The sequence below is a fragment of the Panicum virgatum genome, chromosome 5K (genome assembly GCF_016808335.1).
Source record: "Panicum virgatum strain AP13 chromosome 5K, P.virgatum_v5, whole genome shotgun sequence".
In the NCBI taxonomy this organism is placed as follows: domain Eukaryota; kingdom Viridiplantae; phylum Streptophyta; class Magnoliopsida; order Poales; family Poaceae; genus Panicum; species Panicum virgatum.
In genome coordinates, this window is record NC_053140.1 from 3842331 (window position 1) to 3913456 (window position 71126).

General features: G+C 47.6%; 3 protein-coding genes and 1 long non-coding RNA gene across 10 annotated transcripts; all 4 read left to right on the forward strand.

Moving 5' to 3' along the window:
* Positions 1 to 1219: 1219 nt before the first annotated feature.
* Positions 1220 to 6910, forward strand: LOC120705732 (NAC domain-containing protein 75-like). 7 transcript variants are annotated; one of them, XM_039990225.1, is made up of 7 exons: positions 1220 to 1369; positions 1470 to 1675; positions 1811 to 1991; positions 2460 to 3025; positions 3705 to 3959; positions 4717 to 4833; positions 6205 to 6910. In XM_039990225.1, the coding sequence occupies exons 2-7, from the start codon at positions 1559 to 1561 to the stop codon at positions 6283 to 6285; spliced, it is 1317 nt and encodes a 438-aa protein (XP_039846159.1). In that variant the 5' UTR covers positions 1220 to 1369; positions 1470 to 1558; the 3' UTR covers positions 6286 to 6910. The 7 variants fall into 7 exon arrangements, with proteins under 7 accessions (XP_039846159.1, XP_039846161.1, XP_039846163.1 ...); XM_039990227.1 differs by having other exon boundaries at positions 1221 to 1369; positions 1814 to 1991; XM_039990229.1 differs by having other exon boundaries at positions 1222 to 1369; positions 4732 to 4833.
* A 3500-nt stretch (positions 6911 to 10410) lies between these two features.
* On the forward strand, positions 10411 to 12940 carry LOC120705733. The gene is made up of 3 exons (XR_005688045.1): positions 10411 to 10765; positions 11620 to 11697; positions 12695 to 12940. It is a non-coding gene; the product is annotated as an uncharacterized LOC120705733 (long non-coding RNA).
* Positions 12941 to 13036: 96 nt separating this feature from the next.
* Positions 13037 to 15555, forward strand: LOC120709428 (skin secretory protein xP2-like). The gene is made up of 3 exons (XM_039995060.1): positions 13037 to 13381; positions 13485 to 13792; positions 15543 to 15555. The coding sequence occupies exons 1-3, from the start codon at positions 13037 to 13039 to the stop codon at positions 15553 to 15555; spliced, it is 666 nt and encodes a 221-aa protein (XP_039850994.1).
* Positions 15556 to 21359: 5804 nt separating this feature from the next.
* On the forward strand, positions 21360 to 24495 carry LOC120705734 (profilin). The gene is made up of 3 exons (XM_039990232.1): positions 21360 to 21595; positions 22486 to 22623; positions 24097 to 24495. Exons 1-3 carry the CDS (start codon positions 21473 to 21475, stop codon positions 24229 to 24231), a joined length of 396 nt encoding a protein of 131 aa, XP_039846166.1. The 5' UTR covers positions 21360 to 21472; the 3' UTR covers positions 24232 to 24495.
* Positions 24496 to 71126: the final 46631 nt, after the last annotated feature.

A 71126-nucleotide genomic window follows, 5' to 3' on the forward strand; every position in this document is an offset into this window, starting at 1 on the left:
TAGGGGTTTTCAGTTTCTAGCCCATTGCTGTGCTTTTAGTATTTAAGCTTGACGCATCTGAACGATTGTCATGAATTTTTCAGAACCATTCGATTCGATGACCAGTGGGTCCTGTGAAATCCCGGCAATCAAGCTGCGCCTATTCAGAATGGGTTTTGGATGTCCATGATCCGACCAACGGGAGCCTGCATTCAGAGGGTCGTGCTTGTAGGAGAAGGTTGCTCCTTGCTCGTTTGTCTGGGCACGCGATGCAGCACGAGCATATTTTTATGCGCTCTACCATGTACCCAGGTTTTAGTAGTATGTGATGTGATCTGTTGGGGTCTATCAAGTGTTGTACTGCTCCATTTGCCTTGGGTAGGAAGCAAGCTCTGGGATTCACCCCTGCCTCTCTTTCTGTCCAGCATCACGCACTCTCATGGCAAAAAGGATCATCATTCGAGCACAAGGCCTCCGCCATATGCCCATGTGAGACCTCTTATCTATGCTATTTCTTGCTCCCTGCAATTTGCAAACTTCATTATTGTGCAGTGGAAAGAAAAATTCCCTTTCCATCATCCCCCATACATGCATGCAGCTAGAGAAAAGAAAATCGAAACAGTTTTCCCTTGACCAATATTCAAATGTTTACTTTACGTGCATCGTGATTACTAGACCCTTTTCTGGTGTACTTATAGATAACCTAAGCCGTTTAGTTCTCGCTGATGTCAGATTTGCGTGTTTGATATATATGCATGCATTTGAGCATTTCTGATGATGCTGCTACCTTGAGTCTACTAAATCCCTAGATACAAATCTCTCTCTCTATCTTTTCAAAAAAAATCTCTCTCTCTCTCTCTCTCTCTCTCTCTCTCTCTCCGCGTGGGAGTGAGTGCAGCGCAGTGTGTGGAATCTGCAGTAACAGCTGTGGTGTGGTGAGGCAGCAGTCCTCTACATACCTTTTGCTTTTGGTTGTCCTAGCTTGCCAGCCAGACAGTCCCTGAACTTTGAAAGTCTGAAGCCCGATAAAATATACTTGCATCAACAGTAGAACGCCTAAGGCAAAGGTGCATGGCGCGGCACCATCTTACGGGCAGTTTAATTTAGCGTAGATGAAAGGTGTCCATGTCTTGTTTTATGCTTAAGCGATAGAGAGAGAAAGAGAGAGAGTGGCCGGGGCTAGCTTGGGACGGAGGAGGGGCCCTTTAACTTTTCCTCATGGGGTGTGTGGCTTCAGTTAAAGTAGGCAGGAATTCTGCTCTCTCTTGTATTAAACCGGTGAAAGCAGCTGCCTGCCTGCCTCGATTTTTTTTATATATGTATGCCTCTCCCTCACTCCTTACTCTCTCCTTTGCACCCCTAGTACTGATCCTCCTCCCCGCGCTCTTCGGTTTGCTTCTCTTTTCTTCTATCTCCTTTCACTCGTTTCGACCTTGTGTTCTTGCCGAATTGTGCCTGATGGCCATATGCTTGTTTGATTTACTTGGCAGCGCAGCAAGACATAGAAGAATCCCCTACTACTAGTACTACTACTACTCATGCATGAGCACCGCCTCCTCGCGCCGCATATGAATCAGACATGAATAGGGGCCACAGCAGCAGCTCCTCGAAGCTCATCAACGAGAAGCTTGAGGAACACCGGATCTCCACCGCCAAGCACTGCCCCCACTGCGGCGAGAAAATCGACAGCAAGCCGGTATGCATACGTGAAGTTGACAATTTCGTTTTGCCTTTCTATCTATCACACAGCTGCACACCCTCTCTAGCATGAGTACTATGATACTTGGTGCAACCTTTTCTGATTGGATTAATTAATTGCTGTAACTGCAAGAAGGATTGGGTGGGGCTGCCGGCCGGAGTCAAGTTCGATCCAACTGACCAGGAGCTGATCGAGCACCTCGAGGCGAAAGTGAAGGATGAAGGCTCGAGATCTCACCCTCTCATCGACGAGTTCATACCCACAATAGATGGGGAGGACGGCATATGTTACACCCACCCCGAGAAACTTCCAGGTGAGGGAGCTACCTAAGCTAGACATGAGCTGAAATATTACTGAACCATATATATACTTAAACAGACATATTCCTGGCTTTTCGAGCTTTGCTTTTCATGGAGTGATATATTGTATGTTGGGATTGTATCGCCATGAATTATGTGCTGTGGTTTGGATTTGGGACATGGCATATATTCCATTGTTCTCGATGTGCTCTCCCCTCTATTCTTAGTGTTCTCTACATGTGCTCTCGGGTATATGCAAAGAGAATTATTGTTTATGGAAAGTTGTGCCTACCCTGATCTACCTCTCTCCTCTTAAGTCATGATGGTAAGATGCTTCTGAAGTTTCCAAATAGGTTTCTTTCCTTTCTATCTCTTATCTTTTTCAGAGGTTTGTTGCATCTTTCAAGAAACATAGGCCACCCACCCAACTCAGGTTCTAACACAGTTCTTGCATCTATATGCCTTGTGCTGATGATCGTCAGGTGTGACCAGGGATGGCCTGAGCAAGCACTTCTTCCACCGGCCATCAAAGGCCTATACGACGGGCACGAGGAAGAGGAGGAAGATACAGACGGAGTGCGACGTCCACAAGGGCGAGACGAGGTGGCACAAGACCGGAAAGACGCGGCCGGTAATGGTGAACGGCCGGCAGAAGGGGTGCAAGAAGATTCTGGTGCTGTACACCAACTTCGGCAAGCACCGCAAGCCGGAGAAGACGAACTGGGTGATGCACCAGTACCACCTCGGCGACCTCGAAGAGGAGAAGGAGGGGGAGCTGGTGGTTTGCAAGATCTTCTACCAGACCCAACCCAGGCAGTGCAGCTGGTCTTCCGAACGGGGCGCCGCCGCCGCCGCCATGGCAGCAACGACAGTACAGGAGCAGCGTAGGAGGGATAGCGGCAGCGGAAGCTGCTCTTCAAGGGACCACGAGGTATCGTTCCCGGCCGGATACACGGTCACCGCGGCCGTCGAGATGCAGCAGCATATGAAGCAGCACTCCGCGGACCATTTCAGCTTCGCGCCTTTCAGGAAGACTTTCGATCAGGAGGTAATAATTAACCACCATTCTTCCTGATTAGCTCTGGACGAAGTACATGGGACTAGTAGTGCATGTTTTTGCTCTAGAGGGTCTGTGTGAAATCTTCTGCTGGTTTAGGTTGGGGAGAACATCATGCAGATCATCCACGATCCATCCCATGCACCCATGCACGCTCCTGCTTTTTTCTCCCTCTTTTATTTTGGTATGGATATACTTACTTTCTGTTTGATTAGATGAGCTAGCTTGTTGCATATATATGCATGGGCGTTTGGGTAGCTGACCAAATGTGCAGGATGTGTGCCAGTCTAAAGCAAAAGATGAGTCACCCATCACAGAGTATGGACCCGTTTAAGTGGTTCGAGTCTCACATCATTTTACTCATATTGCAAGCAACCCTAGGAGCCATCCACCGCACCCACCGTGAAAGCAAAAACTACCAATAAATTCCTTTTGAACAATTGATACGTCCTATTCTCTTCTACACACACAAAAAGAGAGAGAGAGAGAGAGAGAGAGAGAGAGAGAGAGAGAGAGAGAGAGAGAGAGAGAGAGAGAGAGAGAGCGCAGTATATATGTAACAGCATAACTGAAAGGGAATGCCAAACGAAATATGTAGATATAGAAAGTAAAGTCAAATAATATATATATCCAATTGAATTTGATTTATACGTGTATATGTACGGAGCAGGTTGGTATAGGTGGTGATCAGGTGCCATCTAATCAGCTTGGACGATCAGAACAGCATCATGCCGTCCAGGAGCAGCAGCCACACCGTCCGGTGATCGCGACCATGGCCGTCCCAGCCACGGCTTTCCTGATCAGTAGGCCATCGAACCCTGTTTCGACTATTGTGCCACCTGCAATGCAGCACACGTCAGTTGTTCTCGATCATGATCAGTTCCATGTGCCAGCAATCCTTCTACATCACCACGACAAATTTCAGGTGATTAATCCATCTTGGCTTGTTTTATTTCTTTCATGCATTTCCGAGAAAAAATAATTAATTAAGATATTGCACAAAGGGTTTGCAATTAGATTTTGCACACGAGTTCGGAACGACCAAATGCATATGCCTATTTTCTTAATTAGCGTATCTTTGTTGTTGTTTCTTATTTTTGATCCGATCTTTTTGCCACCCTAAATGTTTTTAAGATAAGTCCAAAGTCCAAACCATGCTACAAGGTACATTTTATCTATTTTAATTGAATGGCAACGGCCCATGCATTTAGTAATGTTCACTTGTATTCTTTAGTATATCACACACTGCTGCATCATGTTTATATATTCCTAAGAAGCGGGATAGGAACTTGTAAATTTGTATTAAAATGAAAAATTCTCAAGGACTCCATAAAAGATATACCATTTTGCAATAATAATTTTTCATAGCATGTTAAACCCGATATATTCATGAATGTCCATATTTTGACACCTGCTTACATTTGTAATTTCAGACCATGATCTTTTCTGTTTGAAGATTTTAATTTGATGCAATGGCAGCCGTTTTCAGTAACATGTCCTTGGATGTTCTATTCGAATTTAAGCCGATTGCATGCATACATATTGGCCTATATAGCTTGTAGAGAAAGAACCATCTCATGGCCGTATACTCTTTCCAATAGTTCCTTTTCCTTTTACCCTCATTCTTTACCGAAACACTACTTTATATTTACCGTTCCATATCAACATTATTGATAACAAAGAAAATGCACGAACAGCATCAGCACCAACAGCAACAACCACAGCAAAAGCTTGACCGCAGGTCTGCCGGCTTGGAAGAATTGATAATGGGTTGCACGTCATCCACAAGCACAAAAGGGGTAAGTTGATTATTTCTCCCAATTCTTTTGAACCACACGTACAAACATGCTGGTAGTAACTAGCTAGGATCAACATCAGCATGCATATAATTACATGGGATCCATGAGTCAAATTTGTAAGTCTAAATTTAGAATATGTGCAAACATCTAACGAAGTAATTCATTCGCATGCATATGAACATCGATCTCATACTGAGCTTATGGTTATAATAAGTTAGTGCACATTCATGTTATCTTGATTATTTAGTATGTATAGATCAGAAAGCTGCATGTTCTCATGCAAGTGAGGTGAGGTGAGGGATAGCCTAGCTAGGAAAAGAAAGACTGCACCAGGGGGGTCCTGAGGAAACTTCAGTGTGGGGTCGCGTAGTCTCTTTGTCGTTCTAGCATTCTAAAACAAGCCCTTACCATGACAGCTTTTTCCTCCAAATTAGGTTCCCTATTTTTAATTGATCATTTTAGGTGCTTTTACAGCATGCATGCCAACGAAATTGAGAGAGAGAGAGAGAGAGAGAGAGAGAGAGAGAGAGAGAGAGAGAGATCTGCAGAGTGCTTGTGTGTGTGTGTGTGTGTGTGAGAGAGAGAGAGAGACTGTAGTACTCATAGAGAGACAGAAGAAACATCATGAATATATGCAAACAAGGACCACATCTTTGCTTTGCTTTTGAGTGCCAAAGGAGAGAGGCCAAAGACCAGCGTAGAAACAAGACCATACTTTCCTTGCTTTCATGACCATATAGGTGAAAACGAGAGCTTTTTCTCCGTGTCGGTAGCATCCTTGCTTTTTCAGACTATATATTAGTTTTTTACTGCTATCTCTTGAGAAAAGAGCCAAGCAAAAGGGGGCAATATCATTTGTGTCTTCTCTTCCACTCTTTTCTATGAATGTGGATTCACACGAAAACCATGCATGCATGCACATGGTCTCATGTTACTGTTTCCCGGCCGGGGTAGTCTTGTCGAGACTGACAGTAGACAAACACAGTTATATAGGACAGGAGGTTGGGTTGAAACTGCCTTTGATGATTAGAAGGTCCCGGCTCCCGACTCATTTAATGTACTATGCAGTTTTTTTTTTAATTTCCTTTGGCTACGCATCTCAGTTATCGAAAATAGTAACAGCTCAAATAATATAGCAAACTGTTTGTCCCATCTTGAACATAAATACAGAACTAAACAGTGGGGACATTTGCTATAAATATGTACATAAGCACAATGTCATTGTTTTCTCTGCCCTGGCAAATATGTGTGCAGTGTGCTGCTCTCTTTCAAGCGATGCTGCCTTTCTCACTTATTCAACGACTGTTGCACTCCACCGAAGCAGTGAATTAGCAGCTCCTTTTTGACCCCCTTGTTCCTATTCTATTGCAGGAAACTTCAATCCCTCAGTCCCAAGAGACAGAATGGCCTTACCCTTACTGGCCGCCTGACAACCAAGATCATCATGGATAGTATCAACAAGGCTGTTAAATAGTGGCAATCAATACCAAAACTAACCACACCACTTTCAATGGGTTGGTATTTGTCCCCTTGAATATACTGGGCGTTGCTTTAATTTCTTGGAGAATGTACTGCCGAAGATAAAGAAAACAGATCTATGCAGATCTCTCCCTCAATGAAAAGAAGATGATAAAATTAATTGTTGTGAACTCTTCAAGGCAGAAGATCAGAAAGCGTGAACAAAAAGAAAAGAGGAAAGATCGATGGGAGGATAGGAATTGTTGTGCTGACATCAAAACGGAGCATAGCTGGCCTAGACAATGCAACCCGTATTAGTGCAATTTAATCAAGTATAACTACAATCAATCCTTCGTTTATCACTGTTTTTTCATTTGTATTAGCTATTTTCCAATTGTAAAAAGTAGTATTGTTTGCATGTACATTAACCCAGCCCCTTCTTTGGTTACTGAATCTATACTTATTTCCCCCTCGTTAATTTGTGCTCCAAATATGCATAGACATTATTAGTTTTTCTTTGTTATGCATATCTAGAAGCAGAAACATTGTTTATATTTTGGTAGTGTTAGTGTACTTATTCATTAGCAAATAGAATTAAAACTACATTGTTTGAAAGGAATGAATTGAGCTATATGATTACTGTATATGTCATGTACATTGTCTAAATAATAACTATTATGTTATAAGTATATTAAGATGCACTTTGTGGAGCTAACTACTCTTGTACTCCCTCTGTTTTTAATATATGACATTTGAGACAAAGTAATCGATCAGTTCATTTTTTTAACTCGTTAACTTGTCCTAAACATGCCATACATTTTAATACTGAATGAGTATTAATAAGAGGTACCTCATTTTATTTGTGATTATGATTATTCCATGCACATGGGTCTTCTTTTAATTTAATTTAACATACTTCAGTATTTCATTAATATGTCGTATTAAATTAGTTATACAGGAAATGCTTTGAGGAGTGCATCGACCATCAAGTATAGGGCAAGACTAATTTGCTTCTCCTAAATGTCATATCATATATTTAAAAATGGAGTAGTATTAGATTTGGTACTCATAGAAAGACAATGTCATCGTATGGTGCTTGATCATACCATCCAAAAGAAAATTCAACATTAGCTAAGATGAACTAAACTTAAACTTGAATTGTTTGATTTGTTAGGATGCAAACATTACATAGGCCCCATTTGGAACATTGGAATTGATTTTTATTCTAATAATCATAATTTAGACATAAATTTATTAAGCTAATATGAGTATGTACAGAATTTATTTGTATACTATTGTTGATCATACGAGGGAGGTACTTATATGTTATATTTATATTGTAAAGGAGTGAGCCAAAGAGCGTGCTATAAATTATGAAATAGAAACATAGCTTGATGGTGTATAGAATCAATTTCCATCTTCCACCCTATGAATTTAGGATAGGCTTGTATCTAAACTTTGAAAAGTGGTGGATGTCAAATTCTAAGCCAAATAGTCTAGTTTATTAAGTATATTTCAATTCCTCCAAAATGAGAGGATCCAAACGGCCCCTTGTGTAAATTCACATGTTTCAAATATCCTAGAGCTAAGTTTTTTGTCTTTTGTTTAATCCGTAAAGCATCCTTTGTATTCTATTAATTTAAACCATGGCACGGAAGAAACACTGTATGTCCATGCTTGTCGTAAGGCTGTAGCTAGAATAAGCATAATTTATATTTTGTACTACCTAGCCCAATTATTTTCATACATATTTGTGTGGTTGTCTCAAAGTAATTATTCTAAATGAATATAAATATGCAACTAATAAGGATGGAAATTCATGGGGTACTCAAGTTAAAATTGGAACCTTTTTTCTAATGGGGAGTCAACTTTTGAATAAATATGGTAGTTAAGCTATTTTAAACTTTTATGATGATACAAATTTTCAACTTGGTATTCGAGAAGCAACTTGCACAATTTTTCCAATGACAAGAACATTAGTTACATTACATAGGCGATTATAGGACTGATCGATCTTTTTTATCTAGTGGGGGTGGGGGGAGTGCATCAGTCACCTTACAAGTGACAAAATTCCACCAATTTTGTATGAATTAGAAAAGGTTAAAGAATATTCATGATGCATTGTTCCACATGGCAAGTACCGAGCCTTAGGGGTTCAAATTAGTGCTTCTAAGGGTCATCACCGACCCTATTTAGCATAATTAATTGAACTAGTTTCTTAAATTCAGCCACACTTTAAAGGGAAAAGTCTGATTTACATTCTCGAGCTATTGCAAAAAATCTGATTTTCAACCTTTAACTACAAAACCAAATAACTTAGGCGATCCGACCGTCGAAACCGAATAAATTTGGCCCCTAGAGTGGTTTTATTTTTTTAGAAAAATAAAAGCTCTAATTAGATATAAAATATAAAACTAATTCATTTTAAATTTAAAAAATATGAAACTAGTACAATTTTTTAAACTTGTAACATATCTATTATTGCTCTATTGAATCTTAGTTACTCAAAAATAATAGACATAACTGCAAGTAATCAAATATTATGAACATAAAAAATTGGATCTAAATAACTAACAAATATCGTGCCAATAGATAGGTTACATTTTTAGAAAAAAATTTATACTCATTTCGTATTTTTTATTTAAAATAAATTGCTGATAATTTTTTTAGTTTAAAGTTGAATATTTTTAATTCACACAAAATGAAAAACCACCTTCCAAACCACGTAATTTGCTCGATTTCAACAGTTGAAAGGCCTCTATTATCCGGTTTCATAGTTGAAGGTTGAAAATTAAACTTTTATAATAGTTTAAGGGTATAAACTGGACTTTTCTCTTTAAAAAATAGGTCAATAGATAGAACTAAAAGGAGTTGGTGCCGCTTGGTGGCATCCCTGCATGTGAAAAATTATTTGACATATCCCAAGTGGAAACAAGAGAGCACTAGTCGGTATACGACATTTAGAACATGGGTATTGTGGTTTTTGATATTGAGAAATTGAGAAGCCAGTTTCGGAGGGTCAGGACACAGGGTGCCTGAGAGAAAGACAGCGGCATGCAAAGTCCATGGCAGGTACGGTGGGCCCCATGATGCATGGTCTGTGCAAGCTAAGACTTGAATTGAAGCGACGACAGATAGATCAAAGTCGTACGTTACTCGTTAAGGCAATGCGAGGAGAACGGCAAGGATCATAGTTCTTATTATGAAGCTTTTTTCAAGCGTACGTACACAATATGTCGATGTGGGAAATATATGCACATACTACCTCCCTTTTTTCGTAATTTTGCCATTACTTAATCAATTGAAAGTGCTAGAATGACAATCTATTAACGTCTATTCGATGTTATTACAAATGTAAATTTTTCTGTGTACATTATTATAATGACCAAAAGTTTCTAATATTTGATCGTGCATATCGAACCCCAAGCATCAGATATTTGAGCATTGATCGGGTCGCGTTTTTCTTTAAAATTTGAGTAGGATGTATTTATCATTAATTAGGCCCAGTCTCTTTTAGATGCTCATGGGGAATTAGGATCTGACTATGTACGTTTATTACAGGGTGAGAATACATGCGTGTATGGGAGCGTTTATGTTTATATTGTGTGTTTCACTTAAAAGAAAAGCAATATATATAGCTGATCTTTCTTCCTAACAATTAGTTAATTAATTAGTATGATATTCTGATTCGTAGGTACGAACATACGAGACAAGCAGGAATATTATCATATACCCCCACCCCCCAAAAAAAATGCTATCTATCCTTAGACAATGGAGATTCTTGGCTTCACCAGAGATTGATGATCGTATGGGGGCTCATCCTAGGACCTAACTAGCGAGGCAGGGGCGGCACTAGGGGTATGCCCCTGTATGCCTAGGCATACCCAAGATTTGGAGAAAAATACTAGTATGTATTCATAGATGTATACTATCATCTATAGCTTATGGGCCTAATTCAACAAAAAGCCCAGCAACGGCCAAAACAGGAATCACGCTCCCCCTCCCTGTCTCTGCGCTCCCGAGGCCCCCCTTCCGCTCCGCCCCCATCCCTCCGCTAGTTCGCCCCTGGCCCTCCTGTAACAGCCCGCTCTCGCGGACTGTCCGCGAGTTATGGGCGGACGGTCCGCCCTTGCTCGTCCAACTCATCTTTATCCCGAACAGAGCCTCCTCTCTTCTCTCTCCTTATCCATTTCTTCCCCAACCCGACCCCTCTTCTCTCCTAGGCGCCATGGGGGAGCCCCCATAGCTCCTTTCCCATTTGGAGCCTCCACCCTCGCCGGAGCTTCGCCGAAGGTCGCCGTCGCCGAGCTCCACTACCTAGCCATCATCTTTTTCCCCGGGATCGAAGTTTCCCCCAAGTTTCCTCAAGTTCTTCTTCCTCTACTTCAAGAATAAGGTCAAGCCCGAGCTCAAGCTTCCCCAAGGCCGCTTTACTCCAACTTGTGGCACCTCACTGGAGCCCTAGCCATCGCCGGTGAGCTCTCTTCCTTTCCGAATCATCCTCTCTTCTCTAGGGTTTGAGTTCTTGGGTTTTATTTTGGATTTCTTCACCATTGTTGGTCTAGAGCTTCCAAATATCGATTCCCATCAAATCCATCCCTTGGAATGAGTCCTAGACACTCCTAGAAGCTTTTAGGAACAAACCCCCACCAAAGCCGTGGCCGGACTTGTCGCCGGCGGCCTCGCCGGTGCGTCTCTGAGTTCTTGCGGACGGTCCGCTCGAACCCGGCAGACGGTCCGCTCGAACCCGGCGGACGGTCCACCACTTGCACATCCAAACCACCAGAAACATCGCAGAAAGTTGTTTTCCAGTCCATTGAACGGCGGACGGTTCGCCCTTCACCCGCGGACGGTCCGTAGTTCATTTCCAAATCCCACTCAGAAACGGTGTGTTTCTGGAACCCAATCTGCCTTTGTACGGCGGACGGTCCGCGGTACAGTACCGGACGGTCCGCAGTACATTTTTTGACAATTACACAGAACCAAACCTTTTCTGGAACCCGTCTCGAATTTCACCGGCGGACGGTCCGGGCCTTAAGGGTGGACGCTCTGCGGCTACTGTAGCACTGCGCAGTAACAACCCAATCAGTTTTTCTGTTTTGATGCATTTGAATGTCTCATCTTGTATAATTCATATAAAATTACATATAGCTCAGAATAATGTGAAATAAATTTTGTTAGCTTCATTATGATATCAAGAATCAATTAAAATTATGTTTTACCCCAAGACAATTAAATTAATTATCTGAATAATTAATGTGTCATCTCATGTCTTTTGCAACTCATTCATGGCATATTTATTTATCAAGTATCATTGCACTCGTATAGAGACCGAAGCACCAACTCAAGTGGAGGTTGAGACCGAGCCGGAGTCCGTCGTCGACGACACTTCTTTGATGAACCAAGGTAGGCACCCAATCATCTTTTTACCCTGTTTTGGATCAATTAAAATATTTGAGTCTTATTTGTGCATAAGTCTATGGTATAAATGTTTGCTTAGCTCCTATCTTATGCATTACCTTTCTTGATTTAGAATAAATCCTTTTAGGTGAGTATGCTTGTGTAGGCGTCCCGATTTAATTGCTTATTCATGCTTAGTTCCAGTAGAAGTCGGGAGGTGGCAAGGTCACCACCACCCGCGAGCAATAGGTTGCTTGCTTAATTCTTAAAAGTTGAATCACTTGTAATATGATGCGGACTTGAGCATGAATGGTAGGGTCAAGTGAGATGGAGCTCACTTGGCTTAGTGTTTGCTTGGGTTGATTAAGGCCCGTGACCCCATCGCTTTGATACTTGAGCACTTATGCGTACAGACCACATACCAAATTATGGGAATGGTAAGCCAATTACCATAAGTCACACTTTGCCTTGACCGGATTCGGTGCGGGGTTGGTTGAGGTGTGATCGGCCGTCGTGTGGTGCATCTAACTATTCCGACCGTTCGTTCATAGTCGAGTGTGGTTATGCGAAAGGTTGAGGGCATGATTCAACCCTTATCCTAGGCCAAGGGTATGGGCATTGGGCTTGCACCTCGTGTGGGAAAAGTTGTACCCCCCTGCTGGGTTTTTCATCTATTGCGATAGCCGAGCTCCATGGTTAAGGAGCAAGCTCTTGTACTTTGACCTTGGGTGTAGAGTTACCGACTGAAGTTCATGAAAGATTGGACTTGCTCACTTGATGATCATATTTACTTTATGCAATTTGATTGGTGTATTGCTAATAGGATAGAAGTCTTTTGCTTATCATAACTTTATCAAATGCTTTTATGCAAAATTAATCACCTTGCCAATTTTCTTGCTACTAGCCAAATGCATCCTCCTTGAGAGTCGGGTTTTAGACACTTGTTGGATAAGCCCTGCGGAGTACCCTTTGTACTCACGGTGCTGCCGTTAAGTTGATGCAGGTGAGCCTCAGCAGGAGCCCGTCTTTGGGTACTTCTACCCCGTGGACGGTGGAGCGGATGAGAGCTGAAGGCCGGTGGTTGAAGTAGAGCACTATCTCCATATAGTGTTCTCTTCTGGGTTGTATCCGTAGAGACATAATTAAATATTTTCGCTGCAAAACTCTGAACTTGTAATGTAGTCACTTGAATCTATTTATGTAAGAGACTTCTATGTATGGATATGCTTGTATGTGATGATGTTCTCAAGTTGTGCTTAGTGAGGTGTACCATCCTGGGCATGTTCAGGACGCATCTCAAGGACTACCGGGGTTATTCTCCTTTAATTGGGTGGATAAATGGATGATGATCCGATTAAATGGGTTTAACTTGGGCGGTTCCTCACACCTCCGGCCTCCGGCCAGCGCCCCAGCTCCAGCGTCCGGCTCCGGCCTCCGCCCAGCAGGCAGCAGCGCAGCCGCGCAGGGGAAGCAGCAAGAGCGGGCCATCCAGGGCAGGGGCGGCGCGCGCGTATCACCCCTGGCCCCTGCACCAGGCACCAGCGCCGCAGGCCCCCAGCGTACAGCGGCCAGTGCCGCAACGGGCGGCAGGTCGGCAGCCGGCGGCGCGCCGAGTACTGCTCCATGCTCCAGTGACCAGTGCTCCACCTCGGCCCTTCAATTCATGCAAGCCAGCAGCCCAGCGAGCAAGGTAAGATGAACACCCTAGATCCAGATCGATTCACTCATCAGTGAACTATACAAGATTTCCTTTTCTAATTCTTTTTATTGTGTTCTTAATTTTTGTAATGTAGATGAAGAAGATGGATGTTAGCATATTTTCATTGTGGGAGAAAGCTGCAAAGGCCAAAAAAACAGCCTCCACATCCACACCAAATGCTGTTGAGATTGAGAGTAATGAGAGCAATATGCAGTTAGCACTTGTGCCACTGCCAGCGCAGAATGATGGTGAAGAAAATGATGAAGCTCCCCAGCCGGATAGAGGCTCCCCAACTCCAATTGTAGAAGAAACTACAAGTGATGAAGAGGCTGAGATGTCTGAAATTAAAGTAGATTTGGAAGCGCTTGAGCATGATCCTGGGAAGCAGATTCCTATATCAAGGTATGATGTCAATTACCGAGATAGTGTCAGAAGGAGATATATTGAGTTAGGGCCATGTCAACCAAAGAATCATGATTTCAAATACAGAGATATAGATATAAGTGGTCATCCACGTCACTTTTGCCTTGTTTGGTTTGAGGAGAATAAATGTGTGGCAGTACCGCCCTAATTAATCCGGCTCAAGTGCGCTAACCATCATCTTAAAGATAATCCCGGCTAATACGCACTTCAAACGGAGTAATTCGGCAGTGCTGTCGGGTAAAGTCCCGAAGAATCCACCTGAGCGTCGATCGAACCCAAAGCTTACATGCAACCCACACGAAGGTGAGTCCAGAGAGTACAACATTTCACAAATACATTACATTACAGAGTCTTAACTTAAATTATTACAAACCAAGTTCGAAATCTCCGAAAGGTACTTGAAGTTCGAATTGAAAGTAGTTCAGAGTTCACTGCAGCGGAAATAAAACGAGTTCTAAACAACGATACATGATGTCATGATGAAGCCCGTACATGACATCACTCGGCATTGTAATCGTTGGCCGGAGTCGTATCCCACTCCACCGACCAACCAGGCGGTAAAACACACGGCCAAGTCAAACTAGCTATCTGATCTTCAAAAGTATCACCTGAAAACAAAGTAGAGCCACAAGCAAGGCTGAGTATACTAATACTCAGCAAGGCTTACCCGACTAGGATATAATTAGCCTTCTAACTAGACATGCAAGGCTTTTGGCTTGAGGGGTTTGTCTTTGCCGAAAAGCAGTAAAGAGTAAGTCCTTATTTTCCGATTTTAGCTTTCAAGTTCTAGTTTGATTAACCATTCTATATTAGCATCTATCCTAAAGCATACATGGTGAAAAACAATTATTTTTCATCATTCAATCATATTTCTCATCATCATTGTTCCACTTCTTACTCTATGTGGCAAAAGGGTTAAGCAGTCTCAATGTCCGTGAGAGACGGACGATTCGAATCGAATTTGTTAACCTGGCCAGGCAGACCTAAACACACGCATGGGGAATGCAATCACCCACGCGACTTTTCCCCTTTTTCCCCGGGCATGGAACAGGCCCACCGCCCTAGGGTGCCCTGCACCCGTGCGTGACCATAGACCAGACAGTGGGGAGTATGTTCCATGGCCGGTTCCACCAGGCACTTAAGCTTACCGATTACCATATTCTCGGCATGTGGTTAGGACGTTCAAACGGTTAACCACCACTACCACACACCGCGGCCTTATCCATTTTCGCTAAACAGACGGGGTATCACGAGTACAACAACCCCGCCCATAAACCTTATATTGCAGTGTGTAGTAAGCATTCAACTCCTATGAGCTCGCGAGTGACAGGAAATCACTCGACTTCTACCGAACCATTAGCATAGCCAACTAACGACCTACACATACTAGTGTTCAAGCATAGGTACCTAGGATCATACAACTAAGGTTCCAAACAATTCCTGCAACTTAAATGCACAAATAAATAGGAATATGAATAGTTGCATAAATTTAAAATAGGTAGAACATGCTCCGGGGCTTGCCTTCCTGAGCGGAGCTAGCCTTGGGCTCTTCTGAACTCTGGTTCAGGTCTTCAGTGATTTCAGTTAGATTCACTTGAGCTTCACGCTGCTCACTCTCGGACTCCGGCACCAGCTCGTACGTACCGTCTGGGATAGTAGTCGAATCTATATGAAATGCATAAGCGTGAGTTACTTTAGTGATAACGATTTATTCAAAACTCCATTATAGAGTTGTAAACTAACGCAACTCAAGATGATTTACAAAATATTCTGTTACATCATTTTGGGCAATCATTTATAGAGTAAGAATCGTTATATCTGACTTCACAAAGTAACTAGGGTGGATTTTACCTTTTATCCCTATGCAGCAAAAGAAAGGATTTTTCTTAATTATTACTAGGATAAGCATGTCCTTATCATAATTAAAGTTACACAGAGATTCTGGGTTTGAAATTTTTATGCAAGGTACATGTCTGAGTAACTTGCCTACTGTGAAATTTTCAGCCCATTTCATGCAGCCTATTAACCATGAAAAATAAAACAAACAGCTACTGCTAGAAACAAAAATGAATATTACATGTCCATCTATGCAAGTACTGGTAATGAAATTTTAACTGAGTGTTGTCTTCCTAAATATTAGCTTGCCATAAATTTTTCACAAATAAAAAAGTATTGTACCGGGCATGACAAATAGAGCAAAGTACAACTGCCGTAAAGAAAATTAATTTCCACAGGTAGTTATAATGAGTTTCAGAGGTTAAAATGTTTCTAGCAAGATAAAGTACTAAAATATCAGCTCTTCTAAAAACATCAGATTTTTCTAGGCAGAGGAACTATTTTTCTTAGTTTAGTGCATTTATTCATTACATAAAACACTTGAGTATGTTCTGCTTGGGTAAAAAGTCCCTACATTTTTCTAGAGCATCCAGGTAACAACTCAGAGGCACTGAAAAAGTTTCAGCTTGTGGTTAAAGGTGGAACAACTTCGAAAAACAAAACTATTTATACTAGGCATACATCAAGATTTAAATAAACTGATAGCTCGGCATGTCAACTGTCCACGAAACTTTTACCCTAGGTTATACATCTAACATGTACCCTACTGACCAAACATGGCTAACAACTCATGCTTGTAACTTGAGATCTAATATAAAGTACATTTTCATTGTATTTTAAATGAAGTAAAAACTATTGAGCAAATGAAAAAGTGCATGTATAAAAAGTTGTAGATCTCTTTGCAAAAATTCCAGAACAGTTGAGTTTGTATTTTTCTGATGTTTCTACGATTTTTAAACGAATTTACAAGTTTGCTGTTTTTCAAAACAAAAAGAAAAAGGAAATGTAAACTTGCATCTAGGCCCCTGGAACAATTTGGGGGTTCACATAACCCCTTGGCCGGAGTTGGGACAGAGGAGGCGGCGGCGGGGGGTTTCCCGGCAAGGAGGAGGCTCGCCGGCGGCGGCGATGGCGTCCAGGGGTAAGAGCTCACCGAGCTCTACCTGTGGGTAGGTGTTGTGGTCGACGGGGATGGCCAGAGTAGGGTTGGCGGCGTAGCAGCACGGCCGGCGGCGGTGGCGAGCTGCGGCGGCTCTGGGCAGTGGAGTTTGGGTCGTCGAGCACCGGTGGGAGGTGAGGGAGCTCGTGGGCGAGTCAATTTGGGTCGAGGAAGGGCGGAAGAGGGAGTTCCGCGGCGGGCGGCGTTGGCGGCGGCTCTGCCCCGGCGAGCTTCGGTGGCCGGAGTGGACAGAGGAGGGGGCCGGTGAGCACCAATGGGGGGTGGGGATCCCGTTCCCGGGCTCTGTTGGGGCGGAGGGAGGCCGGAGATAGGGGCTCCGCAGTGAGGTGGTGTTCGGCGGCGGCAATGGCGTGGGCGGCGGTGTTCCAGGGCGCGGGGAGCAGAGGGGGAGCTCGGTTTGGGGTGGAATGGAGAGGGGAGGAGCGGAAACGCGGGGTGGCGAAGCAAAATGGGGAGGAGAGGGCTGCAGAGGGGAGCTCGGCAGGGGAGGAGTTAAGGGCGGGCGCACTGGCGTGGGCGGCGGCTCGTCGCGTCGCCGTCGTCGCGGAGTGCCAGCACTTGAGCATGGGCACAGCGAGGGCAGGCGAGCACTCGAATGCGGCGCAGGGTCAACGGCGGGGAAGGGCGTGCGTGGCGTGGCCGGGCGGCGGGGCAGCGCTGGCGCCGCGGCAGGCGCAGCGAGCTCTGGTGGCGAGGGTGCCGTGCGGGCGGGCGGCAGCGAGCAGCGTCCGGGCGCGTGCGCACTCGAGCGGGGTAGGGGGGTCAGCGGCGCGGCAAGGCAGTGCGGCGGCAGCGAGTGCAGCGAGCTCGTGGCAGCGGTGCAGCGAGCGCACGCGCGGCGCGCTCAAGTGCCTGCGTGCGCACAGAGAGGGGAGGGTCAGCGAGGGAGAGAGAGAGGAGAGAGAGAAAAGGAGTGGAGAGAGAAAATAAAAGTCAGCGGTTTGACTCAGTCCAAACTCAAGATTTTTAATTGAAACTCAAAAATTTTTGAACACGAAAGTTGTTCAAAATTCCATTTCCTACAACTTTCCTTTCAGGCAAAACTTTGTTTGAGCAACGATTTGAAAGTTAAAATTTGAATTCAAGTTTAATGACCCCGCTCGTTTTTCGGGGTTAACTCCAAATTTCATGTTGTAACTTGAAAAACTTTGAACACGAAAGTTGTTTATCTTGTCAAACTCTACAACTTTCGTTTTGGGCAAAAGTTCATTTGAGCAAAGGGGTGAGAGTTGACTTTTTGGTGTATTTAAACGGAATTTCGGCTTTTAAGTAATCACCAAAATAGGGTTTACTGTGTCATTTGATGTTAATGGCATGTTTAAACAGTGCTAAACACCGGAGGTGTTACAAAATGGCTCGAGTATAGTGTAGAAAAAGATGCAGCCTTTTGCTTTGTTTGCTATGACCGTTATAACTTAACGTCCATTATATTGCGTATTAGCTATGACTTTTATATATATATATATTTGGCATATCCATTCGCAAATTCCTGGCTCCGCCACTGTAGCCAAGTAGCGCTTGCAGTTAGATGCAGTGTATTCATGGAATATGATCTCTCTTTGTCTGATACACAATGCAAACCCTTTCTGTACCATCAGGGCTATATCATGGAATTTGATTTGGTAGATGCTTCTACACTTGGTCTGATCATATATGTGTGCACGAGCTAATGAGGTTCTTCTTTCTAGGGTATATTGCTACTTTTATAGCTACTGCCTAGAATCCTTGTACTAAGAGAACATATGCCTTGCCTTTTCTCACAAAACTCTTCAGCACCACTTACCAATGAGTTAGGTAAAGGAAAGGTTCTCCACGGAGACATCTACTGATGTTTTCATTTCTCATCGATCAGTACTTCACATTGCAAGTATGTTTGCAAGCTAATAAGATAATCTACCTAACAAATTCAAAACATGCTACAGTCTTTTTCTGATTGAGCCTAGCTAGCATGTATGTATTATTGATCTCATACTACATATCTCAGGTGCAAACCAACCTCTTCGTGCAAATTATGAAAAGTAGTACAAGATCAATAATACATACATGCTAGCTAGATGCCTCCAGGTAGAAACTGCTCAACAAGTTGATTATGCATGTGCAGATGCCTCCAGGTTGAAACTGCTCAACAAGTTGATTGTGCATGTGCACTTATTTGTCGTATCTGTATGTGCATAGCCCCTGGAACAGTGATGCTCAGATAAGACATTTATATGGATCATCAAGCATCAACCTATGGTAGCAGAGAAAACGCTAATTATTTCAAGTACATGATCGAAGCACCTGTATAGTGGCGCATCTGTCTGTCCCTTTCCACAGAAGATAGAAAGCATAGAAAAGAAGGACATGCGGAATGCCGTGTCTCTTGCTCCCTCTCGATCACTCCATCCGATCCTCTCGTACTACACATGCGATCGAGGGGAAAGCTGGCTAACCTCTTTTGGTTACACCTATAGTTTTTTTAATCCCATTCAACTTTAATTTAACCGACACAAATAAGATCTTGGATTACCAAAGTAACATATATGAAAAAAATAATCCATCAATTGGAAAGAGGAAAGGAACAAAAGAAACCAAATTCAGTGCACATGTAGTAGCTTAACCTTGCCATAGGGCTCCCATGTGTGGCTGATTCGGTCCCAAAAAGAAGTTGAAAGGAGAATTTTGTGTTAGTGGGATTGAGCATAATCGAACATGGCCTCCCTCCCTTTTTGGATTCTCTTGCAATGGCGCGTTGAGCCAGCTTTGCCTGCTAGCTGATCTTCTTTCCCTTTAAGCGATTGTTCTCTAATCATCATCCTGCCACTTGATGATCTCAAAGGCAGTTCAGTTCATGCGCTCCAATGCGATCGATTCCGCTGCCTATAATTTAGTGCTGGGACACAATTAGGTAAGTGAAGTTAGTAATGGGATGAAGCCGAACGGCTGATCAAAGCTTTGCGGCAACACTAAACAACATGAAGTCTTTTGGGGACTAATTAATTTGCTCTTGGCACTTGGGCATATGCGGATGCGGGGAGCATATATCTCGATTCGATCTACACGCCTCTTGTTTGGAGATCTGCACGCAGATTAAACCATGGCGGAAATTTGTAGTAGTACCAGTAGATGTGAAACTGCTTGTGATGAGCTCTTCACATATATCTGTCTGAAAATGGCGTACGGATGTTTGTGCATCGTAGCTTTCCGTACAACAGTGTAGGCTTGTGGAACTCAGGTCACAGTATTGCACCGACGGCTTGAAAAACTTGTGTTTAGTCGGTAGAAACGACAGTGTTCTCTTTGTAGAGATGGAGATTATCTTAGCATTAACAGGATCCAATTCCATGAACTGTAAGTACGAGGCCTCAACTTGTTTTTTTTTTGAGCGGAAGTACAAGGCCTCAACTGGGCCGTGCGCTTTTGTACATTTTTCTGGGCCAGCAGGCCTCAAATCTATGGGCACGTTCATATTCAGTCTTCTTCGTCTGGACAGCTGGGCCCGCAAATGTTAGGAGCCGCTCGGGCTACTAGTAATCAAACCATCGCTTAAAGTCCAATAATTATTTTTTGTTCCGAAACAAAATTTTTTGTTCCCGAATAATTTTTTTGTATTACTAGAATAATTAAAAAATTGTTCTAGAACAAAATGACTATGAATCTGTTTGTTGGGCCAGTCTAGGCCCAAAAATATAAAACTTGGAGTGGGTGACAAGTCTGGTTGGGGTCACCCGCGTGTCCCCAGCAGCCCCCGCTGGGCCTCTCTGTTTTTGCTCTTCGTCAGAGGCGAATCTGGTTACGGCCCATCTTAGCTATATGGGCCTGTCCATCAGATCCGAGCGGCCGAGCACGAGGCCTGGCAGCGTATTGTCCAATTGGTGGGCCGTGTTCCGTGGCGTGCGCATTCCTCTCTAGGCCACTTGCCTTTTATTTTCAGATTACTTTGGGCCACTTGCCTGCCTGCTCTGCTTTTTGCTCCGGGCCGTGGAACCATTACCCTTTTTCTTTGTCAGACTAATTTTCATGGTTTCTAAAAATATAAAAAAGGATTAATTTTCATGGTTCAGGACTCGACGTCTCCCGCTGAATCTTTCCAGCCATGGAGAGCCATCGCTGACCTTGGAAGGCCATGTGAAGAGGGATTCGATTCGGTGCGACGCGACGCGGACGCCGAAAGCAAAAAGGGATCAAATCTTGGGAAACAGTGAGACCGAGACGGCTACCGCCCGTAGGATTTCGCTAGGATCGACCGCCCTGACATCATCGCAGCAACCAGCAACAAGCAGCAGCATCTTGGAGATGACGCTGGATCAGATATCAGCCGTCCATGGAGGCACGGACGGAAGCATCGAATCGTGGAAAACGCAGTTCAGCCACTCATGAAGCAAAACCGGGGGAGAGAAACAAATAAAAATGCCTGTTTTTTTCTCTCTTTTTTTTCACCACCATGCGTCAGAGAACGACGATGCCCACATTGAGCGGAGGCGAGGCGAGGATGTGGATGGATCGGCATCGCCGAGCTGCGGCCGCCACGTCCGCAGCGCCGCTGCGCTCGCATAAGTAGAGCAGAGGACCGAGACGAGGAGCCAGCGGCGGCGACTGCGAGTCCAAGAGCGAGCGGACCCAAGCAGACCGGGCCAGGAAAGCCAGAGGGAGGCGGCGGCGGCATGTCGTGGCAGGCGTACGTGGACGACCACCTGCTCTGCGACATCGACGGCCAGCGCCTCACGGCCGCCGCTATCCTCGGCCACGATGGCGCCGTCTGGGCCCAGTCCGACGCCTTCCCGCAGGTCAGGCTCCCTCCATCGATCCCGTCCCCTCGCCGGTCCCCATTCATTTTGTCGCGATAGGGCAAGCAGGCAGATCCTTAAGCTGATTGTCGTGGACGCCGATGTTTCCTTCACTCCGGTAATTGAGATAATTGAGATCGTCTCGGGTGCAGGTTGCTAGTGTATTTGTGCGTCAACTCCTTCAGTTTCGTCAGAGAACTTCAAGTCTTGGCATAGTGGCAAAGGGAAGATCGATCGATCAACCAATACCAGTGCAATTTTATAAATCTCCTTGTTGTGCCTATTCTGATTTAAGCATTATGTGCTTCAACTATGAAAAAATTATGAATTTTGTTGTAGGGATGTTTCTACCTTTTTTTACTGACAAAGGCACATGTCAATCTTTTAACAGTTATTAGTAAAAAAAACCATCAACCCAGCTACATAAAAGCTGCCCTCTTTGAACTTGTTTACAAATATTTCAAGTTTATTTATACTAATTGTTTGTGTCTACCTTTACTGAACTTTATAAAATCTGCTATTTCAATAGTTTAAGCAAATGGTTAGGGGAGAATCTCCTGTTTATAGCAAAGAGGTAGGACAATGGTGTATTCCACACCCCAATAGGTTTTTTGTATCATTTTTCGCGACCGTGCCTGAGCACGTTTTTCATTAAAGGCTTTTTGTATCCTGATGATCATTTTCTTATTCTTTTGCAACTTATATGCCTAATTTCTGGAAACACAAACAGAAATGTTTGCGATGTATGTTAACTTCTAAGATGCTTCGTGCTAATTCCCATTTCAGTTCCTAAAAATATTTTCAAATTTTTTATTTATTTATTTTTGAAAAGGAGTTTTATTTATTTTTATTGAAACACTCTTATGAATATTTAAATCTGCATTTTGTAGGTCAAACCTGAAGAAATCATTGCAATAATGAATGACTTCAGTGAGCCAGGCTCTCTAGCACCCACTGGTTTATACCTGGGGGCTAGCAAATACATGGTTATCCAAGGTGAACCTGGAGCTGTCATTCGAGGGAAGAAGGTTATGAGTTTGGGTTCCATTTCTTATTGTATGGCATATAATATTAAGATGCACTATTCGGTTAAAATTGATGGCCTCCTTTTTCACAAGTCAACGCTACATCGCTAGTTTCCACCAAAGGAACAATTTTGTAGCAAAGTTCAGTTGACAATTGACATATGTAGAAAATTGAACAGAGCAGACTCCTTATGGATTTACAATGCAAATAAGTTAATACAGAAATAGCAAAGGACATTGGAGCATTAAACTTATTCATATCTATTATCTTATTATTTGGTCAACAAACGGAGCCTCCACATTCGCTCTCAAAGCCTAAAAATTCCCACATTAATCGGAGAAAATAAAATAAAATCTAAATTACCCACCACTGCCATTATAATAAAATTAGTCAAAAATACCCCTTATCAAGAAAATAAGAGAAATTTAAATTACCCACCACTGACATTATCATAAAATTAGTAAAAAATACCCCAAACGGAGCCTCCACATTCGTTCTCAAGATTTAGAAATTCTCACGTTAATCGGAGAAAATAAAAGAAATCTAAATTACCCACCACTGTCATTATAATAAAATTAGTCAAAAATACCCCTTATCGAGAAAATAAGAGAAATTCAAATTATCCACCACTGTCATTATAATAAAGTTAGTAAAAAATACCACTTATCTTATTAGCCAGGCTCACCGCAACCAATATACGTAACATGCGGCACATGAATACGTTAACCACAGATCTAAACAGAATAGGAAAATAGGTTGATGCCATCATCATGTTTTTATAAATGAGATAGATTTACCTTTTTTAAAAAATCTAAACAGAACTCATACGAGGAGAATAGGTTGACTTTATAAAAGCAATATGTAGAACTCGCCGCCAGAGTTCCATAACGTGGCTCGCCTCTGCACAAATGTAACCTTATATAATATCTAGCCGCGCAAATGCGCGGGTAACCCACCTAGTTATATATATATTGATTGGAGAATTAGAATGGCATCCTCTCGTTCCCGGCAGTTGTTGTCCTGGGCCTTTATTTCACCTATCCTTGTGGCTTGGGCCTTTTGTCTGATATAGTATTAGGTGAGCTCGTTTCTGCAGTTGTAGGTCATATCTTCTTAAGGTAGCAACTCCCATCACGAATTATAGATTCTGGTGTTTTAGCCATCTTCTGGCTTCCTCTTGTTTTTGCCAAATCTGATGAGCGATGCACTCAATGCCCGGGGGTTTCTTCCCCCCGCAGGCCAAGTTTATTTTGATGAGCGATGCACCAGAGAGGTGGTCAATCAAAGTAAAAAAAAATATTTATTTTGAGGAAGAAAAAGTAATTCCAGACAGAATTTATGACCCCTACCTCCAGGAACCAGACTAAGTAGACTCTTTATTTCAAAAGATAGGTGTTTCCTGTCCAATGAATTTGAATGTTACCTGTAAGCTATATTGATTTGGGCTCTGTCCCATGTTTTTTTATTTTTTGCAGGGACCAGGCGGGGTTACAATCAAGAAGACCAATCTAGCCATAACCATTGGGATCTATGAGGAACCAATGACTCCTGGACAGTGCAACATGGTTGTGGAGAGGCTTGGTGATTACCTTGTAGATCAGGGCTTCTAAACCCAAAATTTGTAATTTGTGACAGCCGGGTTTGTGTTTGCTGAAATATGCCATCTATCCCATGAATAACTAGCAAATGTTTGGACGAATACTGAACACCGGTGGTTCCTCGTTGTATTGCAACGGCTTCCAACATTCCATGGGGTTTTTTGAGGTCTACCCTCTTACTGGAGCTTACTATTTTGACGTCAGGTTTAAAAAACAGTTCATCTGTACTCATAAGCATGGAATGTCATCTTTTCTCATCGGTATTCAGAACATTTATCAGAATGTTTCACAGAACATTTATCTCATTAATTGCGTGTTTCTGTTGCTCCAGGGGCCTCAGCGTACCATGCCTCTTAAATCCAGCAGGCAGAACGAATCGCATGGCATCCTATTGTGGGGGAGTCACATGGATCGCGTCGCTCCCTGGTAGCCTGAATCCTGGCGGCTCGCTGAGCATCCCATTGTGTAGCAGCCAGCAGCCCAGCAGCATGTTTTTGGATTCGAAACAGGGCGTGAAATTACGTGCCCTGAGACGGACTGAACCTCGTGCTTTGGAATAAATTCCCTCACCGGATAGAAAGCAGGATCTGAGGGAGGCACAGCCTGACATTCCCAGAGCCAATTGTGACGTCCTCATCCTTCAGAAACAGTGCGCAGATCGTCAGATCAGATTCTCTCTCTCTCTCTCTCTCTCTCTCTCTCTCTCTCTCTCTCTCTCTCTCTCTCTCTCCCCATTGCTTCTTTGTACAGCACAGTCCCCCCCCCCCCTCTCCCTCAGAAACAATGCTCAATGGCAGCCGCAACGCAGATCGTTTGAATTCTGGCATGCAGGGCAACCAACTATAACTGTCAGAATGGCGTGTTGAGGCATCAGTGACATGCTGTTCTAGAAACCGAAAGCTTTCCTTTTGCAAAAATGCTAGCACCTGTTTGTGGTTGTGGGCGCGGCGGTGCCCATGTATGAGGAAATTTCAATACAAAATCTGTTCTTGCCTTCGAAGGTTTCAACAAAGCTTCGTTCCAAACTTCCAATCCTCGCGTCTTTACCATCCCTGAGTACGTTTTCAGTGCCCCTGCGATGGCGTCTACTGTTAGAATCATAGCAGGGAGAATCTCTCGATCCTTTCGCTCTGAAGAAACGCCTGCCCTGTTGCCCGCTGCGTGATCTGAATTCTGAAACTAACTGTAAGCACTGTCTTGGTAGCAATCTTGTAAATGCGGAGGTCCTCCAGGCAGGCTGCAGCGTACGTGGAATTCCCCGGGCTTCGAAACCCGCACCGCAGGCTTGAGCTCGGCAGACGGCAGCGATTCAAACGCCTTGCCTGAGGAACAGCCGTTTGAATCGTTCCCGCGAAATGTGTTGGCGCTGCCACCCTGATGAGGATGGTGGTCCATATCAGACCCCAGAGGTAAGAGCAAATGAGCCTGGGGTGATGGGGAGCCCTCGAGATTTTAATTGGGAATCAATGTGCCTGACCACGGCCGGGCTAGAGCAATGATGGTGGAGGGAGCGCAGGAGGATCGGCCGGCTCAGTTCAGGTGTTCCCCTCCCTCTGAACAGGCTGCTGGCTCGCGTACACTACACCCTGATCGATGCCTACAGGATTCTACAGGTTTCAGATCTCGAGAGCCGTGGGTTCAGGCACGGCGCGCCCTCGGGGTGGCACGGGCCGTGCGGCGGCCTCGGCGCCGGCTTCAGGCCCCGCCGGCGCCGCGGGTTGTCTTTGCCGTGCTCTGCGCCGCCCATGATGCGCGGATGGGCGGCTGCAGGCACCCGCTGCCGTCAGCAGTGGCGATCCATGGCTTTATTGGGCACGTAAATCCAGCTCCATCCATGGCTTTGAAAACGCTCCGTACCACGTCAGGGTACATAGTTTTCACTGTCCGGGCCTCCGGCATCCGATTTATTTACAGGTACGGGCAGAGTTCAGTCAATCTTTCAAGAAATTCACCGCTCGTTTTCACCGAAGATCGTGGAGTCAATTCCCTGTGTGCCATTGAAGAATTGAGGTCATCCCTTATGTGCCATTGGAAATTAACCCATCCCTTGTATGCCATCGTTTATAATTTTTCATCCCCTACATGCCATTGCCGTTAAGTTTCCTAACAGAGCCGTTGGATCTCGCGAGACGCTCTCCCCCTGCTCCCGTCCCTGCCCCGGCGGCAGCTCCGTGCGCGCCTCCCTCCCCGGCCGGCCACCCTCCGCTCGCACCGGCCGAGGCGAGCAGGGCCGAGCGCGCGCGGCGGCCATGGCGGAGGAGTCGAGGCGGCGGCGGGCCTCCCTCCCCGGCCGGCCACCCTCCGCTCGCACCGGCTGCGGCGAGCAGGGCCGAGCGCGCGCGGCGGCCGCGGCCCTTGCTCCCCGTCCCTGCCCCGGCGGCCGCTCCGTGCGCGCGGGCGGCCGGCCGTCCCTGCCCCTGCCCCCCGGCGGCGGAGCCTCCCTGGTAGAGCTCGCGGCGGAGCTCCGTGCGCCCGTCCTTGGCCCGGCCATGGCGCGGCGGTGGATGCCCATCTCGTCCCCATCGCATTCCTCCCTCCTCCTCCTCTCTCTCTCTCTCTCACGGAGGCCATGCCGCGGCGGTGGAGGCCCGCCCGCGCGGCGGAGGCCATGGCGCGCCAGTGCCCCGCCAGCAGGATTCGCGCGCGGCGGCCATGGCGGAGGAGTCGAGGCGGCGGCGGGGCTCCCTCCCCGGCCGGCCACCCTCCGCTCGCGCCGGCCGCGGCGAGCAGGGCCGGGCGCGCGTGGCGGCCGCGGCCCTTGCTCCCTCCGCTTGCGCCGGCCGCGGCGAGCAGGGCCGGGCGCGCGGGGCGGCCGCGGCCCTTGCTCCCTCCGCTTGCGCCGGCCGCGGCGTGCAGGGCCGGGCGCGCGTCGCTCAGCAACGGCGGGGCGGAGTAGCTCGGCAACAGCGGCGCGGAGCGGCATCGGGAACGGCGGGCCGGAGCGGCTCGACAGCGGCGCGCGCGGTAGGGCTCGAGCGGCTGCGCAGCGCTGCGGTGGTAGAGCACTGCACTGCGGCGTGCGTCATCGGTCTGTTAGGAAACTTAACGGCAATGGCATGTAGGGGATGAAAAATTATAAACGATGGCATACAAGGGATGAGTTAATTTCCAATGGCACATAAGGGATCACCTCAATTTTTCAATGGCATGCAGGGAATTGACTCAAGATCGTGAGGGGGAAGTGCAAAACTTATCCACACCACTGCACCGCAAAGGACACCTGCCTTCTGCCTCCTGCTTGCTACGAGAGGCAGCGCACCAGTATGGCAGTCACCGTTGTCTTGCTGATCCAATGTTGCTAGCTGCTGGAGTACCTATAATTTAGCAGTAGGTCAACCAACAAAGAAACTCGTGTGCATACCGCTGGATCCTGCTGCCGGTTTGCAACAAATACAAGATCCAAGCTTTCGAATCCTCCTCCTCCTTCCCCTCCCTGTAAAGTGTGGGAGTCAACAATCCTAAGCTGAAGCCTGAAAGCACGGCCGTATCTTCGCAACGGTAACGGGAAAAATGCAGGTAGGCCGGCTACTGCTCGTACTAGGCTCACTGATTGGACAGAATCCCGATTCAGAACAAGTTGCATTTCTAAACTGCTGGTACTCCCCAGCAATTCCCTGCTAACCAATGCAGTTTAAGCACAGATTAAACTAACTGCTCCTGCACTGCTGCTTCTGCTTACAGGAGTTGTATATTCCGTGAGGTTACTAGGAGTATCAAATCTATCAGTGGAGGGGATCAAGGTAGGCTGCTCCAGGGCCGGGATTTAACTGAATGACAGATTAGGCCGCCTGCATTTGACTTATAGAAATCATGGCACGCGACCTGGTCCCAAAAGGATTCAAACTTTTTGAAACGGGAGAGCATGCTTGCTTAACTGGCCCGGCGGTTGGGATTAGAGCACAGATAAGATGGGTGCTTAATGACAAACGGCTACATGAAACTTATGTCAATACGTCTCGTTTGGCGTGCTAATTAAATTGGCGACGCAGCAGGATTCGCTGGGGTGGGGTATTTAGGACTGCACATGCATAGGAGTTTCAAAAATAATCAAGTGTATGAACTCAAGGCATGCAGTAACTGGCATCCAGGCAGTTTTTACCTCTAAGAGCAAGTATAACAATGCTGAGTAAGCAGACGACTCACAGTCCACGTCAGAAAAGATCATAGCTGGCGGAGAGAGAAGAGAAGAGAGAGAAACAGGCGAGCGACTCGCGAGTCGCCAGCTCAAGCGGGCGTACGAGCGCTTCTGCCATTCTTATTCGTTCACGCTGCTGCTACAACTGAAAAGCCATTTATGAGGTTGGGGCCCGCCACTACACCAGCTGGGCAGGTCGCATGTGCTAGAGGGTGAGACGCCGTCTGCTCGGCGCATCTATTATCCTTGCTCTAATCCAGTACTATAAAAAATGGAGGAGATTTGACGCATCTTTAAAATGTGGATACTAAAAGGAAAACAAGAGGGCAGATGCACATAGAGTCTGAACGGCCTGAACAGTCCCTTAATAATTACTCAAAAATAAGTGTCGTTATAATTCTCTTAAATCAACCATTCCAAGCTTACTTCAGTTAGCTGCATACTATTACCTTTTATATAGAGTTGAAAATGATTGATTTGTCTCGCGTTGTAGTTTTATAAAGATGTATTTTTGCTATGTTTTACAATTTTTTTGGTAAAAGAAAAAACTTTACAACAAAAATTTAGTAAAAAAAATTGACGCAGTTGTGACTAGGGAGAGTATATGTTTGCTAGGACTAAAAAAGTGGTAACACTTAACCTGAATTCACAATATAATCAAACAAGCATAGCGAACCGATTTGAATAATCAAATGCGACCAAATGGTGGCACTGCATCGCCCCAGGAAACTGAACTGCCGTGTGGCGGCATTGCTGGGCTCGATGCAAACAACATACGGGCCACTGACATCGCTGAGAACATTTGTCCGTGTTTCGTTGTTTGAAAACTACGCCACGCAAAAATGTTAATTGAAACCTACTCAAGCTCTCAGGTGTCAGGTTAGGTATGCAAAACATTTGCATGCCCCTGGAAAACATGGCACGAGAAGCAAGGGCGCCCAATACGACGAAATGAAGCAGTAAAAGGACACGGCCGAATTGAATCTGATCAATCATACATTTATTTATTCAATCTCACTATTATTATAATTGGAGGCTTCTTTTGAAGTTTAGGTAGACAGTCTAAAAAAAGAGAAATTCTTACAAAAAGTAGAAACATTTGACCATCAATCGGACAACTGCAATCTAATCATAATGGTCATTAAATTTGTTATCTTTTTTAATAAATTACCCACACCTGTCATTGTAAAAATAGACTAAAGTAAGTAACCCTACCCATCTCTGCCATTGTAAAAAAAAAATCTAAAGTAATCCCCTAATATTCATGAAAATACCCACCTATGTCATTATAAAAATAATAAAAATAACCCACTAAATTTGCATATAAATTATCCAATTGTATCATTATTAAAAATTAAAGTAACCTCTAAATTTGAATCTAAACTATATAATTATAGAAAAAAGTTAAAGTGCACCAATATAAATTCTAAATTACTATTTCATTATTAATATATTATTTATATAAAAATACTATCCACGATATGTGTCACCATGTATTCATGTATGATGGAAGAGACAAAAATTGATAAATATATATCAAACACACATGGAGGTGTGATCTAAAATAAAATCTATTGCAACTATATAATAATAAATAGAGTAAATTGCACCCACCATACAACAACTTGTCACGTGGATGCAAATTAGTCCAACAACTTGTAAAATACTCAATTTAGTGCAATAACTTGATAGGTGGGTGCAGATCGGTCCAACAACTTGTAAAATGCCCAATTTAATGCAATAACTTAACAAATAGGTGCATTCACAGTCCAAACATTACACTGCTATGTTACTAATGCAAGGTCTCAATAAAGAGTATATTCACGTTGGGACAAATTATTAAGTAATATCTGACCATTGATTTTTGTGTTGCGCTTGCGTGGCAATGTATTTGGTCAAGATAAGAACCCTAAGTGTTTAGAAATTAATGTTATGTCTTTACATTAATTATTTTTGTATAGTGATTTAATTTTGATTAAAATTATTTAATTTGATATTCAATATTGAAAAATTCACCCTCACTGTTTTCGATATGTTTGATTATATGTACTGTTAAGCTAAAAAAACTAATATGTTGATACAAACAATTGATATCTTCTAAGAGCTTGGTACATATATTTCTAAAGCCTCCTATATTCGTTAGAACGAAAAATGAGCTAAATAAAGTAATAAACAGAAATAAACATGACCAAAGTTGAATACATGAGCAGAAGCGCAGAAGAAACCTAAGGGTTCAGGGTCTCTCTTATCGACTTTAGTGTTTCAGTGATGCTAATGGTGTAATTCTAAAATTTGATTGAATTTGAACTAATAGAAAATTGTATATAGTTGAAAAGTAACAACCGGATCACCATCAATAGTTTCCATTTATTAAATTTAAGAATTATTGACATTCATATACTGTGCTTAATATGTTGTTGTTGTAATGATGGTTAAATAATATATTATTTTTAATAAAACTATAATTAAATTATTTTGAGAATAAAATTATTGGCGTCAATTGCGACATCAAAATTTGTGGTCAAATAATACGTTCTCACGTGAATCTACTGTTTACTGTTTATTGTGATCTTACGTGAGCAAATATATTATCATGTAAGGTTTGAACTGTGAATGCACTAATTATGTATTTTCAAAGTTGTTGGATCAATCTGCACTCAGTTGTCAAGTTATTGTATTAAATTGAGCATTTTACAAGTTGTTGGACTAATTTGCACCCACCTGCCAAGTTGTTGTACAGTGCGTGCAATTTACTCTAATAAATATGTATTTTAGAGTATGTCTTAGAATATTTGACAGATGAAAAAGGATGTGAGATAGATAATTATAATTATTAGTTATATAAGTCTTGCTTTTATATTAATTCTAATTTGGGAACATATTAGGTGCAAACCAATCTCTCTGTGTAAACTATGGAAACTTCAATCGAGGCCATCGGATCAACATCCAAGGGGAGGGGCGCAGGGTGGTGGGAGGGGGGATTTGCAGTGTGATTACCCAATCCAAGGGCGGGTCCAGATTGTAAAATTATCCAATCCCCCATACCCCTTGGATGTTGATCCGATGATCCAGATTGAAGTTTTCATAGTTTGCACGAAGAGATTGGTTTGCACCTAATACTCACCCTGGGCATTCGGTAAATACCGGACTGATCGGTTCGGTTTTTCGGTGCCATTGTAAATTCGGTTCCTCAGAAATTGGTACCGATCGGTTCCTAAAAAAATTTGGTACCGAGAAAATTCGGTATCGGTAAATTTGGTTCGGTTTCGGTATTTACCGAACAGTACTGAACTGATCACAGAGAGGATGTAATAGTAGGTTCAAAGACTAATTTTAACATCACTTCATAGATAATAATAGTGCAAAATATAAATAAATATAAAAGTCCACATGACTATAAGTGTGAGTGCCAAAATACGTAATATAGTAGTCTACAATAGTACAATCACTAATATAACAACACTCAAACTTATCACATTTCACGTAATTTCGGTAAATCCGGTAAACTCTATTCGGTTTCGGTATTTACCTTGGTAATTCGGTTCCTGAAAACACGGAACAGCAGGAACCGAATTTTTCGGTTTCACTAATTTCGCTTCGGTTCTCGGTAATTTTGGTTCGGTATTCCACCACTATAGAAATCCTTTTCCGAGGCAGTCAAAATCGCTTTTTCGAGGCGGGCAAGCCAACCGCTTTAGACATACCGCCACGGTTAATGGGACAATAACCGAGGCGCAAATAAAAAATCTAAAAAAAATGAAAGCCCGCCGAGCCTATCACGCTGCCGCCGCTCGATCCGCCGCCGCCGCCCCGAATCCGCTGGCGGGGGAGCGCGCTGCCGAGCCCTGCCCTCGGATCTGCCGGCGGGGGCCGCCGCCGAGCCCCCGGATCTGCGGCTTGGGGGCCGCCACTGGATCTCTCGCGCACGCCGCGCCGGAGGGGGCCGGCTCCTGCACGCCACAGCTGGAGGGGTCCGGGCCTCCTCCCGCGCGCCGCTGACGCCGGAGGGGGTCGGGCCCCGTGCGCCGCCACCGGAGGTGTGACAACCCGAAAATTTACCAAAATAAATCACGCGCCAAAAATAATTTTCAAATCTCTTTTTATCATTGAGCTCAATCCTTTCCTGTCCGAACTCCCCAAATCCCCCGAAACCATTCCCATCGAATCTCTGTCCCGACACCCGAATCCAATCACTGTTCCATCTCCCTTTTTCTCCTCGTTCCGCATGCGTCACCGTCGCCGCACGCGCATGGCTGACCGGCCCCGCGTCCGCCGCCGCGAATTTCGCCGGCGCGCGCTTTCTCTCTCTCTCTCTCTCTTTCTCTCTCTCTCGTTCTCTCTTCCTTTTTATTTTTCTTTTTTTCCCCTCCTTCTCCCTTCTTCCTCCCTCTCCTCTGCCATGCCCTCCCGCACGCGCAAGCACGGCGCTGAGCGCGATCGACGCCGGCCTCCCCTTCCCAGCGCCCCGCTCGAATGCCCCATCCTCGCCGTGCACGCCGATCTCCCTTGCACGCGGTCACCCCTGCTCCCGGCCGCCCCCACGCGTTCCACGCGGCCGCGCCGCTCGCCGCTGCCAACTCGTCCCGCCGCCCCCACGCGCTGCACGCGCACGCGCAGAACACGTTCCACGCATCCGCGCCGCTCGCCGTGCCGCCCGTCGACCGCACAGCGCCGCCGCCTCGCCGCCCAAGCCGCACTGCTCGTGCACAACGACGCTGCAGGCCGCACAGCACCCCGCCTCGCCACTCGAGCCGCACGGCCTGATGCCGAGCATAGTAGCCGGCTCCTCCACGTGCTTGTCCTCCCCTGCGCGCCCTCCCTACCCGAGCCGTCATGTCGCCACCGCGAATCGAGCTGTCGCTTCACCGAGCGCCATTAAGGCCGCCCGCCGAGCTCACCGGCCTCCACCGCGCCCCTCTCCCTCCGCCGCCTTATCCCGCCTATAATTAGGCCCCCCTGCGCTGGTCCCCACCCCACAACGCCGACCACCGCCACTAGCCCTCGCTCCTGGATCCCAGCGCCACCACCCCGAGAAGCTCCGCCCGCCGCCGCAGGCCACCGTCGCGCCGCCACCTCGCTCCATCCCAATCCAAGGTGAGAGGGGCAATGCAATGCCCTCTCCCTCCTCTCCCTTCTTCCCTCCTCCTTGACCGCCGCCAGACCCCGCAGTAGCGCCACCACGACCACCGCCGCCGCCGCCCGCCGGCTGTCGTGGCCGGGCCGCTTCATTCCACCTCCGCCCGAGCTGCGGCCGGGAATCGATTCCCCGTGTCGCCCTTCCCCTTTCCCCCCTCATCTCGGCCGCCACCGTGGCCCGGAGCCGCCGACCAGGCGCCGCCGGCCACCGCCACCTCCTTTCCTCTGTTTCACGGGAGTGGAACGGGAGGGAGGAGGAAGAAAGGCAATTTTGCCTTTAGGCCCCTGCCTTTCTCTATATTCTATTGAGAACCCTCCCACCTATCTAGTTCTTTTCCAAAAGAAACCCTTCATATTTTTCTATTCGCAAATAAACCCTCCACCATATAGAAATAATTCTGAATATGCCCCTGCCCCTTTTCAGAGTAACCCGTGTATTTCTAGAAATTGCAACCAAGTCCTTTCTATTCCAAAAGTAATTACAAATAAGCCCCCTGATCCATGTTTAGCCCCTAAACCTCTCTTTATCCTATCATTTCATGCTCCAAACATTCTCCGATTGACCTGAAACTTTACCACGCCTCTTCTAACATAATTCCAGCCATGCCATTTGAAAACTGCCCAAAAATATTATTCCTATCTCCATATTTGAATTGTTCCCGATTCGAGCTCAACGATAAAACCTTTATTTCTTTTGCTTGATTGTGTGCTTGCTTGTGTGCGTCGTAGATCACGGTGTGAACGAGGGAGAACCCGTCGACGAGCAGTACTGCGAGCAAGTGAACGAGGACTAGATCCGCGACCCTGAACCCGAAGGACAGTACCTCGATCAGGACTTCCCGGAAGGCTTTGAGAACGACAAGTTCAATATCATCCTTTGATGCATGTTTTGTCCCAGTTTTATAAACACAACCTATTGGCTTGTTTTACAAAACTGCATATGTTTTGACTGCTGAAAATATGATTGGATAGCCACCCCTTGATTTGCTATAACCATTCATTGATCACCTAGATTAATGTCTGAATGTGATTTTTTTTGACGTTAATCGCTGCTAGAACACTTAGGACCTTAAACACGGTACAACTTGTTTTATAAAAGGAAAAATGTGTGAGTGTGTGGGAAGGGAAAATGTGGAATTTTCGAAAGATGAGTTTAGACGGGATGGATGGCACTTCTGTGTGAATTGCCGAATGGTGTGCTCGTACCTGTTTGGTTGAGCAAGGTTGGGAGATATCCATCTTGTCATAATTAAGGACCGAGTTGGTGTGTCATCTTGCCTAACTCCACTATCGTGCAAACCACTCGACTGTTGTATGGGCAACGGCTTGGCATAAACCCCACTAGTTAGTCTGATAGCCATCAGGAGAGCTGAGAGCAACGGGTGATCAAGGAGAAGGGATAAGCTCTGTGTGACTTATGCCTCGGTTAAACCTCGGAGATAGGTCAATGGCCCCTTGGTGGAACCCGTGGTGCCTAGTCAGGTCTAGCTAAGGTGGGTAATGGCTTTGTTGGGATCTGCACCGACACTAAGGTGATCATGATGTGGTACCCTGTTTGTGGGTAAAGTTGCACACCTCTGCAGAGTTAAAATCTATTTGAATAGACGTTCCCACGGTATTGGGCGAGTTACGATTTGGTCACACAACTAGCACTTCTTCTGGGATTGTTTGGGTTGATGTGAGTGTTTTGAAAAAGTGTCCAGCAGTTGTTCCGTGGGCTACTGCGAATGGGGAGTCCGGTAGCATTAAAACTTGGATCCTTTGTGTAGGATCAACCCCACTCAATATACGGTCAAGTAAAGAATTGTTTTGGGAAAACCCTTTTTAAAAATAAACACTTGCATGAGTAAAATCTAGCTTTACTACAAATAAACCTCAGCCTTATCCTTGATGTATCCTGTGCATATCTGTGATACCCCCCCTCTGTAGATGGGGTTGGACTTGTTGAGTACTTTTGTACTCACCCGATATATATTTGTGGTTTTTCTTCAGAAGAAGATCATGACTTCGTGGTTGAAGATGTTGAGTAGAGGTTGCGTCTGCGCCCAACCTTGCATGTGGTATTGGTCCCCTACAAGATGCTTCTGCTAGCGCATTACTCTGAGCCCGAGCTGGAGACCGTCTGGGTCGTACTTTGGTGTATCACCGTAGTTGTTTTACTACTTATTATCGTTTGTATCGAGTGTCCGCCTCCTCGGAGATTTGTACGGTGACTGTACCATCTATTGAATAAATGTGTTATCAGCTTTCTGGGACTGATATTTGTATCACATTTAGTCTCTACTTATGTGGGGATGCTTCAGGAGGGAGGCGGGCCTCCTCCCGCGTGCCGCCGCCGCCGGAGAGGGCAGGGTCCGCGCCGCCGGGAGGGAGGGACGGGGGGCGCGCCGGATCCGTTGCCGGGAGGGAGGGAGAGAGAGTGGAGGGGGAGGGGGCGGCGCCGGTTTCAGGGGAGGGAGAGGGAGGGAGTGGAGGGAGAGGGCGCAGAGAGAGATTGAGAGTTAGGGTTAGGGTTTGTGGTTGTTATATAGTCCTTCTATGCAATTGGGCTCGTATGGGCCGAGTTTGGGAATGGTCTATTAATGGAGGCGGACCACTATAACATAACCGTCTCGGAAAATAGAAGCATTAACTGAGGTGGTTATTTATTGTGCCCGCCTCCGAGGCCTTTTTAAAGCTCCTCGGTTAATCAATTTTTGTAGTAGTGTTCGGTTCTCGATATTTTGTGCCCATGGTTACCTAATAAGTTCCCTTCTAATTTTATCCTGTGTGGAATCATGGGTTGATAGGCTAGTATCTCTAATTATTAGCTGGCCAATCTCAATGGGGGTTTCATAATATTAAATATCATCATTTTTGCTGACATGTCAAGGAGAGAGAATGATGGGGTTTCAAGGGTTGTGAAGAAAGTTTCATCACCATGAAACCCATCTGGCACAGTTTCCTAGTTCTCAATCTAGGTAACTAGGCAGCGATGTCGGTGTCCTGACTCGGCGGTCCGGACCCAACTAGTGATTGAAATGAACCGGGTTGTCGAACGGACAACCCGACTCCCTGTATCGTCATGATAGTCCCTGGATCAGTAGCTATCACATACAGAACTCATTTCAATTACATATCACAGTCATACTTCACGATAAAACACAACAAAGGTTTAATTATTACATAATCCAGCGGATTGTAGTACAAAATCATCTGGTACAAGCCCATTGGGCTAAAAGGGAACAACCAGAAAACGGAAGCGGTAGCTAGACTTCTGGGGCATCCTTCATCTTGACGTCTTCTTTCATCCACAGGCAAACTTGAGCGAAGCACGAGTCGTCCTTAGTCCTTCCTTCAAAGTCATCGTCGATCCTCGAGTCGGATCCTGCATCTACCAAACTATCCCCAAGGACGGGATAAGTTCACGTCACCATCCGTATGCAAGCTTTAAGTGGATGCATTATGGTATAAGAAATAGTCAACGGATAAGGCTAGAGTTTCCTATGCGTAGCATCAACAAAGTATAGCATCTGCCAAGTCACCTGACGCGGGCCATTCCGGCATCCCGGACTCCATTCCGGCATCCCGGACTCCCGGTCAACTCACACCTCCGAGACTCACCCAAGTCCCTGATAACCAAGTCAGTGCGAGAACTCCCTCTCCTCGCACCTCAGCTGCTATCCAAGCAGGAAAGTAGGCTAGAGGGAGGCAGAAAAGTATCATGTCACACTAACTAATGGAAGTAACAGAAGAGTAGGAATGTACATGACCGAGTACGCGGCTATACGTATAGTTTTCACCCTGCAGGGGTTGTAAACATGTACCCACTCGAATCGCTGCCAGCCGGAGGCCAGCCGACTGACATCGAGACACCGGTCTACTGAGAACAAGAACTAGCAGCCATGGCACCATCCTGCTTTCCCCGGTATAGGCGCGTTCTCTCGCAAGAGGTCGCCCCGGGACTATGAAGCCATCTAGAATAGGATTCCCATGAATCCCGCGAATCGGGGAACGTCAGGTCCACACCTGCTCCCCCTGCACCGATACTACATCCGCCTACAGGCTTGGCACCACACTTACTAGCCTCGGATCGGATCCACCCACATAGTGGATAAGTGGTGTGCACGCTCACAAAGTCCCACTAATCATAGTTACACCAACCGGTTCCTTATATGCTGGGGCAAGCATCTCCGTCCTCATGCGTATCCACCACAGCGGTCCGCGACTGGCACCCATTACAGGTAAGGCCCCCAAAACACCTCCAGAGTCTAATCGTGTCCAACGACACAAACATGCACCCACAACAGGTTCTCGCAGGGTGTGCCCAACACCCCCGCAAAGTCAACTTGCTCGCCCCCTGCTAAAAGCCCTAATCACCAACTCCTAATATGGTGGATCTCCACTCACGCCAAGACTATCATATCACGAGGAAATCCAATACATACACATGCAAGCATATCAACCATTCAAACATGGTTTATTTTAGGAGTTCAAGGAATAATGGCACACAATTGGCTATGCAGGTTCATCTCATAACAGTAATAAAGCGATAGCAGTTCTAGCAAGCAATGCCTAATAGGTAATCAAATCATAGATGGGCGTGAACCTGAGACTTCTCATAGTCGTCCTAGGTCTTCGGAGTCATCTCGTAGTCCGGTATGTCCTTCTGGGTCCTCTGGGCGTCCGGGGCATCGATCAGCTCCTCCTCGCTAAGGGCCTATTCGTAATTACGAATTACTAAGGGGGCCAAAGTGCAAAAGTGCACAAAAGTATCCAAATAAGATCCAAATCACACCAAAACCTACTCTAACAGGTAGATCATGATTTTAGAAAAATTATGAAACTGGTTTCATAATTTTTGGAGCTTCGGTTAATTAATTATTAATTTTTGAAGCCTAAATCTATTTCTGAAATTAACAAATGATTTTCGGAAAAAGAAAATACATAGGGCCGACACATGGTAGGACAGGAGAATGCCACGTGTCCTGCTGACGTCACCATGACGTCAGCGCAGGGTCGGTTCCTGCTGACGTCAGCGGGGTCAAAGCTGACGTCAGCGTTGACTGGTCAATGTTGACCAGTCAACGTCCAGGTCGGCAGGGTCCACGTGTCAGTGGCCCCACCTGTCAGCCACTCACTAGAGGATGACATGTGTTACCCGCGGGTTAAAAGGTTAACAGAAAAGAAGAAGAGGTCCGATAGCTACTGGGCCGAAATGGATGGCACGCCGGCTCAAGGTGTTGGGTATGGCGGGCTCAAAGGAACGGGTTGGCTAGGGAAAATAGCTCGCAGGCCGGCTCAGACATGGCTCGGCTTGGCAGATCGACTTGGGCTCGGCTCCACAGGCCGGCTCGGGGCGGCTCGGCTTGACAGGACGAAACAAAGGCCACGACCCAACAGCTCTCTCTTTCTACCTTCTCTCTCTCTTACAGGCGGGTCCCGCGGGACAGTGTAATCCTGCCCGCTGACAACTGGGTCCTACCTGTCAGCGGGAGGACGGATCTGGTGTGGCTGACCAAATCCGATGCGGCTCGCTCGTGTGTGGCCAAGGTGTGCGTGTGTGCTAGGCATGGTTGAGGGTGTGCACTGCAGGTGCTCGACAATATGTTGCGGCGGACCAGAAAGACACGCGTGTGGCATTGCAGCGTCAGCCGCGGTGGTCGTGCACGGCAAGGCTAGGGTGCAACGGCGGTTGCGGGGAGGCCAGGCGGAAATGGGCCGGGCAAGGCTGGCTCCTGCCCACGACAGTGCGGCGCACTCGCGCGGCTGCGCGCGGGCACGTCGTGGTGAGGGCGGCAGCAACAAGGCGGCGGCCCTGTTTTGGGCGGCTCGGGCAGGACTGGGCAAGGGCTCACGGCGGGTGGCGTGTCTGTGCGGCCGGGGCAACGTCAAGGTTCGGGTTCGTGCAAGGCGGTCGTGCGCATCGTGGCGTGGCCACAACGCGGTGGAACGGGGCGTCAGGGCGACGACGAGGCCGGGCACGGATAGTGCAGCGCGTTCGCGCGGCCACGTGCACGGCACGGCCATGGCGAGGCTCGGTTTCAATGTGGGGGAGGTCCAAGATGCAGCCTTATGGCCAGCGGGGCTCGGTTTCGTGCAGGACGAAGGAAAAAGGGTGGCGACACGACGGCAAAAAGGGGAAACAGGGGTGCGGCGTACGGCGGCGGGCTCACTGGCGGGCTCGTGGAGGTCAGGCGTGACGAGGTGGCGAGGGAGAGAGGGAAGGGAAAGGCACACGGCGCCAGTTGGTGCGTGGGTCCGCGTAGTCAGCGTCACTGGCGAAGGGAGGCGGCGTTCGGGTTGGGCCGGCGTGTTGGGCTGTGCGGCTGGAGTGATGCGGACCGTGCAGGCCGGTCGGGTGAGGAAGGGGTGGTTGGGCCGGCGATTTAGCAGGCCGAGGCCGCTGTGTGGGTTGGGCTAGGCTGGGGTAGGTTAGGAGGTTTAGGCCCAAGGTTAGATAGGGGTTTGAGTTAGCTCTTGCAAATAATTTGAATGGCTTAATTCAAATTATTTGCCACTCAACTTCAACCAAAATCCAATCAAACCAGATTTGAAACAAGGTATATCCAAATAAACTCCAACTCCAAATATAACACACTAACATTTATAAACCTTATATTTGTTTTGGTTTTAATTTACTAGGAATTTATTGTGGAGGAGAGATCAACCTTATGTTGTTTCTACCTATTAGCACATGCACACAAAATGTTTTTGAAATTTCACATTTTTGCACTATATAACATTCCGTAAAAATACGGGATGTTACAGTCTACCCCCCTCACAAGAATCTCGTCCCCGAGATTAAAGGTTTACCTGGGTTTCGAAGAGGTGAGGGTACTTCTCCTTCAGATCAGCTTCCTTCTCCCAAGTGGCTTCTCGTTCTATGTGATTACTCCATAATACCTTGCAGTACGGGATGGTGGTCCTTCTAGTTTCTTTCACTGCTCGGTCCAGTATCTTCACAGGATATTTCACATATTCAAGAGTTTCTTGCAAATCTACTGCCTCAGTCGGAACTATCTTTGCTGGTTCTCGCAAGCACTTGCGTAACTGAGACACGTGGAAAACGGGGTGCACTCCAGCAAGTTCTTCAGGTAGCTTCAGCTTGTATGCCAATTTCCCGATTCTCTGAATGATTGGATACGGTCCAATGTACCTAGGGGCAAGCTTCCCCTTCACATGAAACCTCTTGGTACCTCGGAGTGGTGATACCTTCAAATACACATGATCTCCAACTCTAAACAAGAGTTCTCTTCTTCCTTTGTCGATGTAGCTCTTCTGCCTGCTCTGGGCGATTTTCAAGTTCTCTCTGATCTTGGCCACATTCTCTTCGGCTTCAATAATGGCATCTGGTCCGAAATACGACCTTTGTCCAGTTTCTGACCACATTAGCGGTGTTCTGCACTTTCTGCCGTAAAGAGCTTCAAACGGTGACATCTTCAAGCTGGCCTGAAAGCTGTTGTTGTACGTGAACTCGGCATATGATAGACTTTTCTCCCAGTCAGATCCATAGGTCAGTACACATGCTCTCAACAAATCTTCTAATATCTGGTTTACTCTTTCAGTCTGACCATCTGTCTGAGGGTGATAAGCGGAGCTGTACTCGAGATTAGTCCCAATGGACTTGTGCAAACTCTGCCAGAACTTAGCGGTGAACTGTGGTCCTCGATCTGAAACAATACTTCGCGGAGCTCCGTGAAGCTTCAGGATATTATCTATATAAAGCTCTGCTAGATTACTCACGGTGAAAGTCGTCTTGACTGGTATGAAATGAGCAACTTTGGTCAAACAATCGACGATCACCCAAATAGCATCATGTCCTTTCTGAGTTCGGGGTAACCCCACGATGAAATCCATGCCAATGTCATCCCATTTCCAAACGGGTATATCCAACGGCTTCAACAATCCCGCAGGGCGCTGGTGTTCAGCCTTGATTCTCCTGCAAATGTCGCATTTAGCCACATACTCGGCTATGTCCTTTCTTATGTCTCTCCACCAGAAATGGTTCTTTAGATCCTAGTACATCTTCGTACATCCTGGGTGTATCGAGTACTTAGAGTTATGGGCCTCATTCAAGATATCCATTCGGATCTTCTGATCTTGGGGTACACATATACGGTTCTTCAGCCAGGTGGTACCTTGATAGTCGACTCGGTAGTCGGGGGCCTTTCCGTTCCTCGTTAACCTTCTCAATTTCTGAATTTCTGGGCACTGCTTCTGAGCTTGTCTGATTTGATCTTCAAGGTTGTACTTGATCATCAGTTCATTCAGCTGTCCTTGCTCAACAATCTCAAGCTTCAGCTTCTCCATTTCGTCACACAACTCAGGTTGTTCTTCGCGAACCATCAAATTGCTGCAATAGCTTCTCCTGCTCAAGGCATCTGCCACTACGTTGGCTTTTCCGGGGTGATACTGAATGTTCAGGTCATAATCCTTGATCAGCTCTAGCCATCTTCTCTGTCTCATGTTCAACTCTGCCTGAGTGAAAAAGTACTTGAGACTCTTGTGGTCGGTGTAGATATCGCACTTGTTGCCAATCAAGTACTGCCTCCAAATCTTTAAGGCATGCACAACTGCCACTAGCTTGAGGTCATGAGTAGGGTAGTTCTCTTCGTGCTTCCTCAACTGTCGCGAAGCATATGCAACAAATTTGCCTTCTTGCATCAGTACACATCCAAGTCCTCGACGAGAAGCGTCACAATATACCATGAAATCTTTTCGGATGTCTGGAAGCGTGAGAATTGGGGTGGTGGTGAGTTTGGACTTGAGCTCTTGGAAGCTTGCTTCACACTTTGCTGACCAAACAAACTGTACTCTATTCTTGAGCAGTTCAGTCATTGGCTTTGCAATCTTGGAGAAATTCTGGATGAAACGCCTGTAATATCCTGCCAATCCCAAGAACCTTCTGATGTCAGTGACATTCTTCGGCTGCTGCCATTCTGATACGGCTTCAATCTTTGCTGGATCCACTGCAACTCCATCAGCTGTCAACATGTGTCCTAGAAAGGCAACCTTCTCTAGCCAGAACTCACACTTGCTGAACTTTGCATACAATTGGTTCTGCCTCAGCTTCTCGAGAACAATCCTCAAATGCTCGGCATGTTCTTCAGCAGTCTCGGAGTAGATCAAGATATCGTCGATGAAAACCACGACAAACTTGTCTAACTCTTCCATGAATACCTTGTTCATCATATTCATGAAGTATGCAGGTGCGTTGGTCAGTCCAAATGACACAACTGTGAACTCATACTGCCCATATCTTGTCACAAAAGCTGTCTTCGAGATGTCACTCAGCCGAATCTTCATCTAATGATAGCCGGATCTCAAGTCGATCTTGCTGAAAAATTTGGCCTTCCTTAATTGGTCCAGTAAGTCATCAATTCTGGGCAAAGGGTACTTGTTCTTGACGGTTACTGCATTCAAGGAACGGTAATCGATGCACATCCTCATGGATCCATCTTTCTTCTCCACGAACAACACTGGCGATCCCCATGGTGAAGCACTAGGTCTGATGTACTCCTTGTCCAACAAATCCTTCAGTTGCTTCTTCAATTCTGCAAGTTCTTCTACTGACATCCTGTAGGGTCGCTTTGTGATAGGAACTGTGCTTGGCACAAGGTCAATCACGAACTCGATATCTCTATCAGGTGGCATTCCTGGTAGCTCTTCCGGGAATGCATCGGGGTACTCACAGACAACTGGCATGTCAAAGAGTGTCTTCTCCTTTAGGTTGCTCAAATTGCACACCTGAGGTACATCTTGGGACTTCAAAGGCTCTACTTCTATCTTCTTCCCACTGGGGTGTTCTAGAGTCACAAGTCTGGGTGAACACGAAATCACTCCTTTGTCTGCGGTCAACCAGTCCATTCCCAAAATGACATCTAACCCATCTGATTTCAGCACTGTCAAATCAGCTAGGAATGGTAACCCATGTATCATGATCCTCACTCCTTTGCAAGCATGAGTGCATCGGAGATCTCCCAACGGAGAGCTAGTGACAATGGGACGACTTCTGAGAGTCATCGGGAGTGCATTCTGTGCAACAAACTTAGTAGAAACATAGGAGCCAGTAGCTCCTGAGTCAAACAAAACCAAGGTGTTACAGCCATTGATAAGATACTTACCTGTCACAACATCAGGTGCATAATGAGCTTCTTCTTCTGTGATGTGTGTGAGACGAGCACGATCAGTGGTGTGCGGTGTCTTGCTTGTAGAGTCGGAAGCTTGAGCTTTGGTCTGCGTCTTCTTCTCAGGGCACCTGTAGGACTTGTGCCCGGGTTGGTTCCAAATGAAACAAATGACTGTCGGAGTCTCAGCATTAGTTTCTTGCATCGGCGGTTGGTTGTGGTCTTCACCATCTTGGGTTTGTTCTTCCTAATCTCTGTCGTCGGTGAGCTGGTTGCCTCCTTCACTGATGTTCCTGCTCGGCTGGATGGGGCCAAAGCGGAAACTGTTCCTTGGTGGGAGTGGTGGTACACTTCTGGGCTTCTGAAGAATTCGGTTGCGAGGCTGGTGATTGGCCTTTCTCTTCTTCTCGCGCTTGCGATCCTCCCATGCTAACCTTTCAGTCTCCACGGCGATAGCGCAGTTGACTGGATCGTGATACGACTGATGGATGCTTCTTGCCAAAATCTGACGAATTCCGTGGTGTAGACCGCGATGAAACCAGAACTGCTTCTTCTCATCGGTGTTCACATCCTTGAGGGCGTATCTCATCATCTTGGTGAAGTGGCATTCATACTCCTAAACCTTCATCGTTCCTTGGGTCATGGTGCGAAACTCTTGAGCCTTCTGAATGAGAAGTTGTCGGAGCACGTGATGGTCACGATACGCCCTGGCAAACTCCTCCCAAGTGATGCTCGCTGGGTTGGCGTGAGAGTTACAGTAACTGTCCCACCAAGATCTGGCGGTCCCTTCGAGTTGGTGTACTACGAGTGCAACGCACTCCTTGTCGGTGCAGTCGGTCAAATCCAGCTTGGACTCAACAAATCTTAGCCAATCATCAGCATCCATAGGATCCTGAGAGTAGCTGATGGTCGGTGGCTTCAGACGAATAAACGTCTCGATCTTGCGAGGTAGACTCTTTGCTTGTAGGTCTGGGTGATGATCCACATTGATCTGCTGCTCGGTCGCCTCGGTCAGGCGCCGAAGTAACTAAGTCTGTGCAACTATGCTCTCAGTGATGTCCGGTGGCGGTGGTGGATCTGCATTGATCTCCATGTTGACTTCATCATCGTCTTCTCTGTTGATTTCTTCCTTGTCTTCTCTTTCGTCCACCTGTTCATTAGGACTGTTAGGAGCTCTAGCAGACAGGTCTGCGCCCCTGCTTTGCTCCGGGGGTGGAATAGGTACCTGAGCACGTCTGGGTGCTGCGGCGGTAGCTTCCTCTTGAGCGGTTTCCTCGAAACGTGCCATCAAGCGGCTGATTCTCTAATCTGACATCTTCTGCGAAGGATTGACGAAAGGATGTACTGTTTAATGCACGTCACTCACCAAAAAGAGCACACATTCTAAAACCTACACTCAGTAGTAAGAACCATAGAAACAGACAAGATCCAATCAAGAATCAGGCACTCAAGCAATCAAACATCCTATGAAGACTATTTCGCACAGCTATTAGTGCACGGACTTCTTTGAAAGGGTAGTTTCTACTTTAAGGAACTCAGGGTCACTTGTTTGTCGACGAGATCATCTTGATCTCATCCTAAGGGCTTCGTGAGAAGTTCGATAAGCACAGGTAAGAGAATGAGTCGGAAGTGAGGAAAAGAATAAAAAAGATAGAATTTATAGTTCAAGGGGGGAGGGGTATATAAAGTAGATGGAAGCGTTTAGAGAGTCCTAAATCTAACGACCATTGCTATGGCTCGTGCTACGGTCAAGTATGGCTCTGATACCAACTGAAATGAACCGGGTTGTCGAACGGACAACCCGACTCCCTGTATCGTCGTGATAGTCCCTGGATCAGTAGCTATCACATACAAAACTCATTTCAATTACATATCACAGTCATACTTTGCGATAAAACACAACAAATGTTTAATTATTACATAATCCAGCGAATTGTGGTACAAAATCATCTGGTACAAGCCCATTGGGCTAAAAGGGAACAACCAGAAAACAGAAGCGGTAGCTAAACTTCTGGGGCATCCTTCATCTTGACGTCTTCTTTCATCCACAGGCAAACTTGAGCGAAGCACGAGTCGTCCTTAGTCCTTCCTTCAAAGTCATCGTCGATCCTCGAGTTGGATCCTGCATCTACCAAACTATCCCCAAGGACGGGATATGTTCACGTCACCATCCGTATGCAAGCTTTAAGTGGATGGATTATGGTATAAGACATAGTCAACAGATAAGGCTAGAGTTTCCTATGCATAGCATCAACAAAGTATAGCATCTGCCAAAGTCACCTGACGCGGGCCATTCCGGCATCCCGGACTCCATTCCGGCATCCCGGACTTGAAAGGATCTTAAGATGCCTAGAGTGGGGGGGGGGATGAATAGGCAATCTGCAATTCAAAAAACACTTAACAAAAGGTCAGACACAGACCAGCCCGAATACTCCGGGTAGAAACCCGGATACTCCGGGTTTTTTGTGATCCGGAGTATCCGGAGCTATATCCGGAGTTTCCGGGTATGAACGACCTGAAAGGAAACTGCAAGAATCTATGTATGAAAAGTAGATCGAGCCAAAGTAAGATTACCAGGGGTTCCTTAAGGTTGATATCCAACAAACAAAACTTACTAGAAACTCGTGAGTGAGTAGATCGAGCTCAAACCCTAGAAATGAAGTCTCACAAGAAAATAGCAAAGAAATCAAGTAAACTAACACGAAGGAGACAAGGATTTGTTTCCCGAAGTTCACACCCGAAGGTGCTACGTCTCCGTGGAGGAAAGATTCGAGAGACGGTGCTCAAGAACCCCTATGCTCCTCTTCCAAAGGCGAGATCACCTCTCAAGCCCAAGGTTACTTACTATGGATTCCTCGGCGAGGAATGGAGCTTACAAACTTCTTGTGCAGCTCACAATCTTGATTGAGCAATCATAAGCACGCCTAGCCGTCTAGGAGCACAAGGCTCCAAGAGTAACAAACTTGAATCCGCGGACTTGACCAAAATCAAGTGCTCAAGAGATGGGAATGAGGCTCACTTGCACGAATCCTTGCTCTTGCTTGCTTCTCACTCAAATCCCTCAAGGGAATCACTCAAGAATGGAGAAAAGGGAGTGAGAGAGCTCTTTCTTGGCTTGGGTTTGAGTACAGCTCGTCAAGGTGGCAAGAGAGAGGGCTGAAGGGGTATGGTGGGGGTATTTATAGTCTTCAGCCCAGAAATAGCCGTTGGGCGAAAGGGTACGTGGAGACTCCGGGTATATTCCCGGAGACTCCGGGCAACTCTAGTTTTTCCGCCCATCAACAGCACTCGGACACTCCAGGCAAAGGGGTCCGGAGTATCCGGCCCTATACCCGGAGTATCCGGGTTAGGCAGGGAAAAACTTTGATTTTTGCTCTTTTGAGTTGTTTTGTGGCTCACAAGTATTTGTCTAGGTTCTCTTGAGCACTAGTTTCAAGTCAACACCTTTGAATTAAGTCCCTCTTGATAGTTCGGCGTCCCTATACTCAAATTTCAAAAATAAAATCTAATTTCATGAGTATGCTTGAACACCGCCTTTTTGTTTCATCTCATAAGGGCACACAATTGGCTATGCAGGTTCATCTCATAACAGTAATAAAGCGATAGCAGTTCTAGCAAGCAATGCCTAATAGGAAATCAAATCATAGATGGGCCTGAATCTGAGACTTCTCGTAGTCGTCCTAGGTCTTCGGAGTCATCTCGTAGTCCGGTATGTCCTTCTCGGTCCTCTGGGTGTCCGGGGCGTCGATCAGCTCCTCCTCGCTAAGGGCCTATTCGCAATTACAAATTACTAAGGGAGCCAAAGTGCAAAAGTGCACAAAAGTATCCAAATAAGATCCAAATCACACCAAAACCTACTCTAACAGGTAGATCATGATTTTAGAAAAAATATGAAATTGGTTTCATAATTTTTGGAGCTCTGGTTAATTAATTATTAATTTCTGAAGCCTAAATATATTTCTGAAATTAACAAATGATTTTCGAAAAAAGAAAACACATAGGGCCGACTCGTGGCAGGATAGGAGAATGCCACATGTCCTGCTGACGTCACCATGACGTCAGCACAGGGTCGGTTCCTGCTGACGTCAGCGGGGTCAAAGCTGACGTCCGCGTTGACTGGTCAATGGTCAACGTCCAGGTCAGCGGGGTCTGCGTGTCAGTGGCCCCACCTGTCAGCCACTCACTAGAGGATGACATGTGGGACCCGCGGGTTAAAAGGTTAACATAAAAGAAGAAGAGGTCCGATAGCTACTGGGCCGAAAGGGATTGCAGGCTGGCTCAAGGTGTTGGGTCTGGCGGGCTCAAAGGAACGGGCTGGCTAGGGAAAACAGCTCGCAGGCCAGCTCAGATACGGCTCGGCTTGGCAGATCGACTTGGGCTCGGCTCCACAGGCCGGCTCGGGGCGGCTCGACTTGACGGGCCGAAACAAAGGCCACGACCCAACAACTCTCTCTTTCTCCCTTCTCCCTCTCTTACAGGCGGGTCCCGCGGGATAGTGTAATTCCGCCCGCTGACAACTAGGTCCTACCTGTCAGCGGGAGGGCGGATCTGGTGCGGCTGACCAAATCTGGTGCGGCTCGCGCGTGTGTGGCCAAGGTGTGCGTGTGTGCTAGGCATGGTTGAGGGTGTGCACTGCAGGTGCTCGACGATATGTTGCGGCGGACCGGCAAAGACACGCGCGTGATGTTGTAGCGTCAGCCACGGTGGTCGTGCACGGCGAGGCTAGGGTGCGATGGCGGTTGCGGGGAGGCAAGACGGAACTGGGCCGGGCAAGGCTGGCTCCTGCCCACGACAGCGTGGCGCGCTCGTGCGGTCGCGCGCGGGCACGTCGTGGCGAGGGCGGCAGCAACAAGGCGGCGGCCCTGTTTTGGGCGGCTCGGGTAGGACTGGGCAAGGGCTCGCGGCGGGTGGCGTGTCCGCGCGGCCGATGCCACGGCAAGGTTCGGGTTCGTGTAAGGCGGTCGTGCGCATCGTGGCGTGGCCACGGCGCGGCGGAATGGGGCGTCAGGGCGACGACGAGGACGGGCACGGATGATGCAGCGTGTTCGCGCGGCCACGTGCACGGCACGGCCATGGCGAGGCTCGGTTTCGAAGCGGGGGAGGTCCAAGATGCGGCCTTATGGCCAGCGGGGCTCGGGTTCGTGCAAGACGAAGGAAAAAGGGTGGCGACACGGCGGCAAAAAGGGGAAACAGGGGTGCGGCGGACGGCGCCGGGTTCGTGGAGGTTAGGCGTGATGCGGTGGCGAGGGCGAGAGGGAAGGGAAAGGCGCACAACGCCGGCTGGTGCATGGGTCCGCGCAGTCAGCGTCACAGGCGAAGGGAGGCAGCGTGCGGGTTGGGCCGGCGTGTTGGGCTGTGCGGCCGGGGTGATGCAGACCGTGCAGGCCGGTCGGGTGAGGAAGGGGTGGTTGGGCCGGCGATTTAGCAGGCCGAGGCAGCTGTGCAGGTTGGGCCAGGCTAGGGTAGGTTAGGAGGTTTAGGCCCAAGGTTAGATAGGGGTTTGAGTTAGCTCTTGCAAATAATTTGAATGGCTTAATTCAAATTATTTGCCACCCAACTTCAACCAAAATCCAATCAAACCAGATTTGAAGCAAGGTATATCCAAATAAACTCCAACTCCAAATATAGCACACTAACATTTATAAACCTTATATTTGCTTTGGTTTTAATTTACTAGGAATTTAAGGTGGAGGAGAGATCAACCTTATGTTGTTTCTACCTATTAGCACATGCACACAAAAAGTTTTTGAAATTTCACATTTTTGCACTATATAACATTCCGTAAAAATACGGGATGTTACACTGATGATGCTACGTGTTCCTCGTCCCAGATGGTTGATGCAAGAGGCAACATAGTAATGCACGAGTTTATTCTGGTTCTGGCCGTGGGGCCGTACGTCCATCAAAGGGGTGTGCGAGAGTAATGTACTGTCTTGCACCGGGGGTGCCTGTAGTAGGGGGTACAAGCGAGACGAGAGAGGGAGGGAAGCTCCCAAGTCTCTGCTAGAGGAGGAGTTGATTGAGGCGAGTGCCAATATCGGGGCTCAGAAGAGCGTATGTGCTCTGTGAGTAGTGCTGAGTGTTGTGTTCTACCGGATGGATCCCCTCCTGAGATAGTGCCCGCCTCCTCCTTTTATAAACACAAGGAGGGGCGGTGTACCGTGTACATACACAGGAGATCGTGGAAGTCGTCGTCTTCTACCCGAATCGCGGGGGTGCAGTGGTCGAGCACTGTAGAAAGTATACTGCGGGGTATGGCGTCTGGCGTGGCAGTCATCCTGGGCGTTGTCCTTGGTCTTGCGGAGATCGCGCCGGCATCCTTGCAGCTCTAACGGGCGGCGTGGTCGTTGCTTTAGGGGGTACTGTCCTCCAGGCGTGCCGTGGTGACGTTCCGAGGGTCCTGCAGGCCAGGGTCTTGTCCTGGCCAAGGCCGGAGCCGCTTCTGAGGGTCGTGCCCATGCCGTTCGAGGGTTCCGTGGAGGGGAAAGCACGAAGGAGGTACGAAGAGTTGGCAGCACAGTGGCTGGAGCAGAGCTGAGCACGTCTTGCACTGCGTCGCAGGCTCCCACAGTGTCGCCACAGCGTCCGGAATGGCGTAGCAGTGACCGAAGTCGGCGGACGGGACTCCGGTCACAGCCACTGCAGGGGAATGGCGGCCTGACGCCGTCTGACCCGGATGCTGTGGAGGAGTGGTTGGCATTTAATGCCTCCGTACGGCGGAAGGGCGAGCGAAAAGGCCGTTTGTCCTTCTGTTGACGCTCACTAACGATCATTTCTAGGTGTCAACTTGATCAGAAAATCATGAGAGTTTGCATTTCTTACACGAACTTATATTCAATAAAGTCCCTAAACAACACTTTACCTTCTAGAATATGCAACTTGTGTTTTTGAGCTAATATGCAGGTTGCAAGCACACTTTGGCCCAGCAGAAAATCACAGAAAATATCAGAGTACCGATTCAGGCTCAAATGGATCAACTGTAGCCCAAGAACTGAAGCAAAACAACTCAAGTCAAGCTCTACCTCGGTGTTCAGACCAGGCCAGGCCCAGACAAGCCCAACCCCCAGGAGTTGGGGGCGGTTGGCGCCACTGGCAGGCCGGCCGACCCCTTGGTCGGCTGACCGACCTGTGGGCCCCACTGCCTTAAGCTTGCCACGTGGCAGCATGGAATTGGTCCCCTACGTCGGTTTGCGGAGGATTAGCTACAGAAACACCATGGCTCCCTCCTATAAATACAAGGGAGGGGTAGAGAATGAGAACACACACACACACACCACACTTCACTCACCTCTCAAGTTCCTTCTTGCATAGTCTTTAGGCTTAGTGGAGTTTAGGAGAAGTCTAGGAGTCATCGAGTCGTTGGTGTTGCTCGAGAGTCTGGTATGGGTTCATCTCTAGCTCTCTCTTGTAATATTCTGTCGTTTGTCATAAAATTAGACTATGGTTACCGATATCTGCTTGAAGTATATTCTGAGTTATCGGATATATGCTTCTTGATATGGTTGCGTTATCATACTATGCTTGCATTGTATGATCGCCCTGTGCTGGAGATGGTTAGTCTTTTGTTCTTAGAACTCTATCAACTGCTCCAATATTCGTATGATTGCTCTAGTATGATGTCTGTCCATCCGGAGGGTGGGGGCTCCGCGCGGGACACTAGAGTATCCCTTACTAGTGTAGACATGGTGTATAGATTAGCTAAGTATTGCTGGATGTCAACTATACCCACGGTTTGTAGAGGTAGCCGGCAGGTGGTGACAGCCCTGTCCGAGCCTTTTAGTAATCCTCCACGTTCGGTATGGGGGGGTAGGAGGTACATAAAGTCGCCGGGGTGTACGGGCTCCTCCCGTCACTTCGATAGCGATCTCCCTGTTGTGTAGTTTAATCTCTGACGAGCTAACCAATGAGAAAGTGTAGATATAGCTAGTCTAGTACAGCTGACTCGAGCCCTGACTTTTACCTTGCTCCCGGCCTAAAGCATCTTTTATCTTTCTTTTATTTATTTATCCGAGAGGGTAGTTTGTGTGTGTGTGTCACACTACCTCCTACCATGTTATTATCTTACCCCTGTTTATGCATGAGAATATCCAATCTAGATAGAGTTCACCCACTAATCTATATATTCTCTCACTCACCGCCTTCCCTGCGGAAATATAAATGACACCCCGGTATACTCCCGGGTAAAATGCTACAGCAGTATTCCGTGCGCTTGCGGATTCATTCGCGGTTCATGAAATACTGCCACCCCAAATTGGCGTCTGCGGGCGTCATTGCTGGGGACGTTGGTAGGCGCCAACAAGCATTTTTGGCGCCGTTGCCGGGGAAGGCACAGAGTTAAATATATAGATAAAAGTTGTGAACAAAATCGAAATTGGTATTCTCTTGCTAAACAGGCAAACTTGGCTTTGTTTTCTTGTCTTTGTTGATATGAAAACAGGGTAGTGTATGACCGGTTTCGTTCTGCCGCAAAACTTTCATTCTGATCCAGAGTCACTTTTGAGGAGGGCACGAGCTCATCTCGTATCACCTCGGATATCACTCTCGGCAGTCGATCCAGTCATCGCATCATCGTCAGCTCCTAGAGCTATGGCCCAGAAGACACTCTGTGATTACTCTGCTCTGTTTGCTAACCAGGTCCCTACTGGGCCCAAGGTAAACACCGGAGGAGAAAATTTCGAGATCAAGACGGGTCTCTTTACGATGGTGTAGGCCAGCCCATTCTGTGGCAAGGCCAATGAGGATGCCAGCGCTCATCTCCAGCAGTTCCTGGAGCTCTGCAGTACTTTTGTTATCAAGGGTGTATCGCAAGAAGCTATCCGGCTCCGTCTGTTTCCATTCTCTCTCTTGGGGAGAGAGAAGCAATGGTTTTATGCTAACAAGGCTACTGTGGATACTTGGGACAAATGTGCCAAGGCGTTCCTCTCGAAGTTCTTCCCGACGGGCAAAACCAATGCTCTTCGTGGTCGGAATTCAAACTTCCAGCAAGCGTCAAATGAGTCAATTCCGGAGGCTTGGGAGAGGCTTTAGGAGTACATTCTAGCGTGTCTGCACCAAGGAATGGATAATTGGCTCATTCTACCGAACTTCTATAAAGGGTTGACACAGTCATCCCGTGATCATGTGGATGCCGCTGCGGGTGGAGCTTTCTTCTCGCTAACCATAGAAAGAGATACATCATTGATCGAGAAGATGGTTTCCAACCAAGGGTGGAGCGATGATTGTTGACGGTCACTAACGACCAATTTTGACCGTCAACTCCTGCACAAAATGTGGAATAAATGCTAGGATAGATTTATTTACTAACAGATTCCACAGATGATATTCTAGAATGTGTGCAGGTGATTTTGAGCTAATTTTGCAGCATAATGGTGTGGTTTAATCCAAGACACAACATTCCGACGAATCAGGTTGCGACACATGTCAGAATATGGAGTATAGGGCCCACCAGAGCAAGGAACCGATATGATAAAAGGTAAACCTCATGCCATTGACAAGTGGGCCCAGGAAGCGACCCACAGGCCAAAATGCAAGGTCGGTGGGCCCACTGGGAGGCCGGCCGACCTACCCGTGGGTCCCACTGCCTTCATGTTCCACGTGGAGGTCTCTTACTGGTTGGTGATGGCGGTTTGATGAGGCTCGGCTGCAGCTCACCCCGTGGCTCCCTCCTATAAATACAAGGGGAGGGGTAGAGGAATGAACACACACACATCTCACCCTCTCAACTCACCCTTCCTCCCTTGGAGCTTGAGGCCTTCATCCTAGATGCTTAGGTAGACTAGGAGGTACAGAAGAAGTCAACACTGAGGATGGGATAGAGTTGACCAGAAGCATACCAAGAATGACTGGACTATTATCCCGAATGGTTTCTGCTGACACATGGTGAACTCTACCCTGGAGGTACTCTTTTGGTCCCTTCTTGGATTGCTCACGCTTTGTACGATCACTGCACACTGGTATCACTTGCTGCTGATCCTGATCATTCTGGGCATCTTGCTTGGAGCAGTTCCCAGAAATAAGGTGGGTCTTGTCACCACTGGTACGCGGAATTGTTGAAAGGTCCTGGACTGGTGCTACTAGTGACAGCTGATTCTGAGGACAACTTTTGGCATAATGACCTTCTTGCCTGCATTGGTAGCATAGGCGACGGCGGTGAATGGCACTACTTGGTTGACCTCCCTGTGAACTTATCATCACATCTTGCATTATTTCTTCTGCTTCTTTTTTTTTTGGACTCCTTGCGGCCGCGTGGCTGAATCACATTCATAGTGATAGTCAGTCCATCAACATAATCATAGAGTGCTTGGTTCTTGACCTGTGTATCTCTAGAGCACTCAGGATCCTTCCTCTTCTGGATGGTCTGTAGCTCATCGACCGATGGGACGTCAAGGAAAAGGGAATCCTCTGGTAGCTGCTCTTGATGAGACCTCTTTCTCTTTGTACTGGAGAACAACTTCTGGTTCCTCCTAGTTGTGGCTTCATCTTCAGTCGCACGAACTTGACGACAAGGAACGCCATAGAACTGGCAACACAGGCAAGCTTTCTCACCATTCTTCGGGTAGTATGTTGTTTGCAAAGACTGATCTTGTACTGTTATTGGCTGCTCCACGGAAACTGTTGCTTGAACACCATCACCCATTGCACTGTCTCCAAAGCCTTTTTGTTCTGCTGACATCTGAGCTGGGTTAAGAGGAAACACAGGTAAGGTCAAGGAAGAGAGAAAAAGCCCCACTATGTAAGGTTCTTTCTCATTTAGACAACATTGCGCAGGCATCACTGCTGCTAACTCTAGATAGGTGTTGCATAAATCCGAAAAAGAGAACTATAGAATAACTCTTCTGCCTCATCTGAGAGATTGTCAAATTCTCCTGTACTCTCTGTAGGCTGGGGTGTCACATCCCTACCCCCTTACAGAAACCGACGTCCTCGTCGGTGAATCTCTGGATATCACCTTCTCTTCGCGCTATCCTTCTTCTCGACGAGCAAGAGAGGAGAAACCCAAGGCATGATAAGGTAGAGAGGATAGAGTGGATTCAAGTTTAACTTAAGGTCTGATTTAAATTAAGCAAGTTTAATAGCTAAACTATGCAATCAACCAAAAATCCAAATCAAACATTTGCATAATCACAAGCATACAACGTTCACAACTTAGGCGAGTTTAACACACGACTCGACTAACACAACGCGTCGCAGAACGTGCTATCGTATTATTATAAAGGGGTCATCTAGCTTATACCTATGATGGTCAAACGATTTTCTTCAGGCCAGAATCTACGGAAACTAATAGAGAGAAATCAAGGCAAGACGAATGAAAATCTTAGAATTTTCAAGGAATATAATAGCAAAATAGTTTCAGCAGACAAGGCTGAGAGAGAAGAAGACTTAAAACTCGACCAGTTCTATCTAGGCTTTCGTCCTACAGTCGATACGGCTCTGATACCACTCTGTAACACCCGGTTTATAAAAAGAACATAAACCGAGCAATCATATACGTACCAGGATCAAGTCACACGTATATACAACAGAATGAATAATATATCACATCACATATCACGTAAAAAGATATAATAAGGCGAGTACGAATGTTATTTAATAATGACAAAATATCTGATACAGCGGAAGCGTAAAATACATATACGAAGAAACTCTCGGAAGCAGGGCGCCACAGGGACGTCGACTGGGAGACGAACGCCTAGAAGTCCTCGTACTCCTGGTAGCTCCGGGTGAACTCCCTCGCATCGGCAGGAACTGAGCAGCAGTAGAGTGTCCCCAAGAGGAAAAAGAGTAGAGTAGGCAAGAGTGAGTACACAACTTGTACTCAACAAGTATAACACAAACTATGAGGCTCTAAGGTTGGCTGACTCAACTGCATTAGCTTTTAAGTCTTGGCAAAATTTTATTTAAGCTAATTACTACAAGTTGATGAATTACCATAAACCCAGTTTCTTAGTAATTAATCAAATTAATCATGAACCACTGAGAACCAAACCGAAACCACCAAGGTAACCCCACTAATCAAAAGGAGGATCTGGGCCGCTCATGACTGTGAGCAAGGCTAGTATACCATTTTTACACTCTGCAAAGGTTGCACATCTTTACCCACAAGTCGTGAGCTACGCTAGTTGTTCATCACACTTCCTTAGGTGAGATGACTAGCAAGCACACTACGAGGCCTTTACAAAGAATCTCGTTGGTAAGGAGTAACCGCGAGGGTTGGATCGGCGACTATGGAGCAGGTCTAGTGGGCGTCAAGAATACCACAGACGAGGCCACTCAGTACGAGGGCCATAGAAGCTTACCACCCTTGCCCCGCAGGTAAGTTACTTCAAACCAAAAAGACCTAATTATTATGCCAAGACCGTCCCATTCCAGTCTTGTGGTAGCGGTGTTGTCCCAGGTTGTCGCTCTATGAACCGGTCCTTATGGAGAGTGGCCAACCCAGCAGTAAGCACCGTGCTGGCCCCCTAAACTATGTTTCTAACAAAACCATTTTATAGCGAGACGTGAGCCACTCAAACGGGCCACTCTCAGTATTAAGTTGCATATACCATTAATCAAATTAATTAAAAAGGACCAAGTGTGTTATAGCGCAGCAACCTAGCACAACTAACCAAAATGCAATCCAAGGGATATATAAAGGATATAAAGTAGCTAGGAAAGTCCTTATAGGCATACAGTATTAAAATGCAGTATGAAAATGTATTTAAAAGTGATAGGTGTTGTTCATGTTATACTTGCCTTCCTCAAACTATTCCAGCTGCTCAAACTGATCTGAAGATGGCTGTTCTGGGTACTGGTACTGGGGCTCCTCAGATGGATCAACGTCTACTCACGAACACATGGCCAAAAACAATACAAAACATAAACATACATGCAAACAATAGCAAAAAATAAGAAACAGTACAACAATACATGAAAACAGCAAACAAAACTATGCTAGAACTATTCTACGCATTACAATGATCGTGTGGACATAAAGAACGCCTAAAACGAAGCTAAAACGCAAAATCTAGGCCAAAAACATGTTCCAGGGACCTATTTGCAAGAAAACTGAAGTTCCAGGGGGTTCTGGGCAAAAACCGGGGACTTATACACAATTAACCCATAGACTCAGGGGCTAACGAGCAAAAAGTCAGGGGCTAGACTGCGGGTTCTAAAAGGGAAAAGTGCAGGGGTTTAAGTGATAAAAACTGGGACTCAGTGTAATTACTTTTACACTGTCCTGGACTGCGGGTTTATTCTAGGAAAGCGCAGGGGTTCTTTTGTGAAATTGCGGGCGCTGACCGGTATCCTTTCTGAGTTGACTCAGTTGGACCTATTCTGGGCCGTCCGATTGACATCGCGCGTCCCAGGAGATTTGGCCGGGGAGCAGGGGTGGCGGGTGTCGCCGGAACAGGCGCTCCGCGGCGGCGACTCACAGGCGTTGGGCGAAGCCGGCCATTTGGGGGTGTTTTCGAGCGGGTCTTGGCCTGTGAGGGAGAACGCGTCGCAGCAAACGCATTTGGGCGCTCGGGAGGGCAAGAGCAGGGCCCAGGCGTGCAGTGCAACGGCGAAGGCGGCACGGGATCGCCGGCGTTGGGTGCAGACGGGGGTCCAGGGCTGCGTTGGCTTCGTTCTTTGGCCAGGGAGCATGGGTGGGGTACGTGCAACCTGGACTTGGGGTCGTGCGGGGCTGAGTGGCATGGCAGGGTGCTGGCCACGGCGAGGCATGGCGGCGCGGCGGCGAGAACGCCGGTGACTGGTGTCCTAGCATCTAGGGCGCGTCACGGTCTATGCTATCTGGCACAAAAAGACAGGGAAGTGGCATTGATGCTCACCAAGGGCCTGGGGTGGAGAGGGCTGCAGTGCAGGACGGCTGGCGGCGAGATCCGTCGGCGGTCCGTGGCGGAGCGCGTGGAGGGGTCAAAGGGGGGCGTCTCCAGGCTCCTGGGCTCCTCAGTTCGGCTCTAGGAGTGCCTGCGAGGAAGCCACGACGGTCAGGGCAGTCCGAGGTGCTCCAACGGTGTGGAATTGCCATGGCGGAGCAACTCACCGGCGGCGAGTCGCGGGTTGAATTCCGGCACAAATCCAACGCGTGCGGGGGGGCTAAGGTCGGGCAAGGCCGGCTCGGGGAGGTTCCAGGCGCCGAGGCGGAGTTGATGCGGGGACCTGCAGGGGTGGAGCTGTAGCATGGTGGCGGTTCCACGGCGGCGCAGAGGAGTGGCGCTGGGCGGGGCAAAGCGGGGCGGTGCGCTAGTGGTTCGGGGGGGTGGCGGCTGCGGATGGGAGGAGGGCACAGGGTCGCGGGGCACTAGATAAAGGAGGAGCCCGGGGATCACGGCGCGTACTCTAGGGAAGGAAGGCCGGTGAGATTTCCGGCCGGGAGGGCGCGCGGCCGTTGCAGTGCGTCACGACGGGGAAGACGGGAATGACAGGTGGGGCCCAGGTGGCAGTGGTGGGTGAGTTGCGCGGGTTGCGTTGAGCGGGGAGCGCAGGGCCGTTGCAGTGCGGGAGAGCGCGGTCGCGTGCCATGAGCGGGGAGGGGGCGAGCTGGACCGAGCGCGAGCGGAGGGAGCGGGCGCGCGCTGGGCTGAGCCAGTGCCGCTGACAGGTGGGGGCAGTCACGGTGCTGGCGTGGCAGGAAGTGCGCGTCCGCGCGCGGTGCAGGTGAGGGACTGGTAGGTGGGACCGGCGGTCAGTTGGAGGGCGACGCGCGTGTGAGCTGAGGTGGGCCGAGCACGGAGTGCGGCCTTAGCTGGGCTGGGGGCGCAACGCTGGGCCAGCGCGGTGGGGAGAAAAAAAATTGGGCCGCGCGCGGGACAGGCCCGGGAAGAGAGGGAGAGGAGGAGATGGCGGGCTGGCTTCTGGGGTGAAGAGGTGGGCCGGTGGGGTTGCTGACTGGGCTGGGTTGGTTTCTCCTTTTTCCTATTCCTTTCCTCTTTCTATTTCTAACTCAAACTCAAGTCTAATGAATTCAAATAAATTTGAATTCAAACCCTAACCAAACAAACAAAAGAAAGAGATGCTCTAGCATGAATGCACAAACATTTTAACCCTATGGTAAATTTTAATTACTTATGGAACAAAAATTATATTAAATGCAAGCTAAACAAATTAAATCCTAGAAAATTAAATAAAGCCAATTTAATTTATTACTAAAGCTGAAAATTAAATTAGGGTGTTACACAATTTGCGGGCAGGCTTTGTGATCACCACCAGCTTACCCGCATCGACGGTCTTATTTATATCGGAACTACTCACTGAATGAGCAGCCCCGATCCCACTTGATAGGTCCACTGTGGTGGAGGGGACAATCTGTCCCACTACAATATCATCCCTAGATGATACGATCCGTGGCCTTTTAGCCGCCGGACTTAAAAATCAAAACACAAATCAAAACTTGCAAATCAACAACTAGAAAGTACTCGATTGCAAAATAACTAGCTACTTACATGTCGCTAGTAGTATGGGAGGAGCTATTACGCTTCCTCGCCACTGACCGAGTTCTCCTTGGGCGCTCGGTCTGGGCATCAGCACTTGGAGTGGGGTTGTGCTCCTCATCACTCCTTTCTCCAGATGTTGTCTCATCTGCACAACCAAGTCTGGATATCAGTACTGTTTATATGAAACTTCATATGAGCATACTAAGATTTGATTAACAGATCGAGGAAATTAGAATAACAAAGGTACGAACAAATGCCTGGTAGCGAAGGACTACTGTTAAAGCGATCCACGTCCTCCTACAGAAAGCAAATCCTATCAGATTTACACTATGGTAAAGTACTCGATTTCTATGAATCGACTACTCTTATCAAGTACCTGCTTCGGTGGATTCGCAGCAGAAAATGTACCAGGAACAACTGGGATTATATTTACATTCTTCAAAAGTCGTTGTATTCAACTAAAAACTACATCATCCGAGATCTTTTTCTTCGAGTATCTTGACGGATCAGTTGTTCCTTGATACTGGAATCCAAGCGATTCCCGAGCCTGCAATGGCTAGATTCTTCGCTTCATCCAGTCAAACATGACTGTTTCCCCAGTCAACATATTTTGCCTTAGAATGGCAATCCGCGCAAGTAGTTCAGAGATTTGACCCCCGTCGACTGGTTTTTTATTCCACTCGGGCCATTGGATTGGAGGGCCGGGAGTAATGGATGGAAAACTGCTCGACTGGTTCTCGACATAGAACCACTTGGGTTTCCATTCGATTACTTTATTACTAAGGTCATAAGGGATATACACTCTATCCTTCTTTTCCTAAGTTGGAGACTCGCCCCCCCCCTACTACATCTAAAATGAATCTGTTGGGCTGCGGGTTTAAATGGAAAAGGTAGCGGAAGAGTTCAAAATGGGGCTCGATGCCCAGAAAAGCTTCGCATAAATGCACGAAGATAGAAATATGAACAAAGGAATTTGGGGTAAGAAGATGCAATTGGATCCTGTAGTAGCGCAGGAGTCCAGAAAAAAAAGAAGAGCAAGGAAACCCCAATCCTCGTTCCAAGTATGAGGTGAAAACAATGATTTCTTCCGTATTTTCATACGGATGATATGAACCCAAGGCAGGACGCCATTGGATAAAAGATTTGGGAACTAAAAGACCCTGCGGCACCAGAGAATCTAAGTCAGATTGAGAACACTTACTTGTGTTCCAACCCTCATCACGAGTTGGCTCTGCAGCCACACCCGTTCCCTAGGTCGATTTCTTGGGGGCCATCCGGAAATCTACGGATCGTTTCACGTGTATACACTGGCGGAAACCCTAGGGCGATAGTGGGGAGGAAAAGGAAACAAGAACTTTGGATCTGGGAACTCGAGAGTGAAAAAACATATCTGAAGCAGTAAAAACAAGTGGCGGCCGGTGGGGTAAAACCTAAGTTACCAATTCATTTTATAATGGCGGTGGCAACATGGTAAAAACACCCAACAGGCCAAAAGTCCGTTGCAAATCGCGGAAAAAACGGGGTTTTAAAGAGACGTTCCTTTTTCTGAGATTACATTCTGGAAAGGAAAACACTCACATCCATAGTCGACTACTCGACATCCTTTTCCTTAACTAGGATTACATTCCAAAACAAAGAAAAGTACTCAACACAGTACAACTACTCGACATTACAACTCGAGTACTTTTTACATAACTTTACAAACAACTCGAGTCTGCACGCACACTTCTTGACTTCCTGAGAAGCATGCTGTAGCTAGATCGGCCCGAGGCTGTGACAAAGTACAAAATTATTATTCTCATTTAGGGAATAAAGATATTTGTATTCAGAAAGATAAGCTATAAGAGTATGGAAGCAAATTACAGTAATCACCTCGCAAGTCCTCTTGTAGCATCTTGCAGAGAAATTTCTATTTCTCCCTGAACACTTTGTGGCAAAATCAAGCTTCCCCGCCAGAGATGTCAGTTCTTGGGCACCGAGAAACAGGCAACCCCAAGGATGTGACACAACAAGACTCAACCCAGCGACACTAAAACTGCCTCATTGGAAGATGCAAGGACATGATGTCAAGCATGGATCCGACGAGGGCATTAGGGATGCAGGAGGAGGCAGCAGTGTAACACCCGGTTTACAAAAGGACATAAACCGAGCAATCATATACGTGCCAGGATCAAGTCACACGTATATACAACAGAATGAACAGACATAATAAAGCGAGTACGAAAGTTATTTATTATATTAATGACAAAATGTCTGATACAGCGGAAGCGTAGAATACATATACGAAGTCTCTCGGAAGCTGGGCGCCACAGGGACGTCGACTGGGAGACGAACGCCTAGAAGTCCTCGTAGTCCTGGTAGCACTGAGTGAACTCCCTCGCGTCGGCAAGAACTGAGCAGCAGTAGAGTGTCCCCAAGAGGAAAAAGAGTAGAGTAGGCAAGGGTGAGTACACAACTTTTACTCAACAAGTATAACACAAACTATGGGGCTCTAAGGTTGGCTGACTCAACTGCATTAGCTTTTAATCTTGGCAAAATTTTATAAAGGCTATTTACTACAAGTTGATGTATTACCATACCCCAGTTACATAATAATTAATCAAAATTAATCATGTTACTACTGAGAACCATACCAAACCAAGCCACCCGGGGAAACCCTCCTAACCAAAGGAAGATAACCCCACTAATCAAAAGGAGGATCTGGGCCGCTCATGACCGTGAGCACGGCTAGTATACCAGTTTTACACTCTGCAGAGGTTGCACATCTTTACCCACAAGTCGTGACCTACGCTAGTTGTTCATCACACTTCCTTAGGTGAGATGACTAGCAAACTCACTACGAGGCCGTTTCAAATGATCTCGTTGGTAAGGCGTAATCGCGAAGAGTTGGATCGGCGACGATGGGGCCCACCTCCGGGGGTACAAGCACAGGAGCACAGCCCCAAGCACAGACCAAGCCGGAGGAGCAGGGACCATTGAAGCTTATCACCCTTTGCCCCGCAGGTAAGTTACTCCAAACCAAAAAGACCTAATTAGTAAGCCAAGACCGTCACATTCCAGTCTTGTGGTAGCGCTGTTGTCCCAGATTGTCGCTCTATGAACCGGTCCTTATGGAGAGTGGCCAACCAAGCACTAAGCACCGTGCTGGCCCCCTAAACCATGTTTCTAAAAAACCAATTTTTAACGAGACGTGAGCCACTCAAGCACAGATCACAGAGGGCCACTCCCAGAATAAAGTTAGATATACCATTAATCAAATTAATTAAAAAAGACCAAGTGTGTTATAGTGCGGCACCTAGCACAACTAACCAAAATGCAACCCAAGGTACATATATAAAGGATATAAAGTGGCTAGAAAAGTCCTTATAGGCATATAGGATTAAAATGCAGTATGAAATTGTATTTAAAGATGATAGGTGTTGTTCATGTTATACTTGCCTTCTTCGAAATCTCCCTGCTGCTCAAACGCGTCAAAAGCTGGTTCCTCGAACTCCTCCGGCGGCTCAATGTCTACTCCAACGCCAAGAAAGGTCCACATACATACACATATATGCAAATAAAAGACAAAGCTAAGAAATAGTACACCAATACATAAAAACATAGCACAAACAGGTATAAAACTGTTCTACGTTTTGCTACGATAGCGTGAGCGCAAAAATCACCTAAAACGGAGTTAAAACGGAGAAGTTATGGCCAAAATAGGTTTCAGGGGCTTATCTGCGATAAACTGGAAAGTTACAGGGGGGTTCGGGTAAAAACTAGGGACTAAAACATAATTAACCTATAGATCCAGGGGCTAATGCGCAAAACTGCACATCCAGGGATGGCGGGTTCAATTTCTGGAGAGCTCAGGCTTTAAAACGTAAAAGCAGGGGCTTAACTGGAATTACTTTTGAACTAGGATGGACTGCGGGTTGATTTCCAGAAAACCTAGGGGCTCTTTAGCAAAAGTGCCCGGGCGAACCGGTATCTACGGATCTAGGCCGTTGGATCTGGATCTGATGGCTGGGATCTAACTGTTCTACGTTATAATCTGGGCCGTTGATTTCGGATCACTCGGCTCTGGTTAAAAGGGGTCGACGGCGGCGGCAAAACTCGCCGGGAAATCACTTCCCGCGGCGGCACCTCGCCGGAGATGGCTGATATCGGTCATCGAGGTTAGATTTAGGCTCGGACCAGCACTGGGAGTACCAGCACGGCATGGCGATTTCACCTGGGTGCTCAGGAAGGTGGGTCAGGGCTCGGACGAGGCCTGCGGCGGAGCAGGGCTCTGCTCCGCTCTGAGCTCGGAGGGCGGCGACGGCGGCTAGGGTTTGGTGGTGGCGGCTGCGGAGGCGAGGATAGGGGAAAAGGGGGTCACAGGGGGGTGTTTAAAGGAGGCACCGGGGATCCCGGGAGGCATGCCCGGGCGTGATCCCGGCGAGATTGGCGGGGGCCGTTGGGCGCGGGCGCGTCGGGGAAGGAGGAAACGACAGGTGGGGCCGGCGGTCAGCGGCAGAGCGGGCGACACGCGAGCGACGCACGGTCTGCGGGGAACGGAGGCTGACGTGTGGGCCACCCTTTGTCAGAGAGAGAGAGAAGACGCGGACGCGTGGCTGGGCTGAGGCGGGACGCAGAGCAGGCTGCTGTGTTGCTGGGCTGTCTGCTGGGCCAGGCGAACGTGACTGGGTTGCACGCGCGGGGTGAGGGAAAAGGAGAAGGGTTGGGCTGGCCTGCTGGGCCAGGCTGTCTATTTTCCTTTTCTATTTCTTTTCCTATCTCAAATCTATTCAAAACTATTTGAATTCAAATGAAATTTGAATTCAAACCCTAAGCACACAACCAAAATAAAACTTATGCACTAGCATGAATGCACAGACATGTTTAAACCTAGAAAATTTTTTAATTACTTGTGAAACCAAATTAATTTAAATGCAAGGCTAAGCAAATAAACCTTAGAAATTTAAATAAAGCCGATTAAATTTATTATTAAATGCTGAAATTTAAATTAGGGTGTTACAGCCACAGCCGACCAGTCCACGCATATGTGGTAGCTGTCACAGAACGCCAAGAACATTTTACCCGTGAACTGGGTGCCGTTGTCAGTGATGATTGAATTCGGGACCCCGAACCTGAAGACAATGTCAGTAAAGAACAGAACAGCCTGCTCGGATCTAATCTTGCCGATGGGTCGAGCCTCGATCCACTTGGAGAATTTGTCGATTGCCACCAACAAGTGGGTGAAGCCCCCGGGCGCCTTCTGCAGCGGGCCGACGAGGTCCAGTCCCACACTGCAAATGGCCACGTGATGGGGATGGTCTGCAGAGCGTGGGCCGGGAGGTGCGTCTTTCGGGGGTAGAACTGGCAGCCCTCGCAGGTCCGCACGACGTCGGTGGCGTTAGTGACCGCGGTGGGCAAGTAAAAGCCTTGCCGAAACGCGCTACCAACGAGGGTGCGCGGTGCAGTGTGGTGACCGCAGATGCCAGCGTGGATGTCACAGATCAGCTCCTTGCCCTCTGGGATCGGGATGCAGCATTGCAAGACGCCCGAGGGACTGCACTTGTACAACTCTCTGTTGATCACGATCAAAGACTTGGCTCGCCTAGCGACGCGTCGCGCTTGTGCGCGGTCCGAGGGTGGCACCCCTCGGTTAATCCAGTCGAGGTACTGGTCGCGCCAGTCTTGCGAAAGTGGAGCCTCGTCGATCTCCATTGCTTCGGCCTCGTCCATGAAGGAGGTCTCGAAGTCAGTGTCTATGGGCTCAGCCTCATCCGCCGAGGGGTTCCTACCGGGGGGCTCGGCATTCGAGGGGCCCGGTTCTGTCGGATCCTTGAAGTCGACGGAGGGCTTGGCAATGTCGCGATCAAAGATGTTCGGGGGGACGGTGGTCTGTCCTGACACGATCTTGGCTAATTCATCGGCATCCTCGTTGTACTTGCGCGGGACGTGGTTGAGTTCTAGGCCGTCGAACTTGCCTTCGAGGCAACGTACTGTATTGCAGTATGCCTCCATTTTTGGGTCATGACAGCTAGACTCCTTCATCACTTGGCCGACGACGAGCTGAGAGTCACCGCGTATGTCGAGGCACTTGATGCCGAGCTCGATGGCGATGCGGAGGCCACTGAGGAGGGCCTCATACTCCGCCATGTTGTTGGACGCAGGGAAGTGTAGGAGAATTACATAGCGCATGTGCTCTCCGAGGGGTGAGATGAAGAGGAGGCCGGCGCTGATGCCGGTTTTCGTCACCGACCCGTCGAAGTACATGGTCCAGCATTCAGCTTGGATTTGCGGTGGGGGCAGCTGAGTGTCCGTCCACTCAGCGACGAAGTCGGCCAGGATTTGGGACTTGATTGCCTTGCGAGGGGCGTAGGTGAGAGTCTGTCCCATCAGCTCTACGGACCACTTGGCAATTCTACCCTCGGTTTCCCTGTTGTGGACTATCTCTCCCAGAGGGAAAGACGAGACCACGGTGACGGGATGTGCCTCGAAGTAGTGGCGCAGCTTGCGCCGAGCCAAGACCACCGCGTATAACAGCTTCGGGATCTGCGGATAGCGTGTCTTGGTTTCGGACAACACTTCGCTGATGTAGTACACCGGTCGTTGGACAGGCAGAGCATGGCCCTCCTCTTGTCTTTCGACGACAATCACCACGCTGACCACTTGGGTCGTCGCAGCTACATACAGGTAAAGGGGCTCGCCGTCTAAGGGTGGTGTGAGAATGGGGGCATGAGTGAGCGATGCCTTCAGCCTGTCGAGGACTTCTTGAGCCTCGGGGGTCCACGTGAAGCGCATAGTTTTCCTCAGGAGTCGATACAGAGGCAAGCCTTTCTTGCCGAGGCTCAAGATGAATCGGCTAAGGGACGCCAGGCCTCCCATGAACCTCTGTACCCCCTTTAGGACACGGATCGGTCCCATCCGAGTGATGGCCGAGACTTTATCAGGGTTGGGTTCAATGCCCCACTGGGAGACAATGAAGCCCAAGAGCATGCCTCGAGGGACTCCGAACATGCACTTCTCAGGGTTGAGTTTTACCCCCTTAGCCCTTAGGCAATCGAACGCGATGCTGAGATCAGCGACCCAGGATCACAAAAGCGTCTGGGCTTCATCGAAGGTTGGCTCTGTCACCCGGAAGCCAGCTTCATCTGTTGGTAGGCTCTGCCTCCCGGAAGCAAAAGGCGGCTCTGTCGTCAAAAGGACTCGGTACACTAAGTGACTAGAAGCTGACCGACTCTAAAGTGAGTTGGTGTGTCATAGGAGTAGATCCTCAACTTCGTGGGTATTAGGGCCACCTCAACTTCCAACAATCACTAAAATAAAACTTATGTTGCAATTAAACTAGTAACGTAAAATAATACTAATGTTATATGAGGTATTAAATAACTACTAGGCAAACTATTTTATACTCTTGCCTTGCGATAGTACATTCGTTCCCTTCAGTAACCAACATACGCATACTTGCACCTACGACAAAAATCATCTCGTCTCTTTCCATAGAAGCCTCTCGAGTCACCGTACCACGCCATAATTCCCAGACAATCATGACAGCGCCTACCTCCTTCGCCATAACTTCATCACCCCCTGGAAGCCATAGAGTACCCACACCATTGACTTTGAAATGACCCGTCATGGCAGCACTCACTCCATTTCCTGGAAGCCGGCAAGAGTGCTCACAATATTAAATAACCCGTCATGCAAATATGGCGGCACCCAGCTCGCCATAAATAGGGGTCATCGCGCACAGTGCCGGCCGAGATTTTTTTTCTCCGCCGCGCGAACCGCCTCACCTCGTCTATAAAAGAAGCCGACGCCCCCTCCCTGCCGTCCTCACCCACACTCGCTCTCGCTCGCGCACGCGCGACACGCCGGCCCCACGACGGGACCGCGCACTGCGGTTGGCACCACGCCGTGCCGCCCACCTCTGCATCCCCACCTCGCCCACGCCGCTACAGCGTCCTCGCCGGCTTTGCCGCCTCGACGCTCGCGCTTTCAGCGCTACCACTGTTCGCGTTGACGACGAGCTGCCACAGCCCACGCCGTCGCCCGTTCCTGCGCGACGCCGCTGCTGCTCTCCTCGCCTATAAAAGGAGCGAGGCCGGAGCCAGAAGACCCGTACCGCGAGCAGGAAGCCGCCGCCGCCGACGCGTACGTAAGATAAGGCAAGTTTCATCGACCCCTATGTGAGCGGTCGCAACCATGTGAGGACGTCTAGTTGTAGCCCTAGTTTAGGATCGATTACATATACCGGTACTTGAGTGATTGAGTGTGCTCATACATGCATATGAGTAGTTATGCATATCCAGAGTTGAGACTAGGATATGAAGGGTTTTCGCTGAGGCTAGGGCAGCTGGGTATGCTGGAGCCGGCGCTACCGTGGTGGTAGACTGGCAGGTGAGTGCTACCGTGGTGGTAGGCTCGAGTTGACATGTTGAGGGATTTTTCCTGCCCTGGTGAACCATAAGGACCGAGTTGTTTTGACATCTCACCTAGCTTACTTTAGTACGACCACAGGTTCCGGTATGGGCCGGACTTAGCCTAATCCCACTGGTTAGCCTGACGGTCGCAGGGATGGTTTACGGGTATAGACCATTGGGGTCAGGGCCCGAGGGTTTGTGCAGCCAGGCTGGGGCGTGACCACGGCTAGGTGTCGGCTATGTCGGTTGTCCGTTAGGGCAGTCGAGCGTGTGGGTACAGTGTACGACCTCTGTAGAGTGTATAATCCATTCGAATGGTCCGTGTCCACAGTATGGACAGGCTACGGTGTGGTCCTGACAACTAGTGAGCTACCTACTGTGGGTTGTGTCGGGAAGAGTTGCATACCATGAGTTGCATTGCTAATGCATTATGCTTAATGTGTATCATGCATGTCATTCCCCTCCCGTAGGGCGAGGTGGAGCTTGCTGAGTACTTTTGTACTGACCCCTGTTTATTTTCTCCAGAGGAACCTGAGTTTGTGCTGGAAGACTGCGAGTAGATCGTGTCCGCACCCAAGCTTTTCGAGTGGAGACATGATGTATGAAGAGCTAGTCCTGTATGTCGTTATGCTAGTTGTTATCCTATGGTTGTTCTGTGTAGCTTTGTGTTGTCACTTTACTCCTCATGTACGTGTTAGATAAAGCTCTGTATGACTCTGGACTCCACTTGATGTAACATGTATTGTGCCAGAGACTTAATTCGGTAAATAATACATGGTTTAGCCTTGATCTTCGGGTTAGGGCGCTTCAGGTGGTATGTGAGCCATGCTTGGCTGTAGGACATGCACCGGTAGTAACGATGACCATAGGAGCCCTAGGATGGTTAATCCTTGAAACCCTATTACTCCTTAAAACTTTATCCTTATTATGCTAACCCTACCTTTGTAAGTCAGATGGCGGATGACTGGACCACCACCGACTGCATCAACAAAGATGGATTCCCCTGGGTGCTTTATGCTGCCATGGTGCGACTTGGTATTCCGGAACGACCGGAGTACGTGGGTCGCGAGTTCATGGAACATGGCATCGAAAGCTGTGAGGTCACCATCCATATTGGCGCCAGTGATAAGTACTTGGAGATGCAACCCTGAAGAGTCACCGCCATTGGAGCCCGTATGCCTGACACCATTCAACTTGCAGCTCGCAAGGCACTGCGGTACCTGTGCCAGATGTTTGAATGGCACTTGGGTTCCACTCCCATGAAGTACTTTCCACCGTTGGATCGTAGCCGTCCTGCTTGGGCGGTGAGGATCTGCAACCTGGAAAGCCCCGCAGGGACAGAGAAGAACCCCACAGTTGTCGCTATGTCTGAATATTTGCTTAGCCTCGACGATTTGTGCGACCAACTGCATTAGTGTGTGAGAGATTTAATCCAGCGTGCTGAGGGAGCGGAGTCCCGTTGGCGTAGGGCTAAACTGGCCGTAGCCCAGGCAGAAGCTCAAGCAGCCGAAGCTGAAAGCCGCCTTGCCGTGGCCGAAGAGAACCTTAGGGAGCAGGCAGATCGCCACAGTCAGCACCTTAGGGGTGTCTACCTAGTGAACCGTGCCAAGCGCAAGGAATGCCATCCCAGGACTGCCGCGGAGCTGCCAATCCTAGAGGGAATCCCGCTGTGTTCCTCATCCCAACCACGCAGGAGGATTTGTGAATCAGTGCCGCCCACGCCTCCCGCGTCTCCCCGAGATCCCGGAAACAGTGACCCCGAAGACCATGTTGTAGGGTTCAGTAGTCGAGTCGTCCCGGCTGACCCTTAAAAGTCGAGCCGCGTTATTGTAATCCGTCGAGTCATGTATCCCTGCTTGTTTGAATGAATACTTGTGTGGTGCTTGAATGATTCGTTTGTGTTGTGTGCTATTATATATATACAAATCTACCCCAATAATAAATTAGGAGAGCCACCTAATCTTACCTTATCCCTCCTTGACCGCAGATTTCCCGTCGTTCGAGCTGAGTCCAGGGACTCCATGCTTAGGAAGACGGTGATGAGGTCAACCCGAGAAACCAGGCCCCTCTGAATGTAGCCCCAGAAGCACCAGAAAATGGACACCTACCGCCACCACCTCCCCGTGCACCAGCACCCATTGATCTGGCAGCCATACTGCAGCAGCAGAACCAACTCCTTCAAGTTCTTGTGACCACTCTCACAGCTCAAGCTCAAGGCAATCTTGGCAACAATAGACCTGCAATGCATCAAAATGGCAATGGCAGCAGAATTGCAGATTTCAACCACTTGCAGCCACTTAAGTTTGGAGGATCTGATAACCCTATTAAGGCAGATGATTGGCTGCGAGAGATTGAAATGAAGCTCGAAGTGGTCCATGCAGATGATAGAGACAAGGTTTTGCTCGCAGTACAGTAGTTAAGGGGACCAGCTCTTGCTTGGTGGCAGAGTTACCGGGAAATAAATGAAAATGCTAACGAAATGGTATGGGCTGACTTTGTCAAGATCTTCAGAGAACATCACATTCCCAGCAGTGTTATGAAGCTTAAGAGGGATGAGTTCAGAAAGCTTCGTCAAGGTGGTATGAATGTGACGGAGTATCTTCATAAGTTTCCGGAGTTGTCTCGTTTTGCACCAGAGGATATCAATGATGACGAAAAGAAGCAGGAAGCTTTTCTTGGTGGGCTTAACCCTGAAATCAGGACCTTGGTTGAAGTCACCACCCACAGTGACTTTAATGCCATGATCAACAGGGCTATCACCACTGAGAGAAATAGGAAGTCAGAACTCAGTGAGCGCAAACGACGGTTTGAAAGCAAGAAGCCCCAGCAGATGGAGAAGTTTCAGAGGACTCAGTATCTGGCTCACTCAGGTCAGAGGAGCCAGGGTGCCTTCTCATTCAAAACGCACCCCGCTTCTTTCCATAAGCCAGCCCAGTCAGCTCCTGTTGTGAAGACCCAGAATACCTTCTGCACCCAACCGACTGGTGGAAGTCAAGTGACCAATGTGATGACCTGTTTCCACAGCCGCGAAGCCGGACACAACAAGGCCAACTGCCCGTATCTCAATCAGCCCACCCCTTCTATTTTCTCCAACTCTGTTCAAGGACCATAGTAGCCGACGGGAGCCAACCGTACAGCACCAGCTAGGAGCCAGCAGCAGTCCTTCGGCAAGGCAAAGGTGAACCATGTGTATGCTGAAGAAGCAGACGATGCACCAGGAGTGATTTTCGGTGAGTTTCTGGTCCAATCAGCTCTAGCCTCAGTGCTCTTTGATTCTGGAGCATCGCATTCCTTTATATCCTCCCACTTTGTGGAAAAGTATGATATACCTACTATAGCCCTTAAGAGGCCGCTAATGACACGTTCGCCTGGAGGTCATATACCTTGCCACTTAGGTGTCTTAGATATCCCTATAAACCTAAGTGGGGTAGTATTCCATGCCAACCTAGTGGTCCTTGCTTCCAAAGGGATAGATGTCATATTCGGTATGGACTGGCTCACCAAGCACCGAGGAAACATAGCCTGTGCTGAGAGAGCAGTGACAGTCACCAACCACCAAGGGTTAATAGTCACATGCCTAATCTAGTCTAGCCTATCAGACTAAATGGTGAACCACATTCAAGTAGAATCCCCAGAAGATGTGCCAGTAGTTCAGGAATTTGCAGATGTGTTTCCAGATGAATTACACGGTATGCCTCTAGAAAGAGATGTAGAGTTC

Excerpts from the sequence above, each read along its gene's own strand:
- LOC120705734 (XM_039990232.1), top strand. The coding sequence starts at position 21,473 with ATGTCGTGGCAGGCGTACGTGGACGACCACCTGCTCTGCGACATCGAC. Across the intron at positions 21,596-22,485 it reads AGTCCGACGCCTTCCCGCAG|GTCAAACCTGAAGAAATCAT; the intron begins GTCAGGCTCCCT and ends TGCATTTTGTAG. Across the intron at positions 22,624-24,096 it reads CTGTCATTCGAGGGAAGAAG|GGACCAGGCGGGGTTACAAT; the intron begins GTTATGAGTTTG and ends TATTTTTTGCAG.
- LOC120705732 (XM_039990225.1), top strand. The coding sequence starts at position 1,559 with ATGAATAGGGGCCACAGCAGCAGCTCCTCGAAGCTCATCAACGAGAAG. Across the intron at positions 1,676-1,810 it reads AGAAAATCGACAGCAAGCCG|AAGGATTGGGTGGGGCTGCC; the intron begins GTATGCATACGT and ends TGTAACTGCAAG. Across the intron at positions 3,026-3,704 it reads GGAAGACTTTCGATCAGGAG|GTTGGTATAGGTGGTGATCA; the intron begins GTAATAATTAAC and ends TGTACGGAGCAG.
- LOC120709428 (XM_039995060.1), top strand. The coding sequence starts at position 13,037 with ATGATCCGATTAAATGGGTTTAACTTGGGCGGTTCCTCACACCTCCGG. Across the intron at positions 13,382-13,484 it reads CCAGCAGCCCAGCGAGCAAG|ATGAAGAAGATGGATGTTAG; the intron begins GTAAGATGAACA and ends TTTGTAATGTAG.